General features: G+C 38.3%; 12 protein-coding genes across 17 annotated transcripts in view; 6 read left to right on the top strand and 6 right to left on the bottom strand.

Moving 5' to 3' along the window:
* The window catches only part of LOC18043556 (proline transporter 1), a 3542-nt gene extending 2219 nt beyond the window's left edge, over nucleotides 1–1323 (top strand). The window contains exons 5-7 of the mRNA XM_006435503.2: nucleotides 226–350; nucleotides 562–777; nucleotides 858–1323. Coding sequence (XP_006435566.1) covers nucleotides 226–350; nucleotides 562–777; nucleotides 858–1235 — 719 coding nt within the window. The 3' untranslated portion in view covers nucleotides 1236–1323. The remainder of the gene's footprint in view (nucleotides 1–225; nucleotides 351–561; nucleotides 778–857) is intronic.
* Nucleotides 1324–13281: 11958 nt separating this feature from the next.
* LOC112098891 lies at nucleotides 13282–15394 on the bottom strand. The gene is made up of 2 exons (XM_024185532.1): nucleotides 14557–15394; nucleotides 13282–14444 (listed from the first exon to the last, which is right to left on the bottom strand). Exons 1-2 carry the CDS (start codon nucleotides 15392–15394, stop codon nucleotides 13282–13284), a joined length of 2001 nt encoding a protein of 666 aa, XP_024041300.1.
* A 4176-nt stretch (nucleotides 15395–19570) lies between these two features.
* LOC18043555 (syntaxin-81) lies at nucleotides 19571–23219 on the top strand. 3 transcript variants are annotated; one of them, XM_024185928.1, is made up of 8 exons: nucleotides 19571–19763; nucleotides 19971–20270; nucleotides 20613–20696; nucleotides 20836–20940; nucleotides 21256–21399; nucleotides 22139–22381; nucleotides 22480–22611; nucleotides 22878–23219. In XM_024185928.1, the coding sequence occupies exons 2-8, from the start codon at nucleotides 20193–20195 to the stop codon at nucleotides 23019–23021; spliced, it is 930 nt and encodes a 309-aa protein (XP_024041696.1). In that variant the 5' UTR covers nucleotides 19571–19763; nucleotides 19971–20192; the 3' UTR covers nucleotides 23022–23219. The 3 variants fall into 3 exon arrangements, with proteins under 3 accessions (XP_024041696.1, XP_006435564.1, XP_024041697.1); XM_006435501.2 differs by having other exon boundaries at nucleotides 19572–19763; nucleotides 20171–20270; XM_024185929.1 differs by lacking the exon at nucleotides 20613–20696 and having other exon boundaries at nucleotides 19572–19763; nucleotides 20171–20270.
* Nucleotides 23220–24198: 979 nt separating this feature from the next.
* Nucleotides 24199–25987, top strand: LOC18043554 (60S ribosomal protein L35a-1). The gene is made up of 5 exons (XM_006435500.2): nucleotides 24199–24325; nucleotides 24454–24489; nucleotides 25064–25292; nucleotides 25383–25425; nucleotides 25651–25987. Exons 1-4 carry the CDS (start codon nucleotides 24294–24296, stop codon nucleotides 25422–25424), a joined length of 339 nt encoding a protein of 112 aa, XP_006435563.1. The 5' UTR covers nucleotides 24199–24293; the 3' UTR covers nucleotide 25425; nucleotides 25651–25987.
* A 3259-nt stretch (nucleotides 25988–29246) lies between these two features.
* LOC18043553 (probable sugar phosphate/phosphate translocator At3g11320) lies at nucleotides 29247–32661 on the top strand. Its single transcript, XM_006435498.2, has 4 exons — nucleotides 29247–29970; nucleotides 30790–30893; nucleotides 31005–31233; nucleotides 32091–32661. The coding sequence occupies exons 1-4, from the start codon at nucleotides 29530–29532 to the stop codon at nucleotides 32235–32237; spliced, it is 921 nt and encodes a 306-aa protein (XP_006435561.1). The 5' UTR covers nucleotides 29247–29529; the 3' UTR covers nucleotides 32238–32661.
* A 92-nt stretch (nucleotides 32662–32753) lies between these two features.
* Nucleotides 32754–36004, bottom strand: LOC18044618 (uncharacterized protein At2g39910). The gene is made up of 8 exons (XM_006435497.2): nucleotides 35469–36004; nucleotides 34941–35373; nucleotides 34770–34856; nucleotides 34460–34650; nucleotides 34060–34255; nucleotides 33417–33481; nucleotides 33085–33186; nucleotides 32754–32990 (listed from the first exon to the last, which is right to left on the bottom strand). Exons 1-8 carry the CDS (start codon nucleotides 35513–35515, stop codon nucleotides 32888–32890), a joined length of 1224 nt encoding a protein of 407 aa, XP_006435560.1. The 5' UTR covers nucleotides 35516–36004; the 3' UTR covers nucleotides 32754–32887.
* A 229-nt stretch (nucleotides 36005–36233) lies between these two features.
* On the bottom strand, nucleotides 36234–38606 carry LOC18044617 (LIM domain-containing protein WLIM2b). Its single transcript, XM_006435494.2, has 6 exons — nucleotides 38256–38606; nucleotides 37889–38034; nucleotides 37563–37662; nucleotides 37431–37465; nucleotides 37218–37307; nucleotides 36234–36705 (listed from the first exon to the last, which is right to left on the bottom strand). Exons 2-6 carry the CDS (start codon nucleotides 38021–38023, stop codon nucleotides 36496–36498), a joined length of 570 nt encoding a protein of 189 aa, XP_006435557.1. The 5' UTR covers nucleotides 38024–38034; nucleotides 38256–38606; the 3' UTR covers nucleotides 36234–36495.
* Nucleotides 38607–42414: 3808 nt separating this feature from the next.
* LOC18044616 (actin-related protein 5) lies at nucleotides 42415–47446 on the top strand. 3 transcript variants are annotated; one of them, XM_006435493.2, is made up of 12 exons: nucleotides 42415–42754; nucleotides 42843–42913; nucleotides 42995–43119; nucleotides 43233–43277; nucleotides 43695–43797; nucleotides 44024–44133; nucleotides 44730–44839; nucleotides 44919–45009; nucleotides 45084–45524; nucleotides 45791–45918; nucleotides 46221–46560; nucleotides 46672–47446. In XM_006435493.2, exons 1-12 carry the CDS (start codon nucleotides 42654–42656, stop codon nucleotides 47176–47178), a joined length of 2172 nt encoding a protein of 723 aa, XP_006435556.1. In that variant the 5' UTR covers nucleotides 42415–42653; the 3' UTR covers nucleotides 47179–47446. The 3 variants fall into 3 exon arrangements, with proteins under 3 accessions (XP_006435556.1, XP_024042181.1, XP_024042180.1); XM_024186413.1 differs by having other exon boundaries at nucleotides 42673–42754; nucleotides 42892–42913; XM_024186412.1 differs by lacking the exons at nucleotides 42415–42754; nucleotides 42843–42913; nucleotides 42995–43119 and having other exon boundaries at nucleotides 43690–43797.
* A 205-nt stretch (nucleotides 47447–47651) lies between these two features.
* Nucleotides 47652–50512, top strand: LOC18044615 (protein FIZZY-RELATED 3). Its single transcript, XM_024186588.1, is given in 11 exon segments — nucleotides 47652–48338; nucleotides 48620–48742; nucleotides 48848–48952; nucleotides 49072–49251; nucleotides 49372–49434; nucleotides 49539–49629; nucleotides 49632–49729; nucleotides 49844–49945; nucleotides 50046–50108; nucleotides 50244–50312; nucleotides 50409–50512. Coding segments are annotated over 11 exon segments (1422 nt in total). The 5' UTR covers nucleotides 47652–47864; the 3' UTR covers nucleotides 50463–50512.
* Nucleotides 50513–50611: 99 nt separating this feature from the next.
* LOC18044614 (ribosomal RNA large subunit methyltransferase E) lies at nucleotides 50612–52395 on the bottom strand. Its single transcript, XM_006435491.2, has 6 exons — nucleotides 52288–52395; nucleotides 52064–52150; nucleotides 51897–51959; nucleotides 51632–51733; nucleotides 50956–51184; nucleotides 50612–50875 (listed from the first exon to the last, which is right to left on the bottom strand). The coding sequence occupies exons 1-6, from the start codon at nucleotides 52363–52365 to the stop codon at nucleotides 50763–50765; spliced, it is 672 nt and encodes a 223-aa protein (XP_006435554.1). The 5' UTR covers nucleotides 52366–52395; the 3' UTR covers nucleotides 50612–50762.
* A 908-nt stretch (nucleotides 52396–53303) lies between these two features.
* On the bottom strand, nucleotides 53304–57224 carry LOC18044613 (scarecrow-like protein 30). 2 transcript variants are annotated; one of them, XM_024186461.1, is made up of 3 exons: nucleotides 57117–57224; nucleotides 54258–56883; nucleotides 53304–53785 (listed from the first exon to the last, which is right to left on the bottom strand). In XM_024186461.1, the coding sequence occupies exon 2, from the start codon at nucleotides 56609–56611 to the stop codon at nucleotides 54362–54364; it is 2250 nt and encodes a 749-aa protein (XP_024042229.1). In that variant the 5' UTR covers nucleotides 56612–56883; nucleotides 57117–57224; the 3' UTR covers nucleotides 53304–53785; nucleotides 54258–54361. The 2 variants fall into 2 exon arrangements, with proteins under 2 accessions (XP_024042229.1, XP_006435553.1); XM_006435490.2 differs by having other exon boundaries at nucleotides 54258–57224.
* Nucleotides 57225–64922: 7698 nt separating this feature from the next.
* Nucleotides 64923–65714, bottom strand: LOC112098890. Its single transcript, XM_024185528.1, has one exon. It carries the CDS (start codon nucleotides 65712–65714, stop codon nucleotides 64923–64925), a length of 792 nt encoding a protein of 263 aa, XP_024041296.1.
* Nucleotides 65715–66969: the final 1255 nt, after the last annotated feature.

Here is a 66969-nt window from a genome sequence, read left to right as displayed (position 1 = left end):
TTAATTTATTGGGCTGTTTCATATTCACAGGCCTTGTGTATGAGTTGTCAGCCAATCACTAAATATTCACAAGAGTTTCTGTTGTTAAAATTCCTCTGGATTTTCTTTTTCCTTCACTCTTTGCTGGCACCACTCATGTACCATTTCCTTGTTTTGCTTATATTGCTTGCTCTTGTTAATAATTCCGGCATCAAAACAGGATTAACTATTTCCTTACTGTCATAGGACTAAAAAATCCAGCACGAGATTACAGCATCCCTGGAACAACTGCTACCAAAATCTTTGAATCAATAGGGGCATGTGCTAATCTGGTGTTTGCGTTCAATACTGGAATGCTTCCTGAAATACAGGTAAGGGAAGAATTCAGATCGTGATTGTTTGCTGAACATGGATAGCAACTAAACTTCGATGAGCTCTCTGCTAAAAAATGGATAGCGTTTGTCATTCTACTTTTTGGAAGAATGAGAATGCAGCATGATGTATATATTTATCCCCTATCAGCATTCTCCGGTTTTTCCACTTGAAACTAACAATTATGCCTTGGTATTATTCTTGCAACAGGCAACAATAAGGCAGCCTGTTGTAGAAAACATGATGAAAGCTTTGTACTTTCAATTCTCAGTTGGAGTTCTACCAATGTTTGCTGTGACATTTGTCGGGTACTGGGCTTACGGGAATTCCTCATCAAGCTATTTGCTCAATAATGTCAGTGGTCCGGTTTGGATGAAGGCCGCTGCCAATATTTCTGCCTTCCTGCAATCAGTCATTGCTTTGCATGTACTTTTCTTTATCTTTCACATTCCCACTTCATCGTTACTGTCATTATACCTATTTACAGAATAATTTTCCTCTTGTAGATATTTGCAAGCCCAATGTACGAGTTCTTGGATACCAAGTATGGGATTAAAGGAAATGCTCTGGCAGTTCGCAACTTAACGTTCAGAGTTACTGTAAGAGGTGGCTACCTAGCCATTAACACGCTGGTTTCAGCTCTTCTGCCATTTCTGGGTGATTTTATGAGTCTTACGGGAGCTGTCAGTACATTCCCACTTACTTTTATTCTTGCAAACCACATGTACCTAGTTGCGAAGAGGACCAAACTGCCTTCTTCACAAAAGATGTGGCATTGGTTAAATATTTGTTTCTTTTGCGTTGCATCTGTAGCAGCAGCAATCGCTGCTTTGAGGCTCATTGCCGTAGATTCAAAAACTTATCATGTCTTTGCAGATCTATAATTTCATTTTCATCAAGTGTATTCTCCAATTGCCAATTTGTAGGTTCAATTTTTCCCATGAAATTCTTGTTTTGGTTTGAAATAAAAAACAGATTATCAGTTTACTTATCAATGTTTATAAATGTTATAGCAAAAGCAGCCGCCAGGTTGCATCTTTAATCTTCTTCACTTGCTCAAACATTTCAATTAAAGTGACAGTATATCAACGGTACAAAAGCTATTACAAGAACATATCAAAAGAATAAGTAGCTTTCCGACATTTATGTTTTACATACCGAATTAATAACCGAATCTTTGAAATTTGAATTATCCATGGAAGTGGTTCGAGTCTCATTATTGGATTCTCCCCTCACATTTTTTTAAGGGAATACTATTTTTTTTTAGAGTGAATACAGTATTCCCTTGTACAATCAGATTAAAGCAAAAATCACCTTGGCAGTTGGCACGATGCCAAAAGCAATAAAAGCATATGCAGCCATGTAGGAATATACAAGGCAAATGCGCATAGCTGCATGCTAGGATGCTAATTCCCCCATTCAAGAAACTGAATTTTTGAAAGGAAAATTATCAATCGTCTATCCTTATTTTATTTTGTTATCAAATTTATTACAATATTTTCAGGGTATATTAGTCATCTACTCTAAGATGACAAAATGTATTTGCCGTTCACCAAACCGTTAGTTGCTGTTTAAATATGATGACGTCAGAAGAGTAATTTAGTCTTTTCATATGATACAATTGATAATTTAAGGGTATATAAATGATAATAAGAGATTTTAAGGTATACATGTGATAATTTTCAAGGATAAAATTGTCAATTCGCTACAATTCTGTTAACTTTCAAACGACAGTTAACGGTTTAGTAGTCGGCAGATAACTTTTGTCAATTTAGGGTGGACGATTGATACACTTTTAAAGTGTTGTAATATTTTTTATAAAAGTGTAAATTTAGGACATACAAATAATAATTTCTCGTTTCAAAAAGTGTAACAAGGAAGAAATTCCCTAAACTCTTATGCATGACAATAGTTCCTTTCATGTCACTATTCATCCTTCTTCTAGGTGATATTCATACTTCTCTAATTCCACGTACACTAGATCAAACTAAAATCAATGTTATTACAAAGAGCCAAAATTACATTCAAAATATCAACCATCTCAAAAATAACATAAAAAGATTGACTCTACTTGCATAAGCAATTTTTTTTTTCAGTATGTTTGAATTACGTAAAGGCAACATATGATCAATCAGTTCAAAACTAACAAAAACCTATGGCATTAAATCCAGGGAACAACAGCCTCTAACATGATGAGCACTACAACAAAAAAGACTTTAATGACGAATACTTTCGTCGCTAAAATATGCAATTTTCGTTACTAAAGGCTATAGCTACGAAATTTTTTTTATTGTCAATTGGTCCCCATAAGAGCATCGCGTTAGATCTTTGGCATCGAATTTTCAAATTTAGTCGCTAAAATGTGTCGTTTTTCTTCTATTTATTTGTTATTACTATCATTAAAATATTATCATTTTTAATACTAAATCACAATAACAATTAAACCATTATGATAAAAATAGAATTAATTAATGTAAAAAGAATTATTATTATTGATGAACAATACAAAAATAATTACAAAATTTAACATCCTTTTTTGAAAGAAAATTGCTACTAATGAATATATATTTCTTGATTTTCTTCATCTTAATGTAATTGATCTTCAATATTTCCTACAAATAAACACACAATAATTAGTTAACTTAATAAATACAAATATAATAATAATTATTAAAGTTAGAATAATTAAGATAAGTAAAAAAAATTACAACATGTTAAAAATAAAAGAGAAAAGAAGTAGAGATTTAATTAGAAAATGAGAATTATGTATTTAGAGATGAGAGGATTAGAGAATAAAAGTAAGGAAATGAGAGAATGAGAGAAAGAATGAATGAAAGAAATGAAGTAAATTATATATAAATAGGCTACAGGAGTCTTTAAAGACGAAATTTAAAATTTATCGCTAAAACGTAATTTTGACGGCAAAATAACCCGGTAAAATTTTTTAGTGATAAAATATTTTGTCGCCAAAAGTGCACATTTAGCGACGAAATCTAATTTTCATCGCTAAAAGTACACATGCAGCGACGAATAAATTTTGTCGCTAAAACTGCATATTTAGTGACGAAATCTAATTTTGATAGCTAAAAGTACACATGCAACGATGAAAATTTTTGTCTCTAAAACTATTTTTAGCAATGAAATTTATTTTTCTTGTTAAAACATGGTCATTTGACATATCAAAGAGGTTTGGCAGCGAATAGAATTTGTTGTTAAACTATTCTACATGGCATGTCAAAGAGTTTTGGCAATGGAATTTATTCGTCGCTAAAACTATTTTAACGACAAAATTTATTTTCGTTGCAAAAACATTATCTTTTAGCATATTATAGAGTCTTAATAACGAACATAATTCGTCACTAAAATTATTTTTAACGACAAAAATAAATTTCGTCTTTAAAACATGCTCTTTTGGCATATTAAAAGCGATGAAATTTATTTGTTGCTAAAACTATTTTTAGTGACGAAAATTATTTGTTGCAATCTATCAAATTTTGGTTGCTAAAGATTTAGGCTCCAACATTTTTTTTTGCCACTTAAGTTTTTGGCGATGAACCTAATTTTTGGTCGCTAAAAGTGATAATTAAATATAATTTTTTTTGTTATGAATTTAGCGACAAAAGTTTGTTTTCACCGCTGAAAGTTTCGTTGCTAAATGCCAATATTCTTATAGTGGAGGTAGGCTTGATAGAACAAATTGGGGTAAAATCATAGTCATCTCACAATGTGTACACAACCAAAATTATACACAAAGACTTCAAGACAACAAAGTCAACATCTTAGAAATCATATAAAAACCTTGATTGTCTGGCAATCATGGCCGCCCCCCTAAAAAAAAAAATTGAATTGGGGTATGCTGATAATGACTATTCGAGCATGCCATCATCCATAGGCTCCCAATCACAAACAACAACTCCCACCATAACAGGGTAGACATGAGACCGGTGGACGTGTCTGTTCATACGACTGGGCCGCTGAACAGGCTGTCAATGACATGATTAAACAAATATTCTTTTAGAAAATAAAATATTTTAAACATTCAACATATAAATAATATTGTATCAAATGATAACTTAGAAGAGTTTAGTACCTGATGGCCTCCACCAAAGGTAGAGGCATATGAGGAATGATCAAAAAAATAATTAATGAGTCATATGAGGATGCAACATGAGCTGTTCAAGACAAGCAAATTGAACTTATAAATTGAAAAGTGCGTATATAAGATAAGCTATTAAATATGCTTATAATTAATGTATTCTCTCCATTGGAAGAACAAGCATAGATCAAATGATTATAGGTGTATTCATGTAGCAAAACATGCTGCCATATCAACTGCAAAACAATGAATCAATAAAAAATGATAAGATTACAAGCATGACAAATTAAAATCATCATAACTAGAATATGTGTTTAGTACCTCATTCTTTCATATAAGAGGATTGAACATATGAAAGTAAGTTGCATTAATAATCTCTCTTAGTACACCCATTTGTTGAAATAGCTGTAGCAGATGCATTGTCATTAAGATTGAATCCCAAAAAATAGATATTTCAGTATATTAAAGATACGATTGCTGTCGATTGTCCAGTGCGAGTTGCTAAGTGCTGTAAATATGGTATAAAAGTCTGACGAACAACTACTAGCTGTAAAACTAAGAAGAATTAGCATTAAAAGTAAAAAATGAAAAAAAAACACTATTTAGTTAGGATAAAATCAAATACATTGTACAAGTGCAAGCATGTATTCTATCTTCATGCTCCATCTTGCAAAAGAAACAAAGGTTAGGTAGTTTCACAGTAAAACAATTAATAGATTCAAACAAACAAAAATCTATGACAAAAGATTTATTACTTTGCAAGATCAATCCTCTGACATGATCATTGACAAACGCATAAAATATAAATCTTTAAACATAAAGAAATTGTCAAGCAACAAATTGTTCAATCGCATAAAACCATGAATCTACGCTTTGTTTTTTGTGACAGTTTAAAAATCAAATATTTGAAATTAACAAAAGACCTAAAGAATCACAATATACTAACGTATTTTAAAGAATTAAAGATTACTTTGCAAGATCAATCCTCATGATATGATTGTCGACAAATGCATAATATATAAACTTTTAAACACAAAGAATATGCAAAGTAATAAACTGCTTAATCGCATAAAATCATTAATTTACGCCCTGTTTATGACAGTTTAAGTCTCAAATATTTGAGATTAACAAAAAACTTAAACAATCATAGTATAGTAACATTATATTAAAGAATCAAAGATTACTTTGAAAGATCAATCCTCTGACATGATTACTGTAAAATGCATAAAATATAAACCTTTAAACGTAAAGAAATTACCAGGTAGCAAACTGCTCAATCGTATTAAACCATGAATTTATGCCATGTTTGGTGAAAATTTAAGAATCAAATATTTGATATTAACAAAAGACTTAAAGAATCACAGTATACTAACATTATATTAAAGATTCAAAGATTGCTTTGTAAGATCAATCCTCTGACATTATTGTTGAGTGCATGAAGAACACCAGGTCGGCCATGCAACTAGTTCCATCCCAGAACAGATTGCTTCATCTCTTATATACGAGCAGAGCATGTGGGCAAGCATGAGCCGATCAGAGGAGAGAACAACCAGGGAAACATACCGACCAGAAATATATGCCGAGCCAATACTCATCCCCAGGAAAGCGGGAACACGATCCCACAAAACCGCGGTAGTTGCGTTTCTCCCAGAACGGTTGAAGGACACGCGAGATCCATGTTTGCCCACAATCTAACAGTTAGAGTCCCATGAGGGGCTACCACCACCCGAAAAAGGAGGAATCAGGGGCAAACGGAAAACGTGGGACAAAGGGCGGTTATAAAAGAGAAAGACATCGAAGAAGATAGGGAGAGAAAAAAGGAGAGAGAGGGGAAACGCTGCCAAATTGCAACCAGGCCATTTCCTTACAAATTTCCTGAAATCATATTACACTGTTTTCCCGTAAACACCTTGTGCTAACTTAGGCATCGGAGGGTTTACGCCGGCAAAACCACCGGCGTCTCTGATCCGTTTTTGGTGAACGCAGGTCTAGCGAGGGAAAAGAAGGTGATTCCAGCCTGAGTGGTTCGAGCAACAGTCAATAACGTAAAACGTTGGTGAAAGAATCTGGTCGGTTTAAGGACGAGCAGATTTCAGCATCAACATTTTGGCGCCGTCTGTGGGGAGCTGGATAAAAAGCTACCACCGAATTAGGAAGTACCGGAGAAACAGCGAACGGTTAAACATGGATGTGACGAGGAAGGACGCTCTGAGGGAGGATAACGAAGCTGGGGAGACAATCACTCTTCGGGAAATTGCAAATGAAGCCCGAGAGAGGATGACGCAAGATAGACTGGAGCGGATGGAGAAACAAATGGAGACTCTTGCGGCCGTATTGTTTGAGCTGAGGGACGAGCGGAGAAGAGATTGCGAAACCCCCGTGGGAAGAGATGGAGTTGGAGCAGAACCCAGCCTCCGGGGGCGTAGAGTCGGGGAAATCCCCCCGTACGGAGACCAACCTAACGGGGTGCATCCCCACCGAAGTACTGGTCGGGTCCCAGGGGAACACGTTGATGAAGGGAGAGACCAACCTCGCCCCGGACGGACACTGGAAATAAATGGCCGAGGGGCCAGTGTTGATGAAGGAGAGCTCAGACAGCGATTGCAGAACGCCGAGCAGGAGCGAGACCAGATAGCTGCACGTGATCCTGATCGTGCTGTAGAATTGGAGGGGGAGGTGCGCAGATTGGCGCAGGTGATAGAGGAGATGCAGGGCAAGAGAAAGCCCCCGAGCTGGAGGATAATGCTAGATGAAGAATCTCCGTTGTCAACGGAGATCATGAGTACCATAATCCCAAAGGATTTCCGCTTCCCCGACCTCAAATACTCCGGGCGAAGTGACCCGTTGGTACACATTGAGCGTTTCAACGACATGACGGGTGTGCAGGGGCTGACACCAGCTCAGAGATGTAGGGTGCTCCCGTTGACCCTAGAGGGACGAGCCCGAGAATGGTACCGCAAGCTGCCCCGAGGAGGAATAAAGGAGTATGAGCAGATATGCCAGGAGTTGGCCGAGCAGTTTCGGGGGGCAGTGGCCCCAGAGGATGACATGATGGAATTGATGGGGATGAGACAGGAGGAGCACGAGTCCCTGCGAGATTTTATAAAGCGATACCACCGAGCCGTACTTGATTTGGGAGCTTTCAATCACCCGCAGGCGTTGAAGGGTTTAAAGGAGGGTGTGAGGATAGGCCGGCTATGGTATAACCTGAGAAGCCCCCTGGTGCAGAATTATTCAGCAGGATATGAGCAGGCAAAGAGAGATATCGAAATAGAGGAAGAAAAATCGGCAAAGATAAAGAGTGAACAGCTGGAGGAGCTAAGACGAAAGGAAAGGAGAACTCCCAATGGGAGCAGGTCGGGAAAGCGAGCTGGGGAACCCTCAGAAAGGGGCGGAACATCAGCTAGATCCCGCCCTTACCCCATAGCTACAAGATCACAACAGTTCCAGCACAATCGGGCTCAGCCTCCACGTCTCCCATTCCCAGATCGGCAGCGAGAATTCCGGCAGATAGCTGCCGACCCCTATCATAACACTCCCAGAGCATCACATGCAACCAATCCCAGGGCCAGACGACCAGATCAGTTAGCAACTATGCCAGCCCGAGATGACGTTCATGATAGCCGAGCCGTTCAGCTGGTAGACCAGAGCTTGACATATAGACAACACACTCCACTAAAGATCTCCATGGAGGAATTGTATGAGAGGATTGAGGGACGAGGCCTGCTATACCCCCCGGCCCCAATAACAAAACCAACTCACCGACGGGATAAGAGCAGATTCTGCAAGTTCCACGACACTCACGGTCACACTATCAACCAATGCCGTGACCTGAAGACTCAGGTGGAGGATTTAGTGAGGAACCGATACTTGGACGAGTATGTAGATGGAATATCCCCTGCCACGGAATCACAGTACACACGGGATGAAGGAGTTGAGAGGAGTTTAGAACGTGAGCAGCCGACCGTCCGTGTGATAGCAGGAGGGCCAACATTGGCCGGAGATTCGAACAGGGCGCGGAAGAACTATGGGAGATACGCCCTGACTAGCAAAGAAGTGCTTTTCAATTTGCCAGCAGCCAAGAGGGCAAAAGTACGGCAAGTTCCTATTATGTGGACAGAGAATGACGAAGAGGGCATTTTGTACCCTCACGAGGATGCACTGGTAATTAAAGCGTTGGTGGCCAGTACAGAATTACGGCGAATACTGGTAGATACGGGCAGCTCAGTAGACATTCTGTTTAAGTCGGCCTTAGATGATATGGGGATTTCAGACTTAAAGCTGGAGCGAACGAATACATCCTTGAAGGGATTTGGAGGGGGACGGTTAACTCCCATGGGGGTCATTGAACTCCCGATTACTGTGGGGACAAAGCCATTTGAAAGAACGATGATGCTGGACTTTGTAGTGGTAGAGGAAAGAAGTCCTTATCAGATGATATTGGGGAGACCATTCATGAGGATAAGCCAATGCGTAATATCCACGCATTATCTGGCGCTGAAGTACCGAATAAATGGAGTTGTGGGTGTAGTGAAGGGCGACCAGAGAATGGCCAGGAGCTGTTATGCTACAGCGGCCAAGGAAACGCTGCAGGTGACCTCTCTGGATAATCGAGGGGATTCAAAAAATGGCCGCCAGGAACCTGTTGAGAAGCTGAAGGAAGTTGTTGTAAGCAGGAGCGACCCTAGCAAAGTGGTTAAGGTCGGATCAGAATTAGGCGAAGCAATAAAAGGCGAGCTGGTGAAGTGTCTACAGTCCCATGCGGACATATTTGCCTGGTCTCATGAGGATATGCCAGGTATTGACCGCGGGATAGCTTGTCACAAGCTGGCGGTCAAAAGAGGGGCAAGGCCGGTGAGGCAGAAAAGGAGGTGCTTCAACCACGAAAGGTACGAGGCCATAAATGCCGAGGTGGAAAAGCTACTGAAAGCAGGATTTATAAGGGAAGCTAAGTACCCGGAGTGGATTTCCAATGTGGTACTGGTAAAGAAGGCCAATGGGAAGTGGAGAATGTGTGTAGACTTCACGGACCTCAATAAGGCATGCCCGAAGGACAGCTTCCCCCTGCCGAAAATAGATCAGCTGGTGGACTCAACCGCGGGTCATAGTCTGCTCAGTTTCATGGATGCCTTCTCCGGATACAACCAGATACCCATGAACGAGCAGGATGAGGAAAGCACCACCTTTATAACTAACATGGGTTTATTTTGTTACAGGGTGATGCCCTTTGGCCTGAAAAATGCAGGAGCTACCTATCAAAGGTTGGTGAACAAGGTCTTCAAACCATTGATCGGTCGCACTATGGAAGTATATGTGGACGATATGATCACCAAGTCAAGAGAACCGAGGGATCATGTGAAGCACTTGGAAGAGACTTTCGAATTGCTGAGGAGGTACAAAATGAAGCTGAACCCGGAGAAATGTGCATTTGGGGTCAGCTCGGGCAAATTCTTGGGATACCTGGTGAGCCATCGAGGTATTGAGGCCAACCCAGAGAAGATACGGGCGGTGATAGAAATGAGGTCCTCACGAACAGTTAAGGAGGTGCAGAGCCTTACGGGGAAGCTGGCAGCATTGAACCGATTCATTTCACGAGCCACTGATAAGTGCCACCCTTTCTTCCAAATCATAAAGAAAGGAAAGAAGATGGAATGGACACCAGAATGCGAGGAGGCATTTGGACAGTTGAAGGAATACCTAGCCCGCGCCCCGTTACTATCAACTCCGAGAGAGGGTGACCAGCTGCTTTTGTACTTAGCAATCTCCAAGCGGGCTACCAGCTCGGTCTTAGTGAGGGAGGAAGAAGGGAAGCAACACCCGGTATACTACACGAGCAAGGCCCTGGTGGACGCAGAAACCCGATATCCACCAATGGAGAAGTGGGCGTTGGCTCTGATAACAGCAGCACGTAAACTCCGACCATACTTCCAAGCCCACCAGATCGTTATAATGACCGACCAGCCACTTCGGCAAGTACTCCAAAAACCAGATGCGTCTGGTCGGTTAGTAAAATGGTCCGTGGAGCTGAGCGAATTTGACCTGTCCTATAGGCCCCGAGGAGCAACCAAGGCCCAAGCCCTGGTAGATTTTATGGTGGATTGTGTTGAGCCGGGGGAAGAGGTCCAAGAGGAACAACCGGAGGAGCAAGAGGATTCAAAGGGGACATGGCTGGTAATGGTTGACGGGTCATGTAGTGAGCAAGGGTCCGGAGCAGGAGTGGTAATACGGAGCCCAGAGGGAACCGAGATAACATATGCGGTGAAGTTCGAATTTCAACTCACAAACAACCAAGCTGAGTATGAAGCCTTTATCACCGGGCTCGGACTTGCACACGCTCTCAGAGCAGAAAGAGTTGAAATTCGAGCAGATTCCCAATTGGTGTGTAATCAGCTCAATGATCAGTTTCAAGCGAGGGGAGAAAAGATGGGCCTTTATTTGAAGAAGGCGAAGCAGATGGTTAGGCTTTTCCAAGCAGTGGAGGTAAAGCAGATATCCCGGAATGAAAATTTCCGAGCAGATATGCTGGCTAGGATGGCAGCCATTGCAGACCCAAAATTACCGAAATCGGTTCCATTAGAGGTAAGGACCTCACCAAGTATTGAGGAAGAAGCAGAGGTGATGAGAGTAAGTATTTGAGAGTCCTGGATGGACCCGATTCGCGCATATGTCCGCGATGGAGTTTTACCAGAGGACAAAAGGCATGCAAGGAAATTAAAATGCCGAGCAGCAAGGTATACGCTACTGGATGGAGTGCTGTACCGCCGAGGGTTCACCTTGCCCCTTTTGAGATGTTTGGATGATGAGGAGGCGGATTATGTGCTGAGAGAGATTCATGAGGGAATATGCGGCAATCACTCGGGAGCAAGAACTTTAGCCTTCAAGGCACTCCGGCAAGGATACTTCTGGCCAACCATACACCAGGACGCCAAAAGGATGGCAAAGAATTGTAAAACATGCCAAAGCTTCTCCGAGGTTCCTGCACAACCCCCGAAAAAGCTGACGGCGATGACATCCCCATGGCCTTTCGCCCAATGGGGAATCGATTTGATTGGTCCATTGCCTAAGGGACGAGGAGCGGCGACATATGCAATTGTGGCAATAGATTACTTCACCAAATGGGTGGAAGTAGGAGTCCTCAGCCAAATCACAGAGAGGAAGACAACAGATTTCATTTGGAAAAATATCATCTGCAGATATGGGATCCCCTACGCCATCATCACAGACAATGGGAGGCAATTTGACAACGGCAACTTCAGGGAATTTTGCCGAAACCTGGGGGTGGACCTGAAGTTTTGCACCCCCGCACACCCCCAGGCAAACGGACAAGTGGAAGCGGCCAACAAGGTGATAAAGAAGCTCCTAAAGACTAGATTGGGAGAGAAGAAGGGAGCTTGGGTCGACGAGCTAGCAGGAGTACTGTGGGCCTACAGGACAACTCACAAAACCGCCACAGGAGAAACACCGTTCGCTTTAGCCTTTGGTCATGAGGCGGTAATCCCAGCAGAGATTGGAGTGGGAACACATCGGACGGAATATTTCATTGAGGAGCAAAATGACGAGCAGATTTGCTTAAGTCTGGACCTGCTGGAGGAGAGAAGGGAAGGAGCAGCACAGAAAGTGGCCCAGTGCCAGCAAAGGGTCATGCGTTATTACAACAAGAACGTACGCGTAAGGCAGTTCCGAGCAGGAGATTGGGTACTTAGGAGGGTGAACCAGAACACCAGGAATTCTAACCATGGCGCTCTTGGCCCAAAGTGGGAAGGTCCGTACAGGGTGATACGAGCCACTGGACCGGGAGCTTATAAGTTAGCGTACCAGGATGGACGAGACGTGAAAAGGTCGTGGAACGCCGAACACTTGAAGAAATATTTCCAGTAAGCAGAGTCCTCTACTGAATTCCCATTTTGATAAGTTATTTCTGTTAACCGCATGACGGCTTGATGCGCATGTAAATATTCAGTAGTTTTGTAATACACTCAAATTTGAAATAAAGATGAATTCAGCACGAAATCCCTTTGCTAACAAGCTCAACAAGAATTTTACTAAGGCCAGCGAGTGCCTATTTCTGTTCGGTCAGTGAAGACCAGCAGCTAATTTTCCTAAGGCCAGCGAGTGCCTATTTCTGTTCGGTCAGTGAAGACCAGCAGCTAATTTTCCTAAGGCCAGCGAGTGCCTATTTCTGTTCGGTCAGTGAAGACCAGCAGCTAATTTTCCTAAGGCCAGCGAGTGCCTATTTCTGTTCGGTCAGTGAAGACCAGCAGCTAATTTTCCTAAGGCCAGCGAGTGCCTATTTCTGTTCGGTCAGCGAAGACCAGCAGCTAATTTTCCTAAGGCCAGCGAGTGCCCATTTCTGTTCGGTCAGTGAAGACCAGCAGCTAATTTTACTAAGGCCAGCGAGTGCCTACTTCTGTTCGGTCAGTGAAGACCAGCAGCTAATTTTACTAAGGCCAGCGAGTGCCTATTTCTGTTCGGTCAGTGAAGACCAACAGCTAATTTTACTAAGGCAAGCGAGTGCCTACTTCTGCTCGGTCAACGAAGACCAGCAGCTAAAGCTTCGAAAATTCCACTAAGGCAACAAAGTGCCTGTTTCTGCTCGGTCAACGAAAGACCAGCAGCTAATTCTACGAGAAGTTTACTAAGGCAAGTAAATACCTACACCTACTCGGTCCACTAAGAAACCAGCAGGCAAGATCAGATAAGTCGTGCAATTATTTTGCAGAAGCAGTCTATGAGTAGACATTAAACAAGGGAGCCAATAAAGAACATCTAAAAATTTATTAATGTTCAGTTGGTTACAAAACTAATGAAAATCTAAAGTCTATACAAAAATAGACCTAAGGGTTAGGAGGGACAGCGGCTTCAGCAGGTGAAGGATCTGTTGTCCCGGGAGGTGGGAGGTCAGCAATCTCGGGAGGAGGGGGCACGGACCCCTGTCCCACTTCAAAGACACGCAGCCCAGCTTCTCTCTCCTGCACCCCATCCGAAGGAGCATCCACCTGTTCCTGCTCACCTTGCTCCTTATCTGCTTGGTCGACCCCCGCCATATACCGCTGCACTCCGGCCTCCAGCTTGCTCATGTCCAGCTCGGGATATTCATCCTTAAGCACAGACATGATACACTTATAGGAGAAGGCAACCCCAGAATCATACTCGGCATCCAGCCGGTCGTCCACATCAGCGGATTTGCCTTTCTCCTCAGCCAGCTGCTCACCCAAGGATTTAATTTCCTCCTCAAGGGTGGCCCTCAGAGTATCCCTTTCAACTTGAGTAGCCTGAAGATCAGATCTCAGGTCACCCAACTCGCCCTCAAGCTGGGAGGAAGTGGACTCAGCAACTGCAACTTTCTCCTCTAGCTCCATATTCAGCTTGTTCAGCTCAGCCAGCTTCTCCTTGGAGCGATCAGCAGAGTCAGCCTTCTTCTTCAACTCCTGATTGTCGGCTTGAAGCTTCTTCTCATGACGCGCGGACCCGGTCTTGTAGCACGAGACCATTGTGGCCAGCCTGAAGGAAACTCTCTGAACAGAAGCAGCCAACTCGGAGAGGCTCATGCTCTCGATGTCCTTCACCATCTTGGGCCCAACCGATCTTTTATAGTCTTTCTGATATGGACTCAGGTAATCACCTTGATCCCGAGACGGGAGAGGAGAAGATCGGTCCCCAGACTGCAAGCTGACCTCAGGGCCCTTGTCGGAGGTTTTATCCCCACCACTCTTACGAGGTGGAGGAGGAGGCAGAGCAGGAATAGGCGCCTTAGAAGGACCAACGCTAGGTTTCTTCGGAGGAGGAGGAGGGTTGCTAGAGCTGCTCGGAGCCCGACCACGCTTCCTGCTCATCGCGCTGAGGATCTTGTTATCCATTCCAGCGGCTAAATCCACTAGGCCCGAACCGACCAGGTTTGTTGGAGACAGGAGGTCTTGGCAGGTAGAAGCGTTCACCAGAGCAGTTTCCACCTGAAGCAAGGGTCGATCTTCAAGCCCCCCGATCAGACCCCACGACTCTGAAATAGCACAAAAGGTTAAAGAACCCAATAAGTAGCAATTTAATTAAGAATATAGGCAAAAATGAGCGACCTGGGGTGACAAAATGGGTGGGAAGATAAAGATCCCCACCAAGCGACCGAACTGCTGGGCACCATTTCCCTCCAGCAAAGAAGAATTTGTTCTTCCAATTTTTGCAAGAAGATGGAAACCCAGTGATCGGTTTCCTCTTTGCAGAACTGGACATAAAGTAGTACCAGCCCGCCTCCTTCGGGCTACTCCGCAGCTGATACAGATGTTTCACTTCAACAAGGGAAGGCTCCTCCAACCCGCACCTCTCCCACAACACAAACATTGCCGAGAGAACCCTCCACCCATTTGGGTGTAGCTGACCTGGGGCCAGGTGCATACCGCTCAGTATCTTAGCAAAATAAGGTTGGAGGGGCAGCCGAGCTCCTAGTTTGAAACTCTCCAAGTGCATCGTCACATACCCTTTCGGAGGCCGACTGGGGACATCCCCTTTTCCAGGAACTACAAGAAGAATCTCGTTGGGGATATTGTAGAGATTCCTAAGTTTAAATAAATCGGTGGGGGTAGTGGCGCAAGCCAGGGAATCAATAGGGTAGGAATCAGCCTCCACCCTATGACCTAGGTGCCTTTTCTGAGCAGGTCGGCTCGGTCCGGAGCTGCTTCCCTCACCATCACCTACTCCTTCAGGGAACCCAACCCCACCAGAACTGTGATTCTCACCAGAGCCCGACGCAGGTCCACCTCTATTCCCTACAAGCTCTAATTCGGGGGAAGGAGAGATAACCAAAGGGCGTGGGTATTCAAGGGTACTCCTGCCATGGGAATGACCTACACTACTGGAGGGTCCTAAGTTATCAGTGGGTATTGGCACATCGAAGCCTGAGTCCCCTGACTCTTCATCACCCTCATCAACAATCAACTTCCTCTTCCGATTTGACATACCGGAATCCCAGAAAGGAAACAGAGAAAACTCGAGTATATGGACACAAAGAAGGCAACACATAACCCAATCAACAACAACCAGAGGAGAAGTTAAAAGGACTATACCTGGAATAGACTGACACTGATAGCGCCGCCGTGACACAGAAAACACCCGGCGAATGGATACTCCGGACGCTGGAAGTGTGAGCAAAGTACAGAGAGAATTTGGTTGACGGCGGAGAAACGAATAACAAAATGATGAAGACCCCAGTTTAGGGATTTAAAACGAAAAGGGGAAAAGGGCAGCATTTAAGTGATGGGATATGCCAGCTCACCCCCCCCATATATCGAGGATGGATAGCCCGTCGTTTCAAATTTCAAATACGAAGAGTCTGGAGATGCCGCGTCACCAACCGTTACAAGGGGCCAGGTTAGATGTAAGCCCAGATATGCTATGTACAGGTCACTTAGGCCCATGCTCAGATCGGGGCCTCCTCAGTAGAAAAATAATACATCAGGTCAGGCCCGTCTCAGTAAAAAGAGGGTCAGATGAGAAGCTCCCTGGGCTGGTGTGATTTGACCATCAGTTTCTACTCTTAACTCATTTCACTCGCCAGACCAGAAACTGGGGGACTGGTGTTGAGTGCATGAAGAACACCAGGTCGGCCATGCAACTAGTTCCATCCCAGAACGGATTGCTTCATCTCTTATATACGAGCAGAGCATGTGGGCAAGCATGAGCCGATCAGAGGAGAGAACAACCAGGGAAACATACCGACCAGAAATATATGCCGAGCCAATACTCATCCCCAGGAAAGCGGGAACACGATCCCACAAAACCGCGGTAGTTGCGTTTCTCCCAGAACGGTTGAAGGACACGCGAGATCCACGTTTGCCCACAATCTAACAGTTAGAGTCCCATGAGGGGCTACCACCACCCGAAAAAGGAGGAATCAGGGGCAAACGGAAAACGTGGGACAAAGGGCGGCTATAAAAGAGAAAGACATCGAAGAAGATAGGGAGAGAAAAAAGGAGAGAGAGGGGAAACGCTGCCAAATTGCAACCAGGCCAATTCCTTACAAATTTCCTGAAATCATATTACACTGTTTTCCCGTAAACACCTTGTGCTAACTTAGGCATCGGAGGGTTTACGCCGGCAAAACCACCGGCGTCTCTGATCCGTTTTTGGTGAACGCAGGTCTAGCGAGGGAAAAGAAGGTGATTCCAGCCTGAGTGGTTCGAGCAACAGTCAATAACATAAAACGTTGGTGAAAGAATCTGGTCGGTTTAAGGACGAGCAGATTTCAGCATCAACAATTATTATTGATGAACACATAAAATATAAACCTTTAAACATAAAGAAATTGCCAAGTAACAAGTTAATTCATCGCATAAAATCATGAATTCACAGCAATAAGATTCAATTGTATATAGAAGGCCACGAAAAGAGATTCGAAGACATGCTCGCTTTGTTGATATGTTGGCTTATGCACTTCTAGTTGTAGATGATGGTGTTCATTCCACTTACAGAAAAGTAGTAAGTAACCCTGAAAGTGTACATTGGAAGATAACAATAGATGAAGAAATGCAATCTCTTTATAAAAATGGAACTTGGGAGTTAGTTATACCGCCTAAGAAAAAAAAAGGCAATTAAGTGCAAATTGGTATGAAAGATCTAGATAAAGGTAATAAAATTTTTAACATGGAGATATCTAGAGATAGAGGTCATGGCAAAGTCAACTTATCTAAAAAATAATATTTGAAGAAGGTTCTACAACAGTTTGACATGATTGAGCAAATAAAACCTGTAAGTACCCAGTTGGTTTCTCATTTCAAGTTTTCTGCACAATTATCTCCTTCGATAAATGCGGAATGAGAATACATGCAAATAAGGAAGGATTTTCTCATAAGAATGAAATTCGATATAAGGCTAGATTGGTAGCAAAGGAATAGACTAAATGAGATATTTTTCCCAGTTGTAAAACATTTGTCTATTTGAATTTTGCTAGCCATGGTTGCGCAATTGGATCCTGAACTAGTTCAGCTTGATGTGAAAATCACATTTTTACACGGTGATTTAAAAGAGAAAATCTACATGACTCAGACAAATGGATTTAAGGTTGCTGGAAAAGAAAATTAGGTTTGCAAACTGACAAAATCGCTTTATGGATTGAAACAATCTCTGAGGCAATAGTGCAAGTGATTTCATTAGTTTATAAAAGAGCAAAGATACATAAAAAAATAAATTTGATCATTCTGTGTATTCTCGCAAGCTATAAGAGGGATCTTTCACATATTTGGTGTTGTATGTCGATGATATATTAATAACATCTAAGAGCAAAGACAAGATTGATAAGTTGACGATTCAACTTAATCAAGAATTTGAGATGAAAGATCTAGATAAAGGTAATAAGATTTTTAACATGGAGATATCTAGAGATAGAGGTTGTGGCAAAGTCAACTTATCTAAAAAATAATATTTGAAGAAGGTACTACAACAGTTTGACATGATTGAGCAAATAAAACCTGTAAGTACCCAGTTGGTTTCTCATTTCAAGTTTTCTGCACAATTATCTCCTTCGATAAATGCGGAATGAGAATACATGCTACAAGTTTCGTATTCAAATGCAATGGGTGGCTTGATGTATACAATGGTGTGTACAAGACCTGGCATTTCACATGCAGTTAATATAGTGAGTAGGGTACATACATAATCCTAATAAAGAACATTGGTAATCTACGAAATGGATTCTACGGTACATTAAAAAAAACCATAGATATTAGTTTATTGTTTAAGCAGGATGATTCACTTGGTCAAAATGTGATTGGATATGTTAATTCTAACTGTGCTGGTGATATAGACAAACAACGGTCAACCACTGGGTATATATTTACTCTTGCTGTTGGACTAGTAAGTCAAAAGTGTACATTATAGTCTATTGTTACACTGTCAACCATAGAGCCTGAGTGCATGGCAATTATAGAGGCTATTAAAGAGGTTATTTGGTCACAAAGTTTGCTTGAAAACTTGGGACTATTACAGAGCATATAAATGTGTACTACAATAGTCAAAATGTTATTCACTTAATAAAGAACCAAGTTTATCATGCATGTATGAAGTATATTGACGTACGATTTCACCTTATGTGGGAATTTATTGGTGAGGGAAAGATTTTTCTTTGGAAAATTAAGACTGCAGAGAATACGAAAATATGTTTACCAAGGTAGTGACTACGATTAAATTTAAGCATTGTCTAAATTTGATCAACATTCTACAAGTTTGAAAGTATTCAGAAAAGGCGGAGATTGGATGATGGTTTGTTGATAGTCGGCTTAAATTTAAAAATTTTCGCCAAAGTGAAGAATTGTTGAAAATTCAAACTTAATTCTTAATTTGGTGCCCACCAAAGTTGATCTTTTTATTTTAAATTCAATTTGCCAAATTGGAAAATGGTAGTAAGAATTGCTTGCCTGTAAATAAAGAGGAGAGGAAGAGCTTTAAATCTATCCCATCATTTTGAAAGCAATTGCTAGTGAAGCAATTTGAAAGAGCTTTTATTTGAGTGTTCTAGTAAGAATTCAATTGAGAATTTTGTGATTTTGGATTTTAAGAGTTTTTCTCATTTTTGTGAATTCTCATTTATTAGTAAAATTATCTTCCATTCTTTGTTCATGGACGTAAGATTTACGCCGAATCACGTAAATTATTGTGTTTTATTTTTTTATATTTATTTATCATCACATTTATATTTCTTCAGAAGTTCAATCACCATAATATTAATAATTGTTCAACCTGCGCTTCTGCAACATGTTATAAATTTTGATGTGATTGTCTTTTTCACTCCCACCGTTGTTTTGTAATCATATACAATATGCTTACTGAAACTCCTATTTTTGTTCATATTTTGTTTACTTTTTATCTATTATTATTTTTTGTTTATATCTATACTTTTATGGGGCACTAGATCCTATTCCTCTTCACTTTGCTTCATGAATCTGCAGACTAAATCGAAATTTAGAACCGAACCAAACCAAACCGATTGGCTCATATTTTTCAAAACGATTGGTTTTGGGTCGGTTCCGAGCCAAAATCGAATGTAACCATTAACCAAGAATGCCTAGCCTTAGTCCCACTCATTGATTTTTTCTTTTAACAAATTTATTTATATTTAAACAATTCTAAAGCAAATATAAAAGTAGGTTATTACCCGAATTCGGAAGAGAGCCCACGATCCAGCCCATAACCAATTTCTCTTACCTTCGCGGACACAGTTGAATCTTTCTAGCTCCCATGGCGGAGTTTCAGAATTCTTTTATTTGAGATTGATCAAAACTGAAGAACAATCCTTTGCAAAGACTGAGATCTGCTTGAGTTTCAACAAATTACGGTACAATTAGTTCGTCTTCATCCTCTTTCTTTTTCTTTTTTTTTTCCTTTTATATGTTATTCCTTTTGACATTACCGTCCGATCTAGTTTACCAATTTTTAGTTCCATTATGGAATTGAATTAATAAATTTGAAAAAATACGTGTATACCGGTTCTTTAAGATGGGCTCGGTATTTATACAAATGGGTTTCTTTATTTTTTTCTCAGAAGAATCCATTCTCAGCTTGTTTGGTAACCATATATTCTGGCAATGCAGATGAGTTTGCACTCGCATAAGCTTTCCAAATATCATTTCTATAACACGGGTTTACTGATAATTTTCTCTTCTTCTGGTTAATTATGAAAATGAGGAATCTTCATTTGATTTCTCAAGTGTGCGAAGTGTTGATGGTTCTATTTTGCTGAAGGTATTGCTTGTGATGATAAATTATGGCGAGAATTAGGGATAGAACTGAGGATTTTAAAGATGTCGCGAGGCATACTGCTGTTTCTCTAGGTTATGATGAGGTATGTTTACTCTATCAGTTCATTTTGTCTCTTAATGTTTTTTAGGATGCTTGTACTGTTGAAGAGTTCTTTAGAAAATTTGAGTTATTGGAGTAGGATTTTGATAGTGTTTCGCAAAATGTATATGGCATCTATATGATAGATCCTAAACTTCGTGTGGAAGAGTAATAATTTTGTATTTTGAGGACGCAGCATGGGTAGCCCTGTAAACTTTCTGGAAAAGGATATTTGTAACATTCATACGTGTGGATTTGCTTGTTATTGTTCAAACTGCAACCATTGCTTCTGGTATCTTTTAAGTCTTAACTCCCAACTTTCCCATGGTGTGGTTGCTTGTGACAGTCCAAACTGGCAGCCATAATGGCTTCTTTCATAATTCATAAACCACGGGAAAGATCATCTTTTACCAAAGCTGCTCTCAAAACGGTATGCTCACGATTGTTGCTTTGTGCTTCGAACTATGTTAGTTATTCATTCAAAACAATGGTCAACTTTGCTGGAATTCAATCTCTCAGGTGTATGTGCTGTCCATATGATTAATAAAGTTTTTCACTCCTTTTGTTAGCTTGAAAGCATTGGAGCTTTGGAACAGTTTATTTTGAATCATAGGAAAGATTATGTTGAGATGCAGCGTACAACTGAACAAGAAAGAGATAGCATTGAGCATGAAGTAAGTATATGTCTGATATGGATTTTATTGTTGTTATATTTTTTTGTAATAGAAAAAAAAATGGAGATGTTGTCTTTTTTTTTTCATCTTGCATGATATACAATATTCTAGCTTACTGTAGATTCAACAACAAAACTATCTGTGTTTCTGTCTGCTTGTGAAAGTCATGTTTTGTGTTTATGCAAGAACTACGGAAATTGTTCGTATCAAATGCAACATATGGTTTTTTTTTTTTTTCCTAGGTAATGAAACTGTGTATCTTCGGAGAGTAAATTGTTTATTCCTCAATGCTGACACTGTTTCAAATTCATGCAGGTTACGGCTTTTATTAAAACTTGCAAAGAACAAATTGATATTCTCCAAAATAGCATAAATGATGATGAAGCAAATTCAAAGGGCTGGCTGGGCCTTAAAGGTGATAACTCCAACGCTGATACAATAGCTCACAAACATGGGGTGGTATGACTACGTTCATCTGCTGTAATGCATATCCTATGTTTAATTTACTTGCTTATATCATGATATTTGAGCTTGATTAAATTTGTGGGGGTGTATTTGAAGTCACGTTGAAAATGAAAACTAAGTGGCTTCTTTCTCGCTTTGCTATTTGTTTATAAGCAAGAAATTAATAGTCTTGAAAAATTAGATCTTAATAGAAGACTAGCTGCTGCTTCTCTGCCTGTTCCCTTAATTTTTGACACAATTACTTGATGGTTGCCTTGGTTCTGAATGGTTAGGGACTTGTACACATTGCGCATGCTGCTCATGTTGCTTTCATTTGATGAAAAAGCACTCGGATGTTGAAAGATTTGTGTTGGATGGGCAATAGTACTATCAGTGAAGGGGAACACAAGTTATTGAAGGATATTAATTAGCCATAAATAGTGGTGATTTTTTGTTCTGGAACTGTAGATTAACTTTATTGGTTTCACTAGCATAATATGCTCGGTGAACAAAAATTTAGTTCATTTGTTTCCATTGTGGAGCTGTTAAGCCCTTACTTAAAGAGTATCTTTTTTGGGAACTAACTCATCTTAGTTTCTTTAATTCTTGTATAATGTTATCTCATGCTGTTGATTCAAGAGCAGTGTTTCTATCGTTTATTTTCTTGACTGTAGATTCCGCTGGCTGACTTCTTGTTTCTTAGCACATTGTTTAGCCAATTAATTTCCTGTATACTTTTATTCGTAATCTGCAGGTTCTAATTTTAAGTGAGAAACTCCATTCAGTTACGGCACAGTTTGATCAGATGAGAGCCATCCGTTTCCAAGATGCTATTAACAGAGCAATGCCAAGAAGAAAACTCAAGCGAGAGACTGTTTCAAAATCTGCAGATATTTCCACACCAAACAAGTCTGATATCAGGGAGCTTGATGAAATTCAACCTGAACCCCTTACCGTCCAGCAGCAATTATTGGATGATGAAACACGTGCCCTTCAGGTTGATTAGAATTTGTTTTCCTATAATTTTCACAGGTCCTCAATAGCATTAGATCCTTGTAAAATCTATGCTGCGTTTCTGATGAAATTATTATGCAGGTAGAGTTGACTAGTCTCCTTGACGCTGTTCAACAAACCGAAACTAAGATGGTAGAGGTGTCTGCATTGAATCACCTGATGTCAACACATATTCTGCATCAAGCCCAGCAGATAGAGCATCTGTATGAGCAGGTCAGAAACTTTTACAAAATCTTGACATATATAAAGATTGCTTTCTGAGAACTCTACTTGAATCTTAATTCAATAATTAAAGGAGCATTTAAGAATTGTTGCAATACATTAACAATGCATTGAGACATACATCTTTCCTCTTGTTATCATCATAATTTCGTAGTTAGGATTCACTTTGTGTTTCTCCATTGGTTGGAGTTCCAGTGCTGGGGTTATATTATATAGCTCCTCTTATATTTCTTTCTCCTAAACTTCTGTTCACACAGGCTGTTGAAGCTACAAAGAATGTGGAGCTTGGTAACAAAGAACTATCTCAAGCTATTCGACGGAACACCAGCAGCAGGACCTTTCTTTTGCTTTTTCTATTTGTACTTACTTTTTCAATCCTCTTCCTTGATTGGTATAGCTAAAGAAATATTCATTTCCCCACTGGAAAGGGGCCCTTTTAGTTTGACAGATTAAAGAGAAAAATAGATTTGAAAAATGATGAGCAGAGTTATGTATTTTTCAAGTAACTTTTCTTGTAATTAACTTTACATTTTTTCTTGTATACAAACTATCACTGTGATACAAAGAAGGGGTTATTTCCACTCAGCCCCCTAAAGTGAAGCCCATTTTCAGCTTCAATCGAAGAAGAAAAAAAAAAAAGGTGTCTGTGTACTACAACTTAACCACCTGCGTCAAAGGAAGCAACGTGAGTTGGTGGAATATTATTCTACAGCTTAAGCTAATGCATAGAAGCTCAGTCCAATCTTTCTTAAACTTGCCTTCCTGCTATATATCCACTTTTTGGTCATGTCGCACAGACAGGCAACCAGGATAAGGATTAAGGATATGCATGGAAGCTCTCCTCTCTTCGTGTAAGTTCTTACAATTCGATGCAAATTATTCCCAAGACATCAAACCCTTGTCCATTCGATTTCGATTCATTAGTCACAAAATTCCATCTGCAACAACATCAAATGCATGATCTTCTATTAAAGATCACATATTTGTCCATTAGATCCCTTAATCTCACAAAATTCAATCTCTGATTGTCACGTGAAATAATTTATCCATAAACATAACTATGTCGGAATTCTAATAAGTAGAATGTTGAAATAAAAATAGTATTTTTTTAAAGATAAGGACTTTTTAATCACACTTATATAATTGAGATTTGTATCTCAATTAACATGGCATTTGACGTGTCATTTGCTGATAGGTCCAATGGAGTTAATTTATTAGTTATAAATTATAAAGTGAATTTACACCACACATAATTAACTGGTGATACATGTATTGAAAACATGGGGTATTGAGTTCAAATCCCGTTTATATGGACAGAGAGGAAATTAGGCTGACGTTGGGTTAAATAACAAATATGTATACATCACTGGCCACTTGTAATACAGGTTAATTATCTCAATTATATGAAAGTGCAGTAGTGTCATTATTGATAAAAAAGAATTTATTAACTGTAGCCCAACGTATTTAATTTGAGCCCATGGACTGGGGGCTCAAATTCGGGACGGTTCCAACTTCTAAGCACACACCAAAAGCCTATATTTTGAATAAACAAAAAGACTCTTGTCTATTAATTTAATTAAGAAGGGTAGGGTTTTAGGGTTTCTCCTGCTCTTATTTTGTATCGCTCGCAGCCTCAGTCTCACTTGCAGAGCTTGTTGTGTTGTTCAGTCAAAATGGTAAAGGGACGACAAGGAGAGCGAGTCAGGTGAGGTCCCTATGAATATGATCTCACTCACCCAATAAACAACCCTAATTTTTTTTTTCTATTTTTACGGTTACTTGTGTTCTCATTTTATATCAACAATATTTTGTTCTTCTTGTTTTGTTTTGCAGACTCTATGTCAGAGGAACCATCCTCGGATACAAGAGGTAATCATCAATTGATAGTCGCTCGTGTTAGATATCATCTCCCTTTTTTTTTTCTTTTTTTTTTTGCTTCCAAACAAAATGAGTCGTCTTTTACACGTTTGCTAAGAATGAATCAAAAGTTCAATTTCAATCGTGGGTTTTATTGCTAGGAAATTGAAATGATGGTTTTAGTTTTAACCAAGTAAAGCAAAATACTGATTTGATAAATCAATCATGTGTGTGCTCTATTAAAATCCAAAAGTAGCTTCTTTGATGTGTTTTGTTTGATGCTCTCTTTAACAACAGAAGGATTAATTTGTGTTGTTATGGGGGGTTTGTTTCATTCTACAATTAATCTAAAGCATAGATATTGACTGAGTTTGTGGTTTTGTTTTATTGGGTTTTAAAGCATAATGCCATAATGGAAGTTTTTAAATGCTAGCCATAGATATTTTATTTGACAAGTAGCTATATAGTTTGAATGTTTTTCATGAATTCCTTAACCACCCTTAATCTAAGTTTTATAAGGACCTAGGATAGCATCGGAAGAATGAGGAATCCTGAAAAAAATTTTTTAATGCTATTACCACTTTAGGTCGAAGTCCAACCAGTACCCAAACACTTCATTGATTCAAATTGAGGGAGTGAACACCAAGGAAGATGTGTCATGGTACTGTGGGAAGCGTATGGCTTACATTTACAAGGCTAAAGTGAAGAAGAATGGATCACACTATCGTTGCATCTGGGGCAAGGTCGCAAGGCCTCATGGAAACAGTGGGGTTGTTCGTGCTAAATTCAAGTCCAATCTGCCTCCAAAGTCCATGGTATCTTAATTATGTCATTATTACTACTGTTATTAAATGGTGTCCTTGTCTTCAGATTTTGATTTTTGAGATTTTTTCAATTTCGATCAGGGAGACAGAGTTAGGGTCTTCATGTACCCCAGCAACATCTGAGGTAATGTTACCCTTTTGTTCATATGTTTGTCAGTTGCATTGTGGTATGATTATAATTATCTGGTTTGAGATGTTCATACTTCATGCTGTTTGCTTTGCTAAATGCCTTTTTTGTCCTTATGAGGACTTTGTTCATAGTATAGGATTCAATCAGTTTGTCTAAATGCAAGAGTCTGTCCTCTCACTTGGGCCTGGGTTCTGATCCAGCTCATATTTTCTGTTGCAGGTCCTTCGGCCCATAGATGTCAGATTGAGGTTGTTGACAACTCGAAAGAATCTGCTTTTTAACTTGTGTTATAAGCTAGATTTGAATTCATGTGTGTTATGGAGCTGAATCATTTTTGTTTCATTAGGATAGTAAATGAGACATTATTTTCGCTAAAACTGATGTCAGAATTTTTTGCCCCAGCTGTTTCTATCTTACTGCATATTTGGGTGATTTACATTGTTGATCTAAAACTTCAGTCCGATTCTAGCAACCAAATTCTGCTATTATTTCAAGTACTACTTGTCCGTGTACCAAATTTATGCAAGCCATTAGCCTTATTGCTTATTTGTTGACACACGCAAGTATGGATCAAATTCAATTTTTCTGGTTGCATGGAGTAGAGCTGGTAAAATTTGACACGATCCGATTACACGATACGAATAAACACGACTTGATTACTTGACAAAAATGACACATATAAATAGGTATAAGTCATCAAATTTAACACGATTATTAAATGAGTTTGGTCTGAGTTGATACAATTTTTTTTTGCTTGTGTTGGGTTAGGGTTAAAGTTGATGACTCATTAATAACTCGATTATATTTTTTATTTTAAATTAATTTACAGGTTCATGTCATTAAAACTCAAATATTAGAGATAATTTTCTCATCATTTTTTTAAAGGTTGAACTTAAATAGAGTGTTTTATTTATAAAATTTTACATAAATTTTATATAGATTTAGACCTACAATAGCGTAAAGGTGTAATATTTTGGTAGAGATGCATATTATATATAATGTGTGTATGTATGTATGTATAACAGTTTGTAAATTTTGTTTAATAATATATGTATTAAACAAGTTATTGGGTAATTCGTTTATTTTCGTATCGAATTTGAGTTTCAATACTTTAACACCTAAATTTAACATAGACACAAAGTTGACATAACACGAAAAACGATCCGGTGGTCCATTTTGCCGGCTTTGGCATGGAGTGTTCCGATTTCATGGTATGATGTGTTATAATCTGTTTTATATAATGCTTCTGTGCTAGATTCAAGGTTCTGCCAGTTGTTTATTTGGTTGTAAGCCTTAGCAGTAGGAAGCTGTCCCCGTGTGAACTGAATCTGAAAGGATTTAACCTTTTCACCTTTTTCTCCAAACAAAGGAACTTACCATCGTAGGATTCAAGGATTCATGTATTATTTTTTTTTTCCAGTAAAATATTTGTTTATGCTTAAAGTTAACAACTATTGAAGGAGTAAATATCTGAAAAGGGCAATGAACAAAAGCAAAACGTTACTCCGCGGCATCTGATTTTCAATTTTCAGAAAAGATTTGTTATTTTGGTGTATGACGTTTGATTCGTTGGATTAGAGTCTCGCCTGCACTTTGTTATTTTTGTTTTAATTGATGGGAGAGTGGGTAACGTTCAACATAGGTTCGGATCCTTTCACATGGTATTTATTTTTTATTTACAGGATTCATTGAGGAGCAAACATCTAAATACACCCAAAAGACTAAAGGCTTCATTGAATTATATAGATTCGGAATTAGAGAGGGCAAGGCCGGCAACGCGGGATGCATTTGCATTATCTCGTGTTATGTTCATGGCTGGTGGGAGAATTTTGACTTGGTTACCAAGTTAGGCTTAGATTTTGACTTCATTTGAATCATTCCTAACAAATTCCCACGTATTATTGCACGACTGCCGAACAATTAATGTCAAAGTAGACTGAAAAATTTCGCATTTACAATATGTTTTTTTTTTACTTCGTCTTATAACTAATCTTTAATTAAATAAAGGTGCAAGTATGTGTTTTAACAGTGCTTCAAAATCTAGGTCTCTTTTTTTTTTGGGGGGGGTGTTTGAGGGGGGGGGGGGGGGGTTCTTAAATCAGCAATTAAAAACCCAAAATAAACAGCAAATAATGAAACGAATCATTTCCAGTTTTCTAAGTTGGATGATGAAATATTGACCAAAACAAAATTTTCAAATACTTAGATGTGCCTTTTCTTCCTTAATTAATTGTTGTATTGAACTGTTGATGAGGTATCCTTTCTTAATTTCTTTCTTTTATCTTGAGGAGAAAAAAGGGTTCGAATCTAAATACGAAGAATTATTTCTTTATCATACTGTAAAAGGGTCCTTGCAAATTACCACACCACCAAATTGTTATATGAGAAAATACAAATATTACGCAGACTATTTGTAGACAAGCACAAAGGAGACTATTGTGAAAATATCTCTTAATATTAAGAAATAGATTGTTAAGTAAAACAACTACATTACGTGGGTTCTATCAAACATGTTTTAGTAGAGAGAGTCCATTAAAAAAATATTCCTTACATGATTTAATAGTCGAGTCCGTAAAATATTTTAAAATCAAATGAGTCAGTCAGAACCTCTGATTCACATATTAAAATTTAAAAATAATGTGAATTTTTATAAGTTAATTAAAGTTGCGTTTGGACCAACTCTTACAACTTAACCACTTACTATTTCTCCATAAATTAAGGTCCCACGGAATTAGATTATAAAGTCTTTAACAAACTTAAAAACATGTATCTTGAATTTTTCTAATTTATTATATATATATATGTGTGTGTATGTATGTATGTATGTATGTATGTATGTATTAGATACTTGTTGAAAAACGTATAATTTGATCCACGCATAATATTAGAAGACATCACATGAAAATGGAAAATTAAAAGTCAAAAAGTCAACATTCCTTACGCTAAACATTTTCATTTCGCACACCTTCACATCTCGAAGTCTCAAGTCTCAACTAGCACGTATTATATACTAAATTAATTAATAAATCGGACTACGGCATCTGGGTCCCTACATTTTATCAAAATCACAAGTAATTACATAGTTCAAATTTTTTAACCCAATTCCTTACCTTTAGGTCCCCCTCCTTTTTTTTCTTTTTAAGAAAAAGTCAACGACTTGAGTAATTGAACTATTATACATATGTAATCCTTAAAACAAACAAGTGCCCTGATAAGTTGATTTATGGAGCATAAAAATTAAATTATTTTATTAACAAATTTCAAAACAAAAATGTCGTAAAAAATTACTCTTAACATAATTAAGCAATTGTATGTTAGTATGAGATTCTTCCTCCAAAGTAATTAGATAGAGAGGAAAACACAATTTTAAGAGTAATAAAAAAACACAATTACTAAATGTTTAATTAATATAATTAAAAATATTTAGTATAATGTGGATATAAGGTATTGCACAAGTGAATTGTATTAATTTGAAGGCTTAAAAGAATTATTGCATTTTGTACGCATTGACAACATAGGTTAACTAGTCAACTTTCAGGGGTTTCATATCTAAAATACGAGTCTAATTATGTAAGCTCAATTTTTACTATTATTATTTTCATTTCGTGCTTGCTCAGCCGATTTTAGTTTACCCCTCACGTGAAATTACACAAAAAGTTAGGGACCCAAACATTATTACAACTTAGTAACGAAACAGCGACAAGAACTTTCCACTTTTAATTTACTCGAAAAGAAAGGATATGAATGTTAATGTAAACAAAACAATAAAATACGGAACTAACTATTAAGTATAAATACCCGAATCTGGACCGAAACGAGAAAGAAACCCGAACCCGTAACGCTTCCATTCCCCCGCATACATTAACGCGTTTACCTTCTCCTCCTCCTCGTCGTCGTCGTCATCATCTTGTTCGTCTTCTTCTCTCTCTTCATTCAGTCATCGGTTTGTCTCTCTCTAAAATTACACAAAGCCCCCTCCACCGACATTTCTGAGGCAGATCCAATGGGCTCCAATCCCTCTCACCCAGATCCACACCCTTACTCCATATAAACCCTCCCGCTTCACCCCACAATCTCCTCGATCAATCTCAAAACGAAATGAAGAGCTCGAGCAAATTGTTCACCTTCGGTCTGGTAGCGGCATGGTACTCGTCAAACATTGGAGTGTTGTTACTGAACAAGTACTTACTAAGCAACTACGGGTTCAGGTACCCGATCTTTTTGACCATGTGCCACATGACAGCTTGTTCTTTGCTCAGTTACATCGCCATTGCCTGGATGAAAATGGTCCCCATGCAAACCATCCGATCTCGTCATCAATTTCTCAAAATCTCTGCTCTTTCTTTCGTTTTCTGCATCTCCGTCGTTTTTGGGAACGTCTCCTTGCGCTTTCTCCCCGTTTCCTTTAATCAGGCCGTCGGCGCCACCACCCCCTTCTTCACTGCTGTTTTTGCTTACTTGATGACCCTCAAACGGGAAGCTTGGCTCACTTATGTTACCCTCATTCCTGTTGTTACTGGGGTTATTATCGCTAGCGGGGTATGTATGTTTTTCTTTTTTTCTTTTTCAGTTCTCTTATGGTGAGTGATTTGGGTATTAGGGTTGTTTTGAATTTTTTTTCGTCTTTTCTTTTTGTTAAAGATGATTATTTTATTGGGTAATTTGGAATTTTGGTTATGGGTTTGGTTTAAATTAAGCTTTTTGTTGTGATTCTTATTTTAGCGGGGCAAAGATTAAACCCAGATTCATCTTATTACAAAGTCTTTAACTTTTGTTTTAGAGCTTTAGCTTTTACTTCCTAAGGGAACGACAATTGCTTTGTACTCGGTTCAGTTTTTAGAAATTAGAGCTGAAAAGAATAGCAATACAACTCTGGTTTTTAGATGTAGTGTCACATGGGCCTTGTTGATACTAGAGCTTCGCATTAGATGGTGTAATGCAATTGCAGAAAGTTCTTAGTGCTTCTACTCAGAGGACCTCTGATCTTAGGGACACTTTTTTCATCACTTTGCTTGCCAGATCTTTACCTTTCGACCAGTTTGTTTGGCAGCCAAATTCAGAGTTTTTCACTTGCGATATTCTTGTTTGATTAATCTGACTATAGATTGTATTGATGATCATGCAGGCAGATGCAGAATTTTTCATCTGTAGTTTGTAGTACTTTTAATTTGATAAGTAAAGTCTTTGGGGTGCTTTAGTATTCAATGAAATATATATGGAATTTGGTCAGAGAGTAGTTTTAAGTTAGTTCAATTTATACCCAGATTATTATACATTTCTGTACGATAATATAGTTTATATCCTTGGAGCAAATTATTCTGCTTTCTCATCATTTTCCTCTCTCATATGTGGCTGTAGGGTGAACCAAGTTTCCACTTGTTTGGATTCTTAATGTGTATCGCGGCGACAGCTGCGAGGGCACTCAAATCAGTGCTACAAGGGATTTTACTTTCTTCTGAAGGGTAAGAATTGTGTATTAGTTGGCATGCAGTTGATCACGAGTTCTTGTTTCATTGTTTTAATCATTTTTGAAACTGGAAATGGAGACTTAGATATTTGTATTTCTATTACAGGGAGAAGCTGAATTCCATGAACCTCCTTCTATACATGGCTCCAATAGCCGTCGTGCTTCTACTCCCTGCAACACTTATTATGGAGAAAAATGTGGTTGGTATTACACTTGCTCTTGCAAGGGATGATGTCAAAATCATCTGGTATCTGCTATTCAACTCAGCGCTAGCTTATTTTGTAAACCTTACCAACTTCTTGGTCACAAAACATACAAGTGCTTTGACTCTCCAGGTATGCCTGACCTCTTGATTGTTTCTTCCCTATATGTTGTTTCACAGTTGCTATCGCATTTTTCTGAATATTTCAGTGTCTAAGCCTTGAAATCTCAATGTTCTTCTAACCCTTGAAATAAGTAAGAAATTAATATGCACAGACACATTACAAATCTCTAGCTGTGTGTACATTTTTAAAAATAAATAATCTTTGCGTGGAAATGGGTTTCAGTGTGTACACGTTGAATGAGTACATCAAAATGCACTCGTGGCAATAAGATAAAGGTTGGAGAATAACTCATTTATGTTTTAAGAAATGCTAGGCAACATCAAGAATAAATCTTTTCGGATTGTTCATGTGCTGCATGATGTAGGTGAGCTTTTATCTAAGTAGAAGTTATTTAAGGATAGGCAGATTGCCAAAAGTGATTTATAGGTTGAAGGTTAATTATAGGTTGAAGATTAACGTTTTGAGAAGCAAGTTTCATGTTTGCCCTCAGGTTTTATCAATTTTGAATGTTTGTTTGTTGAATCGTTTTATACATTGGGCTACCACCAGCTCAACTTATGTTGTTAAAAATGTCAACTTGGTGGAGTGGAGCGTTTTAATCCTTACAAATTACATGAGGAGTGGTTTCTGAAACTCTTAAGAATTCAATGCCTTTCTTCATGTTCTTCCTTGCAAAGAGCACCAGTGATTACAAATGCTTTGACCTCTAGGTTAAGAGTTTTTATGCTACTTGCTGAATATTCTTTCTTTATTCTTTTGGAGATGCGTATCTATCTAAGAGACTAACAAAATTTTAAATATTCATTCTTTATTCTTTTGGAGATGCATATCTATCTAGGAGATTAACGAAGTTTTGGCTTTTCCAGGTACTTGGAAATGCAAAGGGTGCTGTGGCTGTGGTGGTGTCAATTTTGATATTCAGAAATCCTGTCTCTGTTACAGGAATGCTTGGTTACTCGCTGACAGTGATGGGAGTAATCCTTTATAGTGAAGCAAAGAAGCGAAGTAAATGAGGCATCACCAAAGGAATGCAATGACTGTGATCTCTTGTATTTTGTTTCTACATTGCCAGGATAGCAGCAACCTTCCTGGTGGCAAGTTTGGGCTACATACAAGCAGTTGGTGTCGTGATTTTGCCCAGTTATAAATTCTATATTTTTTTGTTCCCCGGAAGCCTGCGCGGGAGTGGTTTCCAATTTGTATCAGCAACGACTGCAGGATTAGAAAAAAATGTAGAAAAAAAATCCCAATAAACTTAAAAGTGACTGATTTGTCTCTCTATTATTCCCAGCATGGGGTTGTAGAGGGAAATATTGTTTTACGTTTATGATTCTTTCAGGAAAGGATTTGTAGAATTGGATATCTATACATTCAGTCTGTTATTAACATTTGTCATATTGATTAATTAATGAAAAAAAAAATTTACTCGCAATTTCACCATCCTTGTTCTATGCCTATATTTAGCCAGCGTTTCATTCCATCGTGCGTAGAAAGCTGAATATATATCATTTTCATATGAGCTATAAACTGAAAGGTACTGGCTTTCATTATGCATCTGTGCCTGCGTTCTACTTCTACACAGCTGTAAACCTCTGAAAAATATCAATCAAAATCATTAAGAAATCCGACACAAAAGTTGTCGAAACTATACAAATTCAGATTGCTACACGGGGACAATTCTTTCACTCAAGGAGGAAACCAGAGAGCTCAAGTTCGGATCTGCCTTGTACTTGTTCCAGGCTGTTTCGAACTGCACGCCTTTGCATCTAGTTTTGCAATGGAAAATTATTCAACCAAAAGAAAAAAAAAACATAGACTTTGCAGGATTCACTGTAAATATGAAAGGAACGTGATACTTACTGTTGTAGTAAGATGAATATCTGAGTAGTATCAGTTCTGATTTCTTCACGGGCATTTCTTAACGCTGCCTGCTTGTACAATTTGGTCAGTTCATCCACCAATCTGAAGGCAACATATGACAAATTAGAAACTACAAGGGAATGAAAACAGAGCTGGTAGTTGATTTAACAAAATTGAAATGCTAAAACATTCAGTCACACGGGGAAAAAACTCTCTGTTACTGATTTCTGGAAGGTGCTCAAGTGCTGCATACACTGAAAAATTCTAACTATGATCCAGCAGACACTCAAATCAACCATATTATATTATCTAGAAGAGTACAACTAATTTACCTTCCAATATATGGTGTGTTTCTAATCCACGTTAACTTTATAACAGCATGTATCCGTTTGAGGACCTGCACACAGAAATCGAAACTAATCAAATACACATAGAAGCTTCAAAACCACATCAGCAGGAAAATTTCACTGGTTTGGACAAGGAAAGAGAAAAAAAAAGAATTTAGGATAGAAGTTCAAATAATTAACTCCCGTTCCCCATAGATATCTCACAAATGCTCATCATGATTCCGGTCGACAGTTAAGAAGTTCAATAGAAAATCTTTTACACACATTTTCACATTCCTCTTCTGACTACAGAGAATTATCATCAGGAAGTAAAACTATATAGCAAAAGCTAATGGAGCCAAACCTGAAAGCTATATAATATGACCTTCAGAAGATTGCAACAGCGTTTTAGAAGGTAATCCATTATAATCAAATTTCAAAGTTCGGTGCTGCCTGGATTTTCCTAAATTCTTTTGGACAAACTTGTCCATTTGCACATAGAGAGCACATGATTTTTCAATGTAAGAAGATTTTTAACAAAGCACAGATCAAAATTTCTTTAAGTTTCCAAGCCTCAAAATTTTAAACAGTAAAAGAGAAAAAAATGTATCTATGATTCTCATTGAAATGGAAGGTGCATAATTCTCACCAATAGCACAGTTTCATCATCATCAGCATGCATCCATTTAAAGAAAAGCGGAAATATACGCCTAAAATGAGCTAATAAAACAAGACCAACGGCGCTGAAAAGTGGCTCGATAAATTTGAGCCATGCTATACGGCGATCCTTATTTCTTGGTTGGCGCTCCAAGTGACTTAACATCTCGTTTAGCATCCTTTCAATCCTACATAGAAAGTGAAAGTTACCAATTTTAGTAAGCAAAAAATATGCTTGCAGGTATACTCAATATATGGATGAAAAAATTAAATTAAATTAAACAAAAGCAAGCTTCGTGGAGCCCAAGTCCAGAGTCTATATCATTCATTCATGTCTCACAAAAACAGGTCACATACAGAGATATGCATGAATGTGGTGACAAGAAGCATACCATGAGCTGCGGCAATTATTTTTGTGAGCAATAGCGACAACAAGTACAGACATTTCAACTACAAGGTGCCATATTTCATCAGCGGAAGGAATATTCTGGCAACACGCATCAAGAATTACAGCGTCATACGCACCAAGCTCAATGGCATCCACATTTTTCAGAAGATGTATGAGTGCAATCATGCCTTGTCCCTGGGATATTATTTGACAAACAAAGACGAGCATCAGTCAATTCACTCAGTAATTCAATTACACAATTACAGTTTTCTCCCATATCATATCATATACTAAAGACAAAGACAAAAACATACTTTGACCTCCGACGACCAATGGTCAAGCGCGGTCAACGCACAAGGAATTACCAAATGAGACACCTTCCCCAGAAGAGGACACTCGACCTGAAAACAATGATTCACAAACATTACCACCCACAGAAACAGAAACGATCCAGAATGAAATTACGAATTACGATTGCACAAAACCTGAGTAACGAACCACCGGAACTGATACGCGGCCAAAATCACGCGAAGAACGGGGACCCTAGCGGACGACGTGGCGGATTCACTGTCATCCTGTTTAATCGTCTCCTTCAAAGAGGGGGCCACTTCAGGCAACAAGTCGACCACCAAAGGTCTGTTGAAAACGGCGTCGTATTCGTTAGAGATGGCGCGAAAAGCGGAGGCGGCGGCTGAAGAGACGTGTCCAGGAATCCAGGAGAGAGAGTCGTGAGTGGAATAAGTCTGGGCAGTGATGAGTAATGCGAGTGCGAGAGTCGAGTTTTTGAAGGAAGTTAGAACCTGGCCGTCGTTTTGCGACGCCGTTTCGAGGAGAGTGCATATTATTGATTTTGTCGAGTCTGCTGACGGTGGCGCGCAGTTTGTTTTCTCAAGCGAGTCTAATATCGGATTTGTTAACCTAAATTTAAAAAAGTTATAAAATAGAAAACAGAAAAAATGATAATTTGAAGAATTAAATTAATATGGGAGAAAGGGAGTAAATAAGGAGCTTACTGAACGAGATAATGATGGAGACCTGAGCCTGAGAGAGCTATTGACATTTTTGGGGGGAAAAAATTGATTTTCCGTTCTAGTTTTTCCTGTTTATTTCTTTAGTTAATTTATAGGGGATTTTTGTTTCAGGTGAAAAACGCAGCGTTTTTTAGGCAAAATTAAACCAGCAGTAGCACAACACAAAGCTTGTTTTGAGACACAGACTGAGATTGAGGGGCAGTTGAGTTGATGATGATGTCTCTCAACTGTGTTTGAAAATTGAAACTGGGGTGGTGTGTGTAATTCCCGGCGGCTGACAAGCTCCGGAGTCTGGAGCTACTTTTAAGTCTCAAGTCTTAACCGGTTTGTGCTCTGGAGCAAGCCTTAACTTATTAATGTTGTTAATGTTAACTGTTATGCTGCATCTCTCATTGGTCCTTATTTTTGGCTGCCATAGTAAATATTAACCCACCACGCCTAAAATGAAAAGCTTTGATAATTTATATGATGCTTTTCTTTCCATCTTGGAAAACAAGAATTACTCGTCTTGTGAATCTAGCTGACGCTGACATTACAGGCAAGGCATGGTTGCTCATCAATTTTGGGAATTATTGTCTATAGACATTAGCTTGTTCCTGTAAACTGAAGGGAGTGAGTGATTCTAGGCACAAACTCTCAGCTGGCATTGCAAGTTCCACAAACATAGCACTGCAGGTGAAATTTGAAATTGATGAGAAGAAACGCGATCTTCATCATGATTCATGAACAAGCCCAAAGAACAAGAAGCATCAAACAACGACTAATCTCTTTTTAAAAGATCATTGCCAGAAAATGGTCAATTTACGACGACGGGACTATGCATCCCATAAATCAGTATGTCTAATCAAATGAAATTTGTCCCAACAATGATGATCCAAAGAAGCAGAGGGAACTGAAGGTTTGGTAGTTCCCCTAAAAAACAACAAGAGGGATCCAAATAGAAAGCACACCCACAAGCCGGAGAAAACCCACACCAAATAAGATTTAAATAGAAGGAAGAATAACATGTTCAAGCTTCTGGAACAGAGGCTGCTGCACGCTTCATTGAAGCGGATTTGATAAGGTGGTTGTAGCTTCCTTTTTCCTTGAACAATTGGGAGAAATGATGTTTGCAATACAAGATGCCTTCCAGGGCCGCATAATTTGATGGGCTAATGGAACAACCACCATGCGAGCACTTGAAACATGTCTTGTGATAGGCCTGGTTTTCCACTGCTACCTGCAGGTTTTTTTTTTAACACAATACAACCACATTGCAAATCACATTGAATGCTTTTATACAAAAAAAAACATTAGTGCAGAAGTAAAACATCATTTCTAATCTCATAAAAGGATGCAGCATTTCACTTTAGAGCTTATGAGGAATGTGAAAAACATGTTGTAAGATTATGTGAATCTTATCCAGATAGAGAGATTTTTCACAATTGTATTAATTTATTGATAATTATCCTCCAACGCCCGTCCGTGAAAATAAACTTTCCATGTATATGAACTAACTAGCATCAAGATGGTATCATTTGTGAACCCAATACTCTTCAGAACCAGAATATAAAACTAGAAACTTGCAAGCATATAATATAATAATCCCTATCAAACGACCTAGGTTTACAGGGAACAGAGGAAAAGGAGAGCAATGGGAGACACAATTTGAAGGAGAAGAGGGGGGGGGATTGTAACTCTCCGCACACAATATCACAATACAATATGACTTATTGAAAGCTTGGATCCAACCTTCTCCAACGGATACACTGTTTTACTGCAAGAAGCACATTTTTCTTGGGTCCCAGAGAACATGCTGGCAGCTTTGCTAGGCGACCTTGTCTGCAACAAGCACAAGCTATTAGGAATCAGCATGAACACCTTACAATATACACCGTGCTAAGCATATCGTTGAATGGCTGTAGTTTAATTTGAAATGCATGCAATATTGTAGGAAAGATTTACCAGCTCAGGAGTTAACTTCTCAGCTGACTTTGCAGCTGTCAACAACGAAATTGATAGCTGATCAAACAGGCAACATAAAACTATCGAAAATTCAAACAAAGAGCTTCTTCATTTCAGAGACGAAATACATACGTGACTGGAAATTCTTGTTGAAGTTACCCGACTCCTTGAAAAGCTGCTCAAAGTGAGGCTTACAGTAAAGAACACCTTCCATGGATGAGTAATTGCTCAGCTGAAAAGCATTAAAATTTCCAACGAATTAATTAGGTGGAAAATTCCATTTAAAAAAAAAACCACTTTCTTAAACAAAATTAAAGTACATTAAAGCAAATTCTCTTTTAACAACAAAATAATAGAGCTGATTCAATTTTAAATTACATCTATATTGAACAGAACGCAAGTCTATGAACAGAACGCAAGTCTATCAACTACATTGACAAAAAATTAAAAGGTACCACCTTGAGTGTGCCTTTGCAGTGAGAGCACTTGAAGCAAGACTTGTGATAAACAACCCCATCAGCAGATAATTGCTCAACTGGATAAACTGTCTTCTCACAGACCTTGCATTTCTGTTGGGTACCAATAAAAGACATTGCTTTTAGATCTGTACAAAAAGAACGGGCTTTTAGTCATCCAACCAACTGATTCATCATCTGGATCTTACAAAAACTAGATTTTGCACTGAAATGAGCTACCAACAGCCCTTTAGGCCATCTAGAACTTGAACCAGAAAATAATAATAATAATAATAAAGAATAAAAAAAACCCAGTTGCTTGATCTAATTGAAAAATCAGAAAGTGCAGTAAAATAAAAAGAAATCACACCTTTGGAAAGGAAAAAAAAAATGGATCTTTAAGTTGATTGAGCTGAGATTTTAAGGAAAAGGACAAAACCCAAGTGGGGAGTTGAGTTAGAGAGACTATATATATTAGAGAGATGTTTTAAGGAGAGGAGAAAGAGAAAGAGAAAGCGATGGTTGGGGGAATGAACATTGGCGCGTGGGATTGGAGGAGCTTTTTCTAAGCAGGGCGAGAGAGGATGGTGATGATGAAGAAGAGAGAGAATGTGACAGATATTATTGCATTTGCACAAAAATGCTAAACACAAAAATGTCTTTAATCCGATTGCGCCGCGCTGGAAACACTTTGTCTCCACTTTGGCTTGTTCTAACCCATGCTTGAGACTCCAGAGTTTCAACCAACCAACCAACCAACCAACCAATTAGTTGCGCGGATTTTTTGCTTTGGGCCTGCGATTAACTGTGTTAGTTTAACTATCTATGTTTCATATATCCACTCGTTTTCTAATTTTACTCTTTCAATGTAATCTGCTGTTTAATGCTTAATTGGCTTGTTAAATTTGGATTATTATTGAAACCATAATTGTATTCTAACTCCAAATATTTGAACAGGGTATGGTCAATCTATGTTAAAAAAAACCAACAGTTATGTTTTGGACCAAGATATTTATTATTACCTGCATCATCCAAAAAAACTCAAGAGTTGGTTAAATATGTTCGGGAAGATTTATACATCATCGTAAAACTGACCCGCATTAAAATAAAATATTCTCACTCTGTCGTAATCTTAATAGACTTTATATAACAAATTTTTTTTTTTTTTTTACCTTATCGTGAATATGTCATGAAGGAATTATCGTCTAAAAGAAGAATTAAGCGCGAGATGCATATTAATATCATGTCATCAACGTGTAATGAAATTGATAAAATCATACGGTGAAAGAGAACTAAAATAAAACACAAGTGACATGTGTTTCCATTAAAATCAATTCCAACTAAATATTTTCCCTCGTCTCGTCGCGTTGGGTGCTTGTTAGTTTGTGATTCGAAGATATTATTATTTTGTGCAGCAATATCAATCCAAGAGATTATTATTTATTCCCCACAAACAAATAAATAAATAAATAAATAAAATCATCGAAAACAAAATGATTGTGTGCCATGCCACCCACCACACCAGTCACCAAAAGTCAAAAGCCGCTGGGCCTGTTAAAATGTTTTATTAAAGTTCGGCCAACATACGATATAATAAAATTTTGAATGGACCGGGCTACAACAGCATATCACGGGCGAGTCGGCAGTCGGCATCTGGCCCTCGCACGTCAAATTCTCTCTTTTCTGAAGCGTGAACAGACCCCCGATTTATTTTTCAGTTTTTTTTTTTATTTTGAATAATAACGGGAAAAGGAAATTACGGCGAAGCTGAAGTGTGGAACACAGTCCAAAAAAATAAAATTGAAAGGAAAGAAGAATTGGTGCACATAATTAAAAAAAGCGCCACAATCAATCCGAAGATTATTTTATTTTGTTTTTTAAAAGCAAACAGAATGACTTGTTTTTTATGATGAGAAGAAGATTCATCATCAAGGAGTCGTATCGCATACATCCTGTCCTGTATGTAGATGTAATCTTTCGTATCCTAAGTCAGAACGAGCTAATTAAAAATGTTTGATTTCAGCTTTGAGAACGGATCCTTTTCTTTTTCTTTTTTTTGGGTAAATTTGATTAGATTTAGCTTTTTAAGTCGCGTGTTAATCAGATTTCTCGAGTTTGGATAATTGCATGCGGCCGCGTGGGAAACTAATACTGTGGCTTTTACATACTCTTGAGAATTGAGACAGTGGGCCATAAATAATCGCTCGCGTAGATCGGTCATTGGTACGTGATGGATTGGATTAGTACTGTGGGTCAGTTGGAGCGGTGACCGAGATTGCTGCTTTTGTTTTGACTACGTCGTTTTCGTAAGGGGCGTCGACGTCATTGTCGTTTGTGGGTTAAGCTTTTTTTAGAAACCTCCCTTGAGGTTTAGTATAATCTCACTTAGATGACGAGATTGATTGTATTCTCATTTACCTCTCCTATCGTTAGTATACATATAAATTGATCGTTAGTTGATTTGTTAAATGACTAAAATATTTAAATCAATTTGGGGAGATAGAACATGTCTCCCGGGCGACAAGTGATTGTCTCCCTAAATTACAGAATACCTATTTCTGTAATTGCGAGGGACGAATGTCGTCTCCCGGGCGACAAGTGTCTGTCTCCCCAAATTACAGAATGTTTGCAGGGCTGGAGGGTGAAATGAAAAACCACTAAAACATAATTTAGTTCTCTCAGTAATAGACTATACCATTCTCTACCAAACAAATCACCAATATTTTAATTGTTTAAAAAAATAATTAAATTCGAAACCATCAAGTTGTGTGTCACCAAACCGACAACACAAATAAAAAATAACAAACATTTTTATTTGTGACGAGAGGAAAAAAAAACATTAGTATGAGTTAATTGAATTGAAAAATAACACTAAGTAGAATAACATCATCATTTAAATAACAGTCACACGTGCATTTCTGCAGCTTACAGTTAGTGACAATCACAATTTGACTGAATTTCATCAGCTTATACATCCAACAGTCGCCCATATACACAAAAAGAACAAAAATAACAACTACATTAACATTGTAGTATGATAGCTAAGTTATACTTTATACATGGTATTATCCATTTCTGCTGCAGGTTTCAGTGGAAAAGCAGACGGTTCAACTAGCCTTTCGTCCCTATCATATGTCAATAAGCACACGTTAATAAGTGAAAACAAAGTAATAATTATGAATAATAATAATGACATTACTAAACAACAACAACAACAATTACAATAATAAAGAAAAATAATGATAATAGTAATACATTTTAATGTTTTTCATGTGACATGTCTATCGCCTAAAAAAACAGAAATTGCGTTCGTGCGACAAAAACTGTCACATGGGAGACATCATTTGTCACCCAAAAACACAGAATGTTTGTATGTGCGACAAAAGCATGTCGCTACCCAAAACACAAAAACAGTGTTTTTGAGCGACATGGGTTGTCGCCCGTGCAACAAATTTTGTCGCCTAAAAAAACAGAAATTGAATTCAGGCAATATAAGTTCGTCGCACGTGCGACAACAATGTCACCAAAAAACACAGAAATTGTGTTCGTACGACGAGGGCTTGTCGCACGGGAGATAGACCTTGTCGCCCAAAAACGCAAAAACTGTGTTTGAGCGATAGATGCACACAAACACTGTAAATTTATAAACAGATCAACTTTAGCAAACTTTGATGAGAAAAATAAAAATTACAGCTAAAACTACTTCTATTTTACAAACTCATTTGTATAAGAATAACAAATTATTGGCTTTATATGCCTTATTACACTATGTATGGTGTAAATCACAAACATAAAATAACCAAAAATTAATTTTTTTAACTCATGGCCATATATGGCTGAACCCATTCTCCTTTTGATCAAAATTTCCACCACCAATCCATGAACAAGACAAATCAAACACAACCAACAACCACTTATAAAATCTCAAAAAACAAGAAAATCAAAGGTATTTAAAAATTTTAGACTTTGATAAAATAACTAAAAATAACTAACTTCTTACAAACTCCAATACAAGTGGCATATTCAGGCCACCGTCGATTGTCACCGGTCGGTGGCCTTCTCCGACCACCCATGTTTTTCTTCTTCATGGGTTATAAATGCTCTTGATGTGTATTTCTTTTTGTTCCAGCAAATGAGAGTATGGGAGTGAAGTGAAAATTGTGAGAGAATGTCATCCTTTGCTTTTTGTGCTGGGGAAAGAGAATGGAAAGAGAAATGTACTCTTTTACATAATGAATATTGTGTGTAATCAGTTAATACAATTATCCAATGGATTTTAAATCATTTTTTTTAATTATTTTTTGATTTTTTAAGAATTTCACCTTATCTTTTACATTTTTGCCCTCGTCAACTAACGGTCAAACCGTATGTATACTAACGGCAGGAGAAATTAGTGAGAATACAAACAAACTCATCATCTAAGTGTAATTATATTAAACCTCAGGGGAGGTTTTTAAAAATAGCGCGTGGGTTAAGCTTTTTTCTTGGGTCTGGCAGCGTAGAGAAATCAAAAGCCCAATTCTGTCCCATGTCCATTTAGAACTGCTTCGGGTTGTCTGGTTCCACTTCCCTTACCCCTCCCCGAACCGGTTCGGATCGTCTTCACTAGGTACTAGGCGATTCGATTATCAGCGCCAGACTCAGACATGAAACAAAATTTAATGACAATTTTTAACTCGAACAACAGAAACAAAGCCAGCAGTTCAAAACGCTAGCTATCACCTTGATTTAGCTTCCCTCCCCAATTTTTTTTTTCTTTTTTAAAAAAATGCCATTCATATCTCAAATACAGAGACAAACAGATTACAATCTATTCCCTTCCTCCACTCCGATCGTCATCGACAATGGCGCCTCCTATTTCCGAATTGGGTAACTTACTCTTAAACCCTAATCCTTAACTACCCACTTTCTAATTTCCTTTTCTTTCTTTTTTTGGTTAATATAATTCCATGGTCAGGTGGGCGGGAGAGACTGACCCGCGTGTTATTTTCCGCAACATTGTTCAGAGACCTCGCCACAAAACCACCGGTGCTCTCTTGCTCCCACTTCCCTTTTTGTTTTTTCAAATTCTTTGCCTTTTCAGTCTAAGTTTATTTATTTATGGTATAGGTGAAACTGTGACCATAGTTGGTGATCATGATACAACATTGTTAAAGTACTTTGACTGCACGCGGTCGGGGCCTCGCTCAGCTTTTGACAGCAATGTTGTTTATCAGTTTGAGATTATGGAATATGTATGTCATTGTGTTTTGTTAATGTTGAATTTTGTAGCACATGTGTCTTGTTTGCGTGTTTGTTTGTATGGGTGATAGCTGTAGTCTCATGTGGTCTATTTTGTGCTTTGTAGATTCTTGACTTTGCCTTTGATCGGCTTGGTGCCAATGGGTCAGAGGTAAAATAACCAATTCTCAATTTCTTTCATTTTAAGAACTTTTGTAGTTGTGCATGTGTTTTGATGTTTGCACCCTAAAAGGCTTCAGTTTTTAGTACGTTATTCTAATTGTTGTCTATGGCATGCACTGTAGTTTACTCGGTTGGTTGTTTCTTATAATCATTTTAAATTTATGCTGAGGTGACCTTTTCATTATGGTTGTTGATTCTTTTCTTGATGCATGTGCCATTTAGTTGTTTTTATGTTGAGTACAAATAGTTGCATGGATGATACGTTGCTCTGTGTTCTTTTTTTTTCATGCAATGTTTTTCTAGTGGCATGATTTTTACTAGTTACTTTGTCATGCACGGCTAAGGTTTAGCTTGGTTCATTCGCTTGACCTTTTCCTGATTTAATGTTCATTTGAGGACAGAGCAGATTGATCATCCTGTCCTGATCACAGAATGTGTATGCAACCCAGTTCACTCTCGCAGTAAAATGGCAGAACTTCTTTTTGAGACTTATGGAGTTCCATCAGTAGGTAAAGCATTAAGTTACCTTGCACGAAAAACTTTCCATGCCCTTAAAGAGGAAGCTTGTAGTTTATTTATCTGATGGATGCTTCTGTCTAAATCAGTAAGCCACTAATTGTCTGGGCAACAACCCATGATTGGCCTGATCATGATAAATGTTCCCTTTTCATTTTATGTTCTTAGAATGTTTGCTGCTTTCTAAAATTAACATGTCCTTTCTTTATGCGATCACAGCATTTGGTGTGGATGCTGCTTTCAGCTACAAGTATAATCAGCAATATGGGATTTGTAATAAAGATGGTCTTGCCATCTGTCCAGGATTTTCCACTACTCATGTTATTCCGGTATTGTTTTCATGGCCTCAATATTCTTTTAGTTGAATGTACTTGCAAGTTAGAACTGGTGGGTGTTAAATTTTATGTAGTAGCATGCATAACTGCCTTGCATGATATAAAAGAGATTATGAATCAGCTAACTCTTGAATTTTCTCTGTCTAAGACTCATTTTGTGCCATCATTGTTATCAACATTATTAGTTGTGGCATCTTATTGTTTCTCATTTGGTCAATCTTTGAATAAATTTGGGAACATATGTACCACATATGTTCCTAGCAAAGGTTGTTTGTTAACATATCAAAGGACTTTGTCTCTTGCTGGCATGTTTTTTAATGCAATCAATCTTGTTGATAGCATTTTTACTTGCTGCTAATCCTTTTCTTTTTGTGTTTTATTAAATGTTCCAATAACAATATGATTTCTCTAAGATATTGGCTATCAGCCATGTCTATGTAGATTTGATCTCTTATATATGCTACTTTGTGGGTCCAATATCTGGTTGCAGCATTGTTGTTCCCTCAATAAATTAGATCTTATAATTTCTGTGATGAATCTAATTCTCAATTGTTTTAGTTTGATATTGATGTGTCTCGTTTGACTCCCAGTTTGTTGAAGGTGAGCCTGTTTACAGAGGTTCTTGCCGAACTAATATTGGTGGATACCATATCACCGATTATTTGAAGCAACTACTTTCCCTTAAGCATCCTCAACACATGTGAGTATAAATTCACCTGGCTTTTGCTTGATTGATTAAAGTAAAGCTTCTGGTTACAGAGGTTGAATTAATTATACAGGACTAAGCTTACATGGGAGAAGGTTGAAGACCTGAAAATGGAGCACTGTTATATTGCACCTGATTATTTTTCAGAAGCTCAACTATTTCAGGTAACGACCATGTCCTACATTTTTTTCCCACTTCAACCTTTGATGTTAATTTGATGCAACACCTATTACAACAGAAAAGGACCAAGGAAGCTGAACACAAAACCAGGTGTTGGCAACTTCCATGGGTTCCACCACCAACTGAGGAACCTCCTTCAGAAGAAGAGATTGCGAGGAAGGCAGCCATTAAAGAGAGACAAGGTCAAAGGTTGCGGGAGATGGCTGAGGCTAAGAGATCTTCTAGGATAAATGAACTGGAAAATCAAATTCATGGTTTAGAGTTTCTTTTACAACAACTTGAACAAGTGGAAGAGAATGACATTGCAGCTTTCCTTTCAGACACCGGTTATGTCTCCCGGCAGGAAATAGAATCTACCCTTGTGAAACTTACACAATCTTTAAGAAAAGCTAAAGGGGAACGGAAGGTTGAACAAGCTGAACTTGAGAAGACTGATGCCTCTATGAATGAAAAGTATCCTCTTATTCACATCCCTGACAACATGCTGTCCCTTGAGCAGGTATACTTTACACTAAAAGAGCTGGACTTTTGAATTTTGCTGTACTGCTGATTCTACTCATAGATGTTTACTTTCATTTCATTTCACATTGGCTCGAAAACACGGGGCCATTTCATTAGTTATTTTTTTAATGTAGTGCTGAAGGGTGCTTTTTGATATGAGAGTGCCTTGCATGGAATGACACTCAAATAAAGAACGACATTGATTTTCATTTTTGGGATTTTCTCATCATCATCAAATTTCTCTTGGCTGCTATTCCTTTGCAGCTTAAGGAGAAGAGAAGACAAATTTTCCTTAAAACTACAACTGAGGGCCGCCAGCGAGCTAAACAAAAGCGTGTTGAGGAGGAGTTGGAACAAGAGAAAAAAAACCAAGAAGAAGAAGAAAGACGCTTGTAAGTGCTAAGCTCGTGGAGTTCTTTTTCTCCTTATTTAATATAAATTTTATCAATGGTCAAGCATCAAGGAGAAAAGAGGGGGGAACTTTTGTGAGCATTATCAAGAGAAGTCTCTTACTGTTATATATCAATTTTTAGTAAAATACGTAAAGTGCTTGGTCTCTTAATTAGATCACTATCATAATAGCATTGCAGATTTCTTGAAATGATCTTATCATCTTGGAAGATAATTTCGTTAGTATTCTGTTTTGCATTTGTGCGTTTTATAAATCATTGTTTTTTATTTCTTTTTACTGTAGAGAGAACCCAGAACTCTATGTAGAGCAGATGCGGGCAAAGTACAAAGAACTTTCTGAGAAAATTGACCAGCGAAAACGGCTTAAGACAAATGGGAACCACACAAATGGAAATAACACATCTGGAGGGGTTGGCCGTGGTGAGAGATTGAATGCTGCTCAGAGAGAAAGGATGCGCCTCCTAACAACGGCAGCCTTTGATCGAGGGAAGGGTGAGGACACTTTTGGTGCCAAGGATGAAGATTGGCAACTTTACAAACTGATGAGCAGAGATAATGATGATGATGATGAGGAAATGGATGAAAATGAAGCAGAGCTTGCCCGCATTTCTGCTAGATTGCAGGTCAGTCAATCATCGTGTCTAATTAAGGATATGCACTAATTTTCAACTTAGTTTTTTTTTTTTTGGGTCCTTATGGAATGTTCTCTTATTCACTGATCTCTATTCTGGCAGGAGGTAGACCCAACATTTGTTCCCAAGCAAGAATCAGGACCCACTCAGTCAGCCGCGGAGATACCACGAGTTCGTCCTCTTACCAAGGAAGATTTCCAAATTGTTCTTGGTGTTGAAAGGTTTCGCTGCCCTGAAATCTTATTTCGCCCCAACTGGGTTGGGATTGATCAGGTAGGATTAGATGAGATGACAGGAGTATCAATAAGAAGACTGCCAACTAAAGACGAAGATCTAGAGCAGAGACTGACCAGTTCAATTTTTATGACTGGTGGATGCTGTCTATTCCCTGGTATGAGCGAGCGCTTAGAAGCTGGAATCCGGATGATTCGACCATGTGGGGCTCCCATAAAAGTGGTGAGAGCTCTGGATCCAGTTCTTGATGCATGGCGAGGAGCTTCCATTTATGCTGCTAAGTTGCAATTCCCCCAGCAAACGTTTTCTAGGATGGATTATTATGAGAAAGGCGAGGACTGGCTTCGCAGATATCAGCTGCAATACACATTATAATCGCCCGTTCTCCCACTGTGTTGTGAATTATCTGTGACGGAAGTCCAATCAAGAGAGAAATATTTTAGACAACAATTAGACTCGGCAGCTGATGCCTTTGATGCATAACGGTGTCACAACTGCAGTAGTTTGCTGCGTATTTGATGGTTTCAAACCATATTGACTTTTCAAAATTACCCACTTAATTTGGGGAAACTTTTAAAGGAGATTCGAGGATGTTAATTCTCTCATAAGCAAAGAAAAATTAACAAGAATGGCAGTTAGTTGTTGCCCGTAACAAATTATCAAGACTTCTTTTAATTTTTTTTTTTTAAATAAGATTAGTGACTAATTATACGCACAGAGCTTGATGTTCCCAAAGACACGAGCAACGGCTACCCTACATTTACTTGGTAAGCTATACACAAATCTGACAGCTATACGAGCATATGGAACTTTGGTTATTGCAAAATCGACCGTTGGAAAATATTTTGGCGACATACAAATACTACTTCCTTTTTTGAAAAATGAACATATGACACTAAAAGACCGCTCCTATTCTTACCTGCCATTGATAGAATTCGACCGTTGCTCCTCTTCAAAAGCCCTCTTTGCTTGCAGAGAGTGGCCTTTTCCTTCATTTTCCCGAGAAACAAACATACCCCGCTTGGGCGTTTCCTCTAATCAACTTCAACCCCAGAAAGAAGATGGATTTGCCACAAACAAGGAAAACTGGGTTGAATCTCCCAGCTGGAATGAATGAAACCTCCCTAAGACTCGAAACATTTTCGGGTTCTTTTCGAGCATTATCAAACCTGTCATCTCCTTCATCAAGATCATCAACTTGCAGTGACAGATTCATTCCTTGCAGATCTTCTTCAAGGCTACACACATTCGAGCTGATTGAGAAGGGATCACCTGTTAAAGAAGGAGGCAATGAGGCTTATAACAGGCTGTTAAAATCTGAGCTTTTTGGAGCTGATTTTGGTTCTTTTTCTTCTCCTGCAGGTCAAGGCTCGCCAATGAGCCCTAGCAAGAATATGCTAAGGTTTAAGACTGATCATTCTTCTGGGCCTAATTCTCCGTACTCGCCTTCCATTTTGGGGCATGATAATGGCTTCTCTAGTGAGGCTTCTACGCCGCCTAAGCTCCCACGGAAAGTGCCCAAGACTCCACATAAGGTCAGTGAGCCTGATTTGATTCTGTGGCCGCAATTTCTTTTTCCCCTTTTCTTAGGTTGCATTGAAGATACGAGATAGAGCAGGAAACAATTTTTATGTTTATTTCAATGGTCAATATTTAAGCATCATTCATGTAGGCAGTGGCATTTTGGTCCTTTGCTACACATTGTGTAGAAATGCAGTCATTCTTTTGACAAATTGATTTGAGCATTGCGTAGGAGTTATAGAGATATCTAGACAGCTTTGTGCTGATGGGGTAAAAGTTTTAATGATGGCTGCAGGTTCTGGATGCTCCATCTCTTCAAGATGACTTCTATTTGAATTTAGTGGATTGGTCCTCCCAGAATGTACTTGCTGTTGGATTGGGCACTTGTGTATATTTGTGGACTGCATCAAATAGCAAAGTGAGTTTGATATTACTAGTTCTACAACAAATTGGTTGATGCAATTGTATCTAAAAGAGGTTATTGGGTCTGATGAGTTTAACAGTTTTCTATTCTTGTTCTCAGGTAACGAGGTTGTGTGACTTGGGACCTGGTGACAGTGTATGCTCTGTCCAATGGACCCGAGAGGGTTCTTATATATCAGTTGGTACAAATCTTGGGCAAGTTCAGGTAGCTACTTGTTTACTCCTATTTTGCATTTGAAATCTTGTGTTTCAGTTAGTTTGTTTATAGAGTTTCATTCATATTTATAGTTGAGAACATCAGATTTTAACTAGCTGATTTTACAGGTTTGGGATGGAACCCAGTGCAAAAGGGTTAGGACCTTTGGTGGCCATCAAACTAGAGCTGGTGTCTTGGCATGGAATTCGCGCATACTATCATCAGGAAGTAGGGACCGGAACATACTTCAACATGATCTTCGTGTTTCAAGTGACTATATTTGCAAGCTTGCTGGACACAAATCTGAGGTAAAGCTTGTTGCGCTCAACGAAAAAAGAAAAGAAAAAGATTATTGCTCGTCTGGGGGAAAGAGTATTTTTTTACTTCATGAGCAATATATTATCCTTAACTTTCGTTATTGCTTACAGGTGTGCGGGCTGAAATGGTCCCATGATGACAGGGAACTTGCATCAGGTGGAAATGATAATCAGGTAATCATCATCACTATCACACACACACACATACAAATCTATTGATCTTTGTAGTCTAACTGCTGGGAGTAAAATGCTGATGCAAATGTGCTGCTGGTGCTCAGCTCTTGGTCTGGAACCAGCATTCTCAGCAACCAACTTTGAGATTGACCGAACACACAGCCGCTGTGAAGGCTATTGCTTGGTCACCCCATCAGAAATTGGAATGGAGGCTGGAATAATAATGCATCGATGCATTCGCTTCTGGAACACTAGCAATGGTCATCAATTAAACAGTGTGGACACTGGGAGCCAGGTAACTGAGTATTATTTAACAAGCTTCAGACAATTATTATGTTCTTACACAGTGTCTTGATGCTACCCAGCTGTCATAACATCATGCTCATCATCATCATTGTGTAACTTGCAGGTGTGCAACCTAGCATGGAGTAAGAATGTGAATGAGCTAGTGAGTACTCATGGATATTCTCAGAATCAAATTATGGTGTGGAAGTATCCATCAATGGCAAAGGTACAAGAGAGTTCAGCCAATTTTAGCTTGCACTTCACAGACACAAGTGCCTTTGTCTTTTTAACTTACTGATATCTCTTTCACTCTGGATAACTGATAGGTTTCAACTCTGACGGGTCATAGTTTGCGAGTACTCTATCTGGCTACATCGCCTGATGGACAGGTACTGTAGTGTTTCTGAATAAATCTCTTAAGACATATGCGATCAGTATTTGATAGCACACGGTAGATATATTGCTTTGTACCAATATATATATATATACATATATCTTAAAGCCAAGTTTATATTCTCTTGCAGACAATAGTGACTGGAGCAGGAGATGAAACTTTAAGATTTTGGAATGTCTTCCCTTCTTTGAAAGCACCGGTAAGTACATAGAAAGCTGGTAAAATCAAACATTCATTCAATCTTTCGGTATACATTGCTCTCTTTATTAAAAGCTTTTGTTTCTATGCATTGCAGGCTCTGGTTAAAGATACAAGTCTCTGGTCACTAGGAAGAACCCATATTCGATAACTGTTGGCCAATCATATGGATGTAAATTATATGTTTTGCATATGCATATACCAAGACTTGTAACATGTTTTGATTGAATTGTTTTTCGTTTTGTCTGTCTTTGTAAGAATTAGCACAATGAGCCTGAGAGTCGAGGAGATTCATAGACAGAAAAAATGTACATGCTTATTTCATTTCTGGCACATCAATAACAATAGCAAGTATGAAAGAAACTGTGACATTCACAGACTGAGCTGCATAGCAACAAAGATGACAACAGAAAGCCATTAACCGCACATTTGAAGTTACAAAATATCCTGCCTATCCCTTTAAACCTTGACAAATAAAATAAATTTCTCTAGATGAAGATCTCGTAGCTTTAGGCCTCAACCATGACGCCTTTCTGAAGAGTGGTTTGCAAATCCGGGTGAATTCTGTCACCGAAGAAAAATAATTAACACATTTCCAAGAAAAGAAACAGATAAATAATATGCTTATTTAAGTAACCTCTCACCTTGGGCATCCTGACTCTCCAGGAGCTTTATGACAAGGTGACCCCCAGGTTTTAGTACACCACTATCTGTACTAGAATCTGAATTATTAACTGGACTTGCTAAGGCAGCCGGACCAAGAGCCAAATCAACTGCTCGCATCCCTAACTCCACAGACAAAGCTGCATCTTTGGTTGTAATTCCAGACACTGAAGGACACATGTCTGAAAGTATGACAGAAAATCCTTTTTGCTACACAGACATAAACCAAATTGTATCACCATAAGATATAAGATATGAGAGAGAAATAGTTCAAAATAGATAGAATAAGAGCTACTCCTTCTAAGCATAGAGTGTAGGATGAAGCTAAACAAGCAAATAGCACACCAAAATAATGGGCATAATCATTGGAAAGCTCAAACACACATTTGTAATGGCTTTGATCATAAGTCTGAAACAAAGCTTATGAAAGAGAAACACAATACATGTTTATCTATCTTTCATAAGATAAGTCATTGTAAGTTGATCGAATATCATGGCTTCCACCATAAACGTCCAACTATTTCGACCTCTAATAAAGTTCTACAGCATTTCGAATGTTCTCACAGAGGCATTCCCTAAAATGATCAAACTTAGCAATAGAAAACAACCAAAACCAAGAGTGAAAGTTAAGCAGATATCTGTGACAGATCAGAATACCTTAGGGGAAAGTGCCCTGACTTGATTACTGGGCAGATTAATGACGTCAGCTGAAACAGTTTGGACCCTTGCATCACAGTGAAGAGAAGGAACCTTCACCTTCTGTTCTGCAATCCCACATATCCAAAGTTAATTCTTTTCATTCAAAAGAGAAATAAATATCGAAACTTTTATCAAAAGAAGCATCTTAAACACACTTTTTGGTGAACATAACTACAAAAAATAATCTAAAACAATAAATAAATAAATAAAACAAAAATTACACCTTAACATCAATTCCAACAACACTCCCACCATTGTCTAGTGGACCCAAGCTTTGGCATGCTACCTATTGATTCAACAAAAGAAGACAGAACAATCACATATCTGCAGCAAAATGAACTGAAAATGGATATAATTTTAAGAGCCTGCTAAAGAAAAGGAGAGACGGACCTGAAGCCAAGCACCAGGAGCGCAACCAAGATCAAGAACTGAGGAGCCTGGTTTTATGAGCTTATATTGCTTTTGTATTTGAAGCAGCTGTAATTTCAAGACATATAAATAACATCAACTGAAACAGAAGAGAGAGAGAGGGAAAAAAATTGTTTTTTTGAATCATATCGAGCTTGAAAATTAATAAAAAGAAAGATGATTGAAATTTAGATAGGGGAAAATACCTTGAAAGCAGAACGAGCAACGTAGCCGAGGCGTTGAGCCTCTCTGTAAAAGAAATCCGGCGCCCCTACTCCACTCATCTAAATCTTGCTAAAACCCTAGATTTTGTGAAGGATTATAGACAACGTATTTTCCTATTTAATTTAATTTTTTTATTTTTAAATAAAAAAATGTTTAAAAAAATCTTTTATCACCATAATACTTTATATATATATATATATTATATATATATATATATATGAAATCGTTTTCAGTTGTAAACGTCGGTTTTTTTTAATGTCCGTACATATTTTAATATAGATACATTTTTAAATTATCTAGTTTAAAATAATTAAAATTAATTCTTTTTAATTTTATAATTTTAAAGTGTATCTGCATAAAAAAAAATTGAGAAAAACTATACTAAATGTATATATATATATATATATATGTATGTATATGTATATGTATGTGTGTGTGTGTATGTAGGTATGTAAGTATATTAACCAATCACCCTAATTGCATCTCACAAGTCACATGAATTCATAAAATAAATATTACAAATATTCTCCTGCTCATTGGGTGACTTAACATCTTTGTTTAAAAACGTTTAAAAAGATTAATTCTTATTCTAATTCAATCAATCTGAAGTCATATGTGGTAATAAGGTGAATAAGACTGAATGATTGATCATCGACGTTAAATCAAATTAAACTGAAAAAGTTCACGTCAACATAAGGTTACTCAACTAAAGGATTCCTCTTTTTGCTTTTCGGGGAAAGTATTCAGTTGCTTAAGGAAATCAAATTAGTACGACACGTGGCTGCAATTTTAATCTAATCAAAGAGAAATGAAATCTAGCAGAGTCAATTCAAACGGTGTTGGATTAGTTGACCAAATGAATTGAATTTGATCGATCTGCATAAATTGATTACGGACTTTGAAGTAATTGTATTCTAATTTGACTTGAAGATATGCTATTATATTCCTGCGACTTTCCATGTGACAATGATTCAATCCTTTCGAAGAACAATGCTGATAATCAATAAAATTTGCTCATGCAGACCATAGCCGCAAGGTTATTAATTACTTCAAGAGCCAAGAGTCTTACCATAAAACATTACAATAATGGTACATTTTTCCGAGGCTGACAATAGGGTAGGGTAAATATGAAACAACTAACCAAGCCTTCCTCACAGAATAATATTATGCATAAACATGAATTCAAATGCCTAGAATCAAAGAACTTTTTTTTTAAAAGAAAAAAGGAATCTAAAGAACAGGCGACGCAATGATGCCTGCCAAAATCTGTGGAAATTATGAACATTTGAATTTTCTTTTGTTGCTGAGATTCTTCATATTGCTTACAAACTTGCAAAATGCTAGCAGCCTAGCACCGACCTGAGCACCTCACTTTGCATAGGCTTGCTGAAGTGGCCAAGTATAATGGGCCTTCTGCAGCTCGAAGAGAAGCAGCTTCAATGATGCTCTCATACTCTTCGCAGCAACATAGTTGAATGACTGTCAATGTCAAGTTTGTATGCTATTGTTAGCAGTGGCATAGCCAGAAAATCAAACCAGCGAGGGGCAAAATTTTGACCCTTATAAAATACAATCAATGAAGAAAGAAACATATAAAATGTCAAAATTTTACTATTATATGTATGTGTGTAAATATATGTGTGGTTCTTAAAATAGATTTTGAATCTCAATTTTTTTAACACCTTTTGAACCTAAATTTAATGATTTAATGTATTAATGATTGGGCCTTTTGCACTAAATTTAATGATTTAATTAGTCCAATTGCGACAAATTTATAATTCAACTGAATTGAAAAAAAAAAGAGTCTTTTGGGCCTTTTGCAATAAACAGGGGCAGCTGCCCCCACTAGCTTGTCCCTTGGTGGCTTCGCCACTGATTGTTAGAAAAGCAATGGCGAAAAAAGAAGTAAAGAACAAGACACATTTAGATTTTAACAATGAAAATCTGTTACCTCCCAGATGTCAGACTTCCATTAATATATCATTGAAGCAAAGGTTGCCACTACGAAGAGAATCCTACCATCATCCCTCCAATGTGTAGTCGTGAACATGCATTCTAAAAAGAAGGCTTCCAAGTTGAGAGTGCATAAACAATTCGTCCCTTCCAGCCCTGAAGCAACCACTGGCTGTCTTCATCAATTACAAAATCCTTGTGGTAGTTCGTATCTACCCTCTCCTTTGCCATCTTCATGATCTCTTCATTAAGTGGGAGCTGAGTAAACCCGGCCCTCATGTTACGGACTTGCCACTGCTTGTATGTTTCAGGTCTCTCGATCCTCTCTGCACCCTCACAAGCAATGACATTCATTGCCTCACGCCCAAATATCTCTCTCTCAATCAGCATCCTCTCTGGAATTTCACGGGGCACATTCGTCTCAAGCATGTCAAACAAAGTAGAGTAAAAGAAGAGAGCCTCTCTGAATCTTGTTATAAAGAAAGGTGCACTATGAGCCCCATTCACTATCCCCAGTACAAAAACATCTGGATTCATCTTCCTGATTAGGTTTAAGACAATATTTCTTGGACAATCCACCACAACAGTCTCATCAAGCAGATTTCTAAAGCGATACAAACAATTCACGACAAGCACCTCACCGCTGTCAATATTGAGATCCTCAATCTGAATGGTGTCCCACTTCTGAGCTATTGCATTGAATTCAAATGGAACTTTAAAAGTTTCTGCGTACTTTGCCAAGCGGCGCCCGGTCTCCTCAACCCTTTCAGCTGGTTTAAAACCTGGTTGCGGCAGGTCAATCCCAGTTATCCGAAGCTTAGGAGCTCCACCAGGCCTAGATGAAAGACGTTGTATGAGGCATGGCCACTGAAAACCATACATAATACCAAAATCTATTATGTGGAGTCTCGTTGCTTTCTCAGCTAAATTCATTATCGTTTTGTTTGAGAAGAAATTTGAGAGCTTCCTAAATGGACATGCAGCAAGAAACAGATGGTAAGCTTTCAAGACATCGGCAGCTGATGTATGCTTGGTGATTAGGGCAGTGTAAATCTGGGTACCAGAGCCAGCTAAGCGTGCCTCAAGGCCATCAGCAAAACATTCAGCCATTCTCTGCATTCCATCCCCGGTAGAAGAAGAATGCTGTCTGATTTGCTTCAGAAGCTCACATGCATTCCTTCTATCATTGGCTGCAACAGCTTGTGCACAAAGTGTCAGAAGAGTTCTCAAATCTACTACATCTCTGTTGCCTCCCTGCTTCCTTCCACGTGCCTTTCCACCTTTAGACCCTCTTGATTGTTTGTTCTGTCGCACATTCTTGCTCGTTTCATTCTGCAAAGCTTCACGAAGCACAGACTCACTTTGTCCACAATTTAGCAATATCATATCAAACATTTCTTCACTCACAGTTGATTCAGTAGAAACTGCTGATTGTTTATTACTTCTCCCCCTCTCTAAACTCACTTCTTCAGGATGAGGATTCTTCTTTCCCCTTGACCGTTCAGGAGAGTTCTCATTCTCAGGCTTCTTTCCCATCTTAACTAACACACTTTTAGGCTCTTCCTTCAATTCTTTTACTACTGATACATTATTTTTCAGATCAACAAACAAAGCATTACCATTAGGAAGGAATTTACTTGCCTCCTCAAAGCCTCTCTTAAATTGCAAAGCAGACTCAGAATCTCTAAATATTTCAGGAATCTTAAGACTGCTCACTGGAGAATCTATAAACCCATCAACCACATTGCTGTTACTGCTTGATGAGCCATAGGATGACTGAGGAGTGGACTGAGAAGAAAAATTTGAAAACTTACACTCACTCAAATCAGAATTCCACCCGTGATCCACCAAATTATCACTCTCAGCACTGATAGTACTGGTATTACAGTAAGAGTTACTCGAATCATGAGTTCCATCTGGACTTTCATGGTCATGATCAACAAAATTTTTGTTGACATAACTGGGTTGCGGAGGATACTTCTCCCCCAGAAGTTCATACAACGACTTTTCAGCCGCTTGAAGTGCAGCTGAAGACTCTTGAAACATGCATGTCTTCTCCTCCATGTCCTCTTCCATAAGCATCTCATTTATGTACTTAAGAACTACATCACTGAAATCATAATCCTCGGAAGAATCTCTCTCTTGTGTCACAACAGAAGACGAGTTCGGACTATCTGCAACTGGATTAGGTGGCAAAGCCTGAATGTCTAGGTAGCTTTGGCTTACAAGAGTATCATTGGTTTTGAAACCAATAACCAGATTCTGATCCGACAAGACCGAAAAGGTCTCATCATTGAGTTTGTACTGATTAACAGAACCATAAAATCCACTTAACCTTTGATCCATGACCATCTATGCTATAAAAACAATCCACTTAAACAATAGCCAAAATCCCCCCAAAACAAAATACTTCAATAATGATAAGCACAAAAAGCAAAAACTATAACTTCCAGCAACAGCACCACTCTATATTGAAAAGCACTTATATGAATCACAAATTTACAGCAACCCAGAAACCAAAAACTCAAAAAATCCAACTTTCTGATCCTCCACACTTCTTTTATAGCTTCTCAACATAAAATAGCTTCTCAAGTTCTAGCTTCCTCAAACATCAAATCAGAAACCTAAACCAAACAAAGAACAAAAGGAAAAAAAAAAAAAGAATCTTTGAAAAGCAAAACGAACTTGGAAGAAGTACAAATTGAACAGGAAAAATGAGACGAATCCAAAAACAACAGTCACTACTAATACAGAAACAAGAAATTTGCAACCCGCGAATCGTAAGTCACATAAAAAAACAGACCTCTAGCTTTAAAGACTTTAAAGATAATTTTAAAGATGAAGAAGTAGTTAGTACCTGATGGACCGAGGAGAGAGAGAGAGAGAGAGAGAGAGAGGGTAGTGAAATCACAAGTGCTTTGAAGGAGTGTTTAGAAAGTGCATTTTTGGGCAACAAGAAAATTATTAAAAAGTTAATCAGGGGGATACATAGCATGATACTAAATACTTAACGGAATAGTGATGATGTTGTCAATGACGGAGGAGGATTCATTTCCAAGTGGCCAAGTGGCCAAGTAGTGCCAACAGTCTTGGCCATCCACATTTCCCGGCGGACATAAAATTGACCGATAGATCTTTATTTTTCACTCCAATAATTTGTTCCTCAATAGATACGATCAATATTTTTTTTTATTTACCAGTAGATTTTACGATAAATTTTAGAATATATTAGAGGTAATATAATTAATTAATACATATATAATACAACGATTATTTGTATCGTAAGTTTTAAAATAAATGTATATATATCATAATATTATTTATTTAATATATAACTGACATAATATTTTTTGTGTTTTAAATAAATAAATAATAAAAATTAAATGGATATAATGATGTGTAAAGTAAATATAAAATAATACATGGATGATATTATAGCACAACCATTGATTTTGGTGCTAGACAATCACTTATGGTGCGTTTGGTACACGTATTGTTCAAATGCAATTTTTAGGTGCGTTTGGTCTCAGAAATAGTTGCAAAACCCGCTTAAACCTGACCTCCCCCTCGGGTTTAGTTTATGCGTGTTTGACCGCATAAAATTTGGAGTTGACCACATTGTAATACTATGTGATGTAAGTACCAAACATGGTATAATAATATTCTAATACAATGAGGAGCTCTTATACCATAACCAAACATGCCCTTAAGGTATAATCTATCATCTAAGATGTAAAGGTTAAGTTTGCATGTAAGTTGGTCGGATACAATGTCCACGCAAGATTCCAAATTATTGAATAATAAACGATAAATTTTGTTATCACACACACGGCCCTGCCCTGACCTTTTGTGAAGCAAAAGTGGGCTGAGGTTTGCATGATTAGACAGACATAATAATTATTATGAAAAAAACCAGAGGGTTTTATTGGTCAAGGCTTTTACTATCCAGACTAACTTTTTTTTTTATATTGTTATACACTACTATTATTGATATTATATCAGGTATTATAATTAATATTTACAAATAGATTTTATAATTGAGACTTTTTTCGTAGCATGTACTACTCTGAAGAACTGCCCAAATTCTTTAAATTCTCTCAAATATTCGAGGGATGTCCACTCCACTCACATTTCGTGACGGATAGACTGACTCCACTCTATTATTTGATAATTGAGAGAAAATTATAAATAACTCCCATAAATATTTTTATGGAGGCTCGAATTCTTGCACTCAACATTGTAAGTATAAAAATTCTCCCACTTGACAAAAGGCCCATTGATCTATCTAGACCAACTTACTCTTTATAATGTTCCCCCCCCCCCCCCCCCCCTCTATATTGCATCCTTTCGACATTTCAACTTGCCCTGAAATTTGCACTCCTTGGCGTCTTAACTTGTAACTTTTCCTTTATAATCTAGTCCTTTGTACAAGAGTCAATTTCTTGTGATTTTAAACATTTATGGCAAGAACATCAACAAAATCACGCCTTCTTCTTTTCTTTTTTTACATCTTTTTAATTTTATTCATGAAAAAAAATCTTTTAACACTATAAAGTTTTACTTAATATACAAATAACCCTGTTATTTATTTCAAACTATCGAACATACAAATGATCTCTTTTTTTTTTTTTTTAAATTTACATGACAGTAAGATCAATTTTATAAAGAGTTATATGTGATTAATCATGGGTCATTACAATCTAAATAGAAAGAACATGTGTGTTTATTTATAAAACGTCATAGATTTATTTAGAATATTCATCACCCATAAATGCAACCCTACATTCTTAATTATGCTCAAACTATAAGTATAATCTTCTTTGAGATTGGTGCAAATGAGATTCAACCCTTAAATCTTTTTATGACCAATGCTTTTTTTTTCCCTCTTATTTTTATCAAATTTGAACTAAATGCAATGCACGTGAGTGGCCTACTTCAATAATTCCGGCAGAAAACCGATAGCATAATGATTATGGTTTCCTCTTGCATCCACATCAAAGCACAATGCGTGTTACTATTGAACTTTGCACTATATCTGTAGCCATTTTAAGCTTTTAATAATCAATTTATTTTTGTTCATGGGGTTAGCATTTAGAAGGGACATAAGAAGGACAAAAATGTTTAAGTAAAATATGGAGTCCAAGCGATGCATGCAGAGGATGCTTGTTAACATTGAAGCTTAATTAGCAGAATTATACAATATGTTTGCATGTAGCTGGTTCTAATAGTAGGAGGTGTTGTTGAGTGCAACTAGCTCTAGCTGCCAGCTCAGGAAATGATGTTGACAGAATTAGCTGCAGCGTCAGTAATATAAGCTTGACTAATTACTCTTTGATTAATTAAACAACAAGATTCATTTTTCCTTCTCGTTTTCTTGCTACACTCCACTTATCGATACTCTTTGTTAAGATAATAGAATTAGTTAAGATGGTTTAGTTAGTTAAGCTCAGTTGATTTGTTTAATCAAGTTTGTTATTAATGCTGACTTGGCAGCTGAGCTGGAGGAAGGTTGTTATGCTGTTAGCTAAAGCTTAAACAGCATGTAGAAGATTCGAAATGCTTGTATATATACATCTTTGTAAAACCATTCAGATTAATGAAATGATTCACATTCGTTCTCTCTTGTTATTTTCTCTCTGTAACTTTCTTAGAAACCAAACAAATACTTTACAATTTAACATGGTATCAGAGCCAAACTAAAAGCAAAAATGGCGTTCTCAAGCTCAAATCCAAACACAGCAATCTCTGTTTCTTCATTCACTTTCACTTCTCCTATTAAGCTTGATCGATCGAACTACACAATCTGGAAATCTCAGATTCTCTCTTCAGTACGTGCAAATGGTCTTGAAGATCATTTCGATAGCTCCAAGTCATGTCCAGATCAATTTCTTCAAAGTGAATCTGAGAACTCTGAAATTGAAACTCGAACAAATCCTGAGTTCACTGCTTGGAAAAGGAAGGATCAAATGCTGCTGAGCTGGATGCTGTCTTCTATAAATCTCGAGATCCTCAGCCTTGTGGTAAACTCTGAAACTTCACTTGAACTTTGGAATAGTCTTGAGCAACAATTCGGATCTGAAACCTTTGCTAAAAAGGTTCATCTTAAGATGATGCTTAACAATCTTAGAAAAGGTTCAATGTCTATGACTGAATTTTTTGGAAAACTGAAAACAATAACTGATGATTTAGCTATAGCTGGAAGCCCTGTTAGCTCTCTAGATTTTATTACACATCTTATCTCTGGGCTAGGTCAACCATACTACCCTGTGGTTGTGTATATCGAGGCAAATCTAGCAAAAATGACTGTTAATGAAGCTTACTCAATGCTTTTAACTCATGAAGCTAGACTAGAAGCACATCAGTCAAATGCTAGCAAGGAAGCTAAATTGACTTATGCTGCAAATGTTGCTCAAACTGGAACTAATACTAAGTTTGGAGGACAGAATAATGCTAACTGGATTAGGAATGTCAATAATAATAATGGTGGCAGAGGAGCCTTTGGTAGAGGTTTTTCTCAAGGCCGAGGTAGAGGAAATTGGAATGGAGGCTGGAATAATAATGCTCAGTCTGGAAATTATCAAGGCAGAGGAGGATTTTGTGTTAACAATGCCAATAATTTTGGTGCTAATAATGGAAATTTTGGTGGAAACTTTGGTGGCTTCACTAATGGAAAAGGTGCTTCAGATCCAAATGGAGCTGCTGTAATCTGTCAAATATGCTTTAAGCCAAAGCATACTGCAGCTGAATGCAGGAACAGGTTCAATAAAGAATTTGTGCCTTATTACAATCCATATTCAGGCTATAATTCATATCAGAATCCTGGACCAAGAGCTTTCTATCCAAATTCAGCACCAAGAGCTGCTTTCCTGGCAACCTCAGAAGGTGACATGGCTGATCAAGGTTGGTATGTTGACAGTGGGGCAACACATCATCTCACCAACAACCTGCAGAACTTGAACCTTGGAAGAGAATATTCAGGTAATCAGCTACTACATGTTGGTAATGGCCAAGGTCTGAAAATTACACACATTGGATATACTTGTCTCCCCACTTCCTGTGATTCTTTTCTGCATTTACAAGATATCTTGTGTGTACCTCATCTTACTAAAAATCTCATAAGCATTTCCAAATTGCTTGAAAATACCAATTTAACCATTGAGTTTGTTGCCAATATGTGCTTTATTAAGGACAAGAGGAAGGGAGTGCATCTGGCTCAAGGGATTGCTAGAGGAGGACTGTATAAGTTGCTGTCTAAGGATGACTGTCTCTCCAGTTCATGTGTCACCAGTCATAATCCTAGTTCTATGCTTTCTGTTTTTAACCAATCAGCTTGTAACTTTTCTGGTTTGTCTTTGAATAAAGTTTGTACTCAAACAAGTAATTCTCAGAGTCATTTGAGCACTGTTAACCCAGCTATGTTTGCTAATGTGTTACACCAAAGATTTGGTCATCCTAATAAACATGCATTGAAAAACATATTATCCTCTCTTGCACTTCCTGCATCTATTCCTGATTTTTGTGATGCTTGTCAATATGGTAAAATGCATCAACTTTCCTTCTACTCTACAGGCATAAAAACAAAAACTCCTTTAGAACTTGTATATACCGATCTTTGGGGTCCAGCATCTATACCATCTCTACATGGATATAGATATTACATTAGTTTTGTGGATGATTACAGCAGATACTGCTGGATTTTTCCATTAACCCTTAAGTCAGAAGCTTTAGATACATTCAAGTATTTCAAAACCTTAGTTGAAAAACAACTTGGTTTCTCTCTAAAGTCTTTACAATCTGATTGGGGAGGGGAGTACAGAAGCTTTGAAAAATTTCTTGAGGCAGAAGGGATACATTTTAGGCATAGTTGTCCTCACACACATCATCAAAATGGTGTAGTTGAGAGAAAGCATAGGCATGTTATAGAAACTGGGTTAACACTTCTTGCACAAGCTAAAATGCCTTTATCTTTTTGGTGGGAGTCATTTCATACAGCTTCCTTTCTTATTAACAGAATGCCAACCCCAGTGTTGAATAATGTTTCTCCTTTTGCCAAACTTCATGGTAGACCACCAGATTACAAGTTCCTTAGAACTTTTGGTTGCTCTTGCTTTCCTCTTCTCAGACCCTACCATAACCATAAACTCAATTTTCATACACAAAAATGCCTAATGATTGGCTATAGTCCTATACACAAGGGATATAAATGCCTGGATTCCACTGGTAAAACATACATTGCTAGACATGTTCAGTTTAATGAATCAGAATTTCCTTATTTTGAACTCTTTCCTACAAAGTCTGATTCACAACTCTCATCCATCCAACCAAGTCAAGTCTCTTTTTCAAATATTCCAATTACAGAAGTCATTCAAGACAGCAACAATGCACAATCCTATGCTATTCCCTCAAATCCAGATGCAGGACCTGATTCAAGTCACTCCCATACATCTTCAGCACATTCATCTCCAAGCCATTCATCTCAAAATTTATCACCACACATCCAAGTTCATCAGCCAGTACAGACATCTTCAGTTCAGAACATTCATTCCATGACTACCAGATCAAAAGCTGGTGTGTTTAAGCCCAAGACATACTTAACAGTAGCTCAAGAGCTTGAACCTTCATCTGTTAAAGCAGCTCTAGCAGACTCCAAATGGCAACAAGCTATGCAAGAAGAATTTGATGCACTACAAAAGAATCAAACCTGGGTTCTTATTCCTCCAGAAACAGCTGGGAAGATTGTTGGAAACAAATGGGTATTCAGAATTAAATATAACCCTGATGGCAGCATATCAAAGTACAAAGCCAGATTGGTTGCCAAGGGGTTTCATCAGACACAAGGGGTGGATTTTTTTGAAACTTTCAGTCCAGTTGTAAAGCCCTGCACCATCAGAATAATTCTGAGTCTTGCTGTCATGAATCATTGGACAATTAGGCAGCTAGATGTTAATAATGCCTTCCTTAATGGCATTCTTATAGAGGATGTTTTTATGCATCAACCTGAGGGTTTTGTTCATCCTCAATTTCCAGCTCATATCTGCAAACTCACTAAGGCACTTTATGGACTCAAACAGGCTCCAAGAGCCTGGTATGACAGGTTGAAAGCTTCTTTAATTCAGTGGGGTTTTGTGACATCCAAATCAGATACTTCCTTGTTTGTTCATCATGTGGCAGGAGAAATTATTGTGGCACTAATCTATGTAGATGATATTTTGATCACAGGCTCAAATTCTCTTTTGGTAGAAAAGGTGATACATCAGTTGGGTGCCGAGTTTGCCTTGAAAGATCTTGGGGAGTTTAATTACTTTCTCGGTCTTGAGGTAACTCCAAATGTGGATGGTTTGCACTTATCACAAACTAAGTACATTGGTGATTTGCTCAAGAAAGCTCAAATGGTGAACTGCAAGGGCTGTTCAACACCAATGAGCTCAACAGAGAAATTAGTCAAAGACAAGGGTGAAGTGTTTGAGAATCCTTCTTTATACAGAAGTTTGGTTGGCTCATTGCAATATGTTACACTAACAAGGCCTGAAATTGCTTTTACAGTGAATAAACTCAGCCAATATCTTTCTAATCCATCAGTACTTCATTGGCAAGCTTGCAAAAGGGTGTTGAGGTATCTGCAGTATACAGCAGATCATGGTTTACAATTTTACTCATCTGGATCACTTAGTCTTACAGCTTTTTCAGATGCTGATTGGGGATCTGATCTGGATGATAGGAAGTCAGTGGGGGGATATTGTGTTTACTTAGGCAACAACTTGGTTTCATGGTCCTCTAAGAAACAGCATATAGTATCTAGAAGTACAGCTGAATCAGAATACAGAGCTTTGGCTTTGACAACAGCTGAGGTATTGTGGATCACATATCTTTTCAAAGAACTAAAAGTGTCTTTGCTGCAGTCTCCAGTTCTCTACTGTGACAACAAAAGTGCAGAAGCCCTTGCTAGCAATCCTAAGTATCATTCTAAAACTAAACACATTGAACTTGATCTACACTTCATTAGAGAGCATGTATCTAGAAAGGAGCTGCAAATTAATCATGTTCCAAGTTGTGATCAGGTAGCAGATATTCTAACTAAACCATTAGCATTTGATCAATTTCATTATCTACGGTCCAAGCTCAATGTTCTTCCCAGACCTTGAGCTTGAGAGGGGCTGTTAAGATAATAGAATTAGTTAAGATGGTTTAGTTAGTTAAGCTCAGTTGATTTGTTTAATCAAGTTTGTTATTAATGCTGACTTGGCAGCTGAGCTGGAGGAAGGTTGTTATGCTGTTAGCTAAAGCTTAAACAGCATGTAGAAGATTCGAAATGCTTGTATATATACATCTTTGTAAAACCATTCAGATTAATGAAATGATTCACATTCGTTCTCTCTTGTTATTTTCTCTCTGTAACTTTCTTAGAAACCAAACAAATACTTTACAATTTAACACTCTTGATTACCTGACTTGCAGCGACTAATAATAATGCATAGGAAAGGAGCCGGGGAAGAAAGACCAAAACGCAAAGATTGAGTAACCGCAAAGAAATTGACTTTTTTTAAAAAAAAATTTTTTTAAAAAGTATACAGTATTTTATTAATTATTAATGCCGCCAATAAATTTTAATAAGAAAAGCCATAAAGTAACTTAAAAAAATGCTATGTCAAGTACTTCTCTTCCCTTATACTGCTTTGGCAGATTCTTGAGAACTAATTACTTTTCCTTTAAAGAGAAAATATGTCGGGTCATGCTTTCTCCAAGAATTCCTGACTGGTGAATGAGGAGGTTGCGCTCTGCTGCATTGATATTGTGGTGGCCTCTGATGAGGTTGATAAGCAGTGACCCGACCTCCTATACCGCTGCCTGAGGCTTGGGGGTCCCTCCTCTTGATCGGCCCACTTCCTAGTAAGGCTCTCTTCTCTTTCCTTCTCAACCCTTCTAGCTGGTCTGTCTTAATCCTTGCTGCATTTTCCTCCTCGATCTCTATGTGTCTCTTAGCCTGCTCGTAAGTGGCTGAATATGTCTGAATAGCTGGGCTTCTCAAATTGTACCACAACCGTCCTATCTTCACCCATTCTTTCAATCCCATTAATGCCTGAGGATGGTTGAAGGCTCCCAAGTCGAGGACAGCACGGTGGAACCTTTTGATGAATTCCCGAAGGATTTCCTCCTCTCTCTGCTTCATGCTCGTCAGCTCTATCATATCATCTTCCGGTGCCATTGCCCCACGAAACTGCTCTGTAAATTCTTGGCACATCTGCTCGAAGGATTTAACGCTCCCCCGAGGAAGTTTCCTGTACCACTCGCGTACTTGTTCCTCTAGAGATAGTGGGAACACTCCGCATCTTTGGGCTTGGGATAATCCTTGCACCCCAGTTATGTCGTTAAAGCGCTCTATGTGCACCAATGGATCAGTTCGCCCTAAATATCTGAAGTCTGGGAGGCGAAAATCCATCGGAATGACTGCCCTCATGATTTCTGTCGAGAGCGGGGATTCTCCGTCCAGCATGATCCTCCAACCTGGTGCTCTGCTTCATCCTTGCATGTCATCTATTATCTGCGCACTTTTTCTTCCAGCTGTTCAGCACGACCAGGGTCACATGCTGCAACCTAATCTCGCTCTTGCTCAACATCATGCAGGTGTTGCCGGAGTTCTCTTTCCTCTGCATTTGCCACTCCATCATCATTATATAAGGTATGTCTCCCTGGGGATTGATCTTCTCCTCTATGGCTTTCCCCTCGTAGAGACGAATTACCCCCCTCACCACTAAATCTTCTGGTGGTCCGACCTCCCATCATATTATCGTGCCCTGGTGTCATTCCGCCACTTCTCACCTCTTCCTCACGAGCTCCCCTTCGTTCACTCCTCATTTCGTGTAGGATGGTTGTCAGGGTCTCCATTTGCTTTTCCATCCGTTCCATCCGATCATACATGGCTTTTTCCCGTGCTTCATTGGCTATCTCCCTCAACGTCACAGACTCGTTAAGTCTCAAGTCACCTCCTTGTGCACTACTTCCTCCTATATCCATTGTTTCTTCACTTGCTTTACTCCTCTTCTTTCTATCAACAGAAGCTTTTTGATCAGTCCCCACAGACGGCGCCAAAATATTGATGCGAGATTCTGGTTTTCTGCTCATCCGCGACCAGGATCTCTTCTCAACTAGTTCTACCATGACCAGGATCCCTTCTTGCAAGACCTCTTCTCCATAGATTTCTGCGTACACAGAGACAAGTTAGAGCACGTCGGGTGTTTTTCTGGCGTAAACCCTCTAACGCTCAAGTCATAAACATAGGTTTCGCTTTCCTGGGAAAATCGGCCACTAATCTTATGGCTCGTTTTCAATCTCTCAATCAAGAGCTCTTTTTTGTCTTAGTTTTAATATAAAAAAATCTAACCCTTTTACCTTCGTTGGCTACTTTTTTATAGGCTCTCTCTGGATCCCGGCCTTCCACAACCCACATCCATTACCTCCCCCCAACTCTCGGAAGTGGACGCTCCGTTATCGTAGTCGTGGCTGGATGAACTTCGTGCCTTGATTCTCGGGTAGGAGTGCACGTAAGTCTTGCCAACCATCATTGACCGGGTCTACTCACTTCGACCTCTAGTAGGAATAGTTTTACACTCCTAGTAGGAGGCCAGCTCCCGTTGTGGTCCCGTGGATGGTACACTCGTGAAGGAGCAGGAATATTCCTGCTCGTATTCCCTTGCTACCAGACTTTTGCGGAA

This window comes from Citrus clementina, unplaced genomic scaffold, assembly GCF_000493195.1.
Source record: "Citrus clementina cultivar Clemenules unplaced genomic scaffold, Citrus_clementina_v1.0 scaffold_4, whole genome shotgun sequence".
Taxonomy (NCBI): Eukaryota; Viridiplantae; Streptophyta; class Magnoliopsida; order Sapindales; family Rutaceae; genus Citrus; species Citrus x clementina.
This window is presented reverse-complemented; position numbering and strand designations above follow the sequence as displayed.

What these genes read in the sequence shown, in the direction of transcription:
- LOC112098891 (XM_024185532.1), bottom strand. Translation starts at nt 15,394, where the DNA reads ATGTCAAATCGGAAGAGGAAGTTGATTGTTGATGAGGGTGATGAAGAG. An exon ending in CCCAGCAGTTCGGTCGCTTG is followed by an intron (nt 14,445 to 14,556) that starts GTGGGGATCTTT and finishes GTGCTATTTCAG; the next exon opens with AGTCGTGGGGTCTGATCGGG.
- LOC18043555 (XM_024185928.1), top strand. Translation starts at nt 20,193, where the DNA reads ATGGCGAGAATTAGGGATAGAACTGAGGATTTTAAAGATGTCGCGAGG. An exon ending in CCAAAGCTGCTCTCAAAACG is followed by an intron (nt 20,697 to 20,835) that starts GTATGCTCACGA and finishes TCCTTTTGTTAG; the next exon opens with CTTGAAAGCATTGGAGCTTT. An exon ending in GAGATAGCATTGAGCATGAA is followed by an intron (nt 20,941 to 21,255) that starts GTAAGTATATGT and finishes AAATTCATGCAG; the next exon opens with GTTACGGCTTTTATTAAAAC.
- LOC18043554 (XM_006435500.2), top strand. Translation starts at nt 24,294, where the DNA reads ATGGTAAAGGGACGACAAGGAGAGCGAGTCAG. An exon ending in CGACAAGGAGAGCGAGTCAG is followed by an intron (nt 24,326 to 24,453) that starts GTGAGGTCCCTA and finishes TTTGTTTTGCAG; the next exon opens with ACTCTATGTCAGAGGAACCA. An exon ending in ACCATCCTCGGATACAAGAG is followed by an intron (nt 24,490 to 25,063) that starts GTAATCATCAAT and finishes TTACCACTTTAG; the next exon opens with GTCGAAGTCCAACCAGTACC.
- LOC18043553 (XM_006435498.2), top strand. Translation starts at nt 29,530, where the DNA reads ATGAAGAGCTCGAGCAAATTGTTCACCTTCGGTCTGGTAGCGGCATGG. An exon ending in GGGTTATTATCGCTAGCGGG is followed by an intron (nt 29,971 to 30,789) that starts GTATGTATGTTT and finishes ATGTGGCTGTAG; the next exon opens with GGTGAACCAAGTTTCCACTT. An exon ending in ATTTTACTTTCTTCTGAAGG is followed by an intron (nt 30,894 to 31,004) that starts GTAAGAATTGTG and finishes TTTCTATTACAG; the next exon opens with GGAGAAGCTGAATTCCATGA.
- LOC18044618 (XM_006435497.2), bottom strand. Translation starts at nt 35,515, where the DNA reads ATGTCAATAGCTCTCTCAGGCTCAGGTCTCCATCATTATCTCGTTCA. An exon ending in AATAATTGCCGCAGCTCATG is followed by an intron (nt 34,256 to 34,459) that starts GTATGCTTCTTG and finishes CTTTCTATGTAG; the next exon opens with GATTGAAAGGATGCTAAACG. An exon ending in ATGATGAAACTGTGCTATTG is followed by an intron (nt 33,482 to 34,059) that starts GTGAGAATTATG and finishes TTCTGTGTGCAG; the next exon opens with GTCCTCAAACGGATACATGC.
- LOC18044617 (XM_006435494.2), bottom strand. Translation starts at nt 38,023, where the DNA reads ATGTCTTTTATTGGTACCCAACAGAAATGCAAGGTCTGTGAGAAGACA. An exon ending in CAACAAGAATTTCCAGTCAC is followed by an intron (nt 37,466 to 37,562) that starts GTATGTATTTCG and finishes CGTTGTTGACAG; the next exon opens with CTGCAAAGTCAGCTGAGAAG. An exon ending in CAGTGTATCCGTTGGAGAAG is followed by an intron (nt 36,706 to 37,217) that starts GTTGGATCCAAG and finishes AAAAACCTGCAG; the next exon opens with GTAGCAGTGGAAAACCAGGC.
- LOC18044616 (XM_006435493.2), top strand. Translation starts at nt 42,654, where the DNA reads ATGCCATTCATATCTCAAATACAGAGACAAACAGATTACAATCTATTC. An exon ending in ACATGCTGTCCCTTGAGCAG is followed by an intron (nt 45,525 to 45,790) that starts GTATACTTTACA and finishes ATTCCTTTGCAG; the next exon opens with CTTAAGGAGAAGAGAAGACA. An exon ending in GAAGAAGAAGAAAGACGCTT is followed by an intron (nt 45,919 to 46,220) that starts GTAAGTGCTAAG and finishes TTTTTACTGTAG; the next exon opens with AGAGAACCCAGAACTCTATG.
- LOC18044614 (XM_006435491.2), bottom strand. Translation starts at nt 52,365, where the DNA reads ATGAGTGGAGTAGGGGCGCCGGATTTCTTTTACAGAGAGGCTCAACGC. An exon ending in TTGCTCGTTCTGCTTTCAAG is followed by an intron (nt 52,151 to 52,287) that starts GTATTTTCCCCT and finishes TTGAAATTACAG; the next exon opens with CTGCTTCAAATACAAAAGCA. An exon ending in TCAGGGCACTTTCCCCTAAG is followed by an intron (nt 51,185 to 51,631) that starts GTATTCTGATCT and finishes ATGTCTGTGTAG; the next exon opens with CAAAAAGGATTTTCTGTCAT.
- LOC18044613 (XM_006435490.2), bottom strand. Translation starts at nt 56,611, where the DNA reads ATGGTCATGGATCAAAGGTTAAGTGGATTTTATGGTTCTGTTAATCAG.
- LOC112098890 (XM_024185528.1), bottom strand. Translation starts at nt 65,714, where the DNA reads ATGAGGGCAGTCATTCCGATGGATTTTCGCCTCCCAGACTTCAGATAT.